Raw genomic sequence first — 72,089 nt, forward strand, 5'->3', positions numbered from 1 at the left:
ACTAGATGCACTTACACCTGCTCTCCGTCAAGGTCTTCGGAGATCTTGAAACTCGCGTGAAGTGCTGCGTGGAGAGCTCCTCCGACAATGAAGATTCCTCCTCGAGCGGGAGTGACGAGGAGGACAGAGACAGCGACGACGAGGGAGTAGGGTGGCAGGATGCCGACCCCGACTTTGACTGATCGCGTCGCCCCTCCCTCGGCCTCGCGCCCTACTGAGGGCCTTCCTCGTCAAGCTCTCCATCGGCGAGTTCCCCATCGCCTCCTTGGGCGGCTGGCGTAGGAGGACCGGAGAAGGCGAAGAAGGCGGGCGGCGGCCGTCAACTCGGAGTACGTGGGCACCGACGCCTTCGTCACGTATTGTCAGGCCGTTGCCTCATCTTCCAGCCCCTCCGCCGGCACCGGGATGCTCTCTTGGTGCCTTCTGCTTCTCGCACCTCGCCTAGGTGCTCCTTTCGCCCTCCTGCTGTCTTGTTTCACCTCCTGAGGAGAGGGACAAGAAAGGGATTACGGGCACCTTATCTCTTTTTAGTTTGTAAGCCTGCGGGCACTTGTTAATTTTTAGACTTGTAATCCCCTTGCTCATGTTTTTGTATTCCGTACGAACTGTACCTGTATGGGACGTTTTTAATGAAAAAGGGTGTTTGCCGGGTTCTCTATGCGTGAGCGAGGCCCATGCCTAGGACGAATCCTTGTTATTTCTAAGATCAACATTGTCGCCCGGCAACAGGCCTTGCCGTTCCCCCACTTTGGTCGACCATTCTCACGCTCTTGGCGGAGGCAGGGCGAAGTAGGGTTAGGCCCCTCGTTCATTTCTCTTGCCACCGCGACTACAACCAAGTTCTGACCTAGGGGATAGCTCTTGGGTACGGGAAAAGGGGAGCACGGTGGTTTTAAGAATATAAACGAGGTTTCATATGTCCCAGTTCTATACAGAAGTGCATAACAGGGGATGAAAGACTTATCTGAATCCGCAGCCCCCGGCAACCTTGGTTTGCCGTGGTTGGATCCTTGTGTCTTCAGGCCCCGGCAATCCTGGCTTGCCGGGGCCGGAGCGCCGGTCCGTCCTCTTTCTCCCAAGCAGCTCAGGAGATGTGTCTACATGTCCTGCGAACCAAAGAGGACAGAAAGACGCACACTCGACCTCTAGGCTAGGGGTTAGTCGCCGCTAAGCACTATCAACCCTAACCGAGGGAGAGACTTAACCTAGCATGCATGCTATAACTTAGGGCGCCAGCGCTTCATTTATTTATGCTCAGGGTCTGCGCCTGGCTTTGTACAAAGGGTTACATGCCTTCCCGGCAAAGCTTGTACAAAAGGTGGCTTGCCGGGCGGCCCGGCAAGCCGCGCCTTATGGGTAAAACTTGCAAAGATGCTCGATGTTCCAGGAGTTGCTCACTGGGACAGCATCTTCGGTCACCAGGCGGATTGCGCCGGGCCTGGTGACTCGTATTACCCGATAAGGGCCTTCCCACTTCGGCGTCAACTTGTTGGTATTCTTGGCTGACTGAACATGCCGAAGAACAAGGTCGCCTTCCTCAAAGCTTCAGGCATGAACCTTGCGGCTATGGTAGCGGTGCAAGGCTTGCTGGTAGCGTGCTGCTCTCACAGCCGCCCGAAGACGATCTTCCTCAAGGAGCGTTGCATCATCTTGCCGCAATTGCTCTTGCTCAAGCTCGTCGTAAGCGAGCACTCGAGGTGACCCGTATGTGAGTTCCGTGGGGAGAACTGCCTCTGCCCCGTATACCAGGGCAAAGGGTGTCTGGCCGGTGGCTCAATTTGGTGTCGTCCTGATCGACCAAAGAACCGCCGGCAACTCATCGATCCAGCGCCTTCCGCTCTTGTGCAGCTTGTCAAAAGTCTTTGTCCTCAGGCCTCGCAACACTTCAGCATTTTCCCTCTCCGCTTGGCCGTTGCTCCATAGGTGTGCCACAGAGGCAAAACAGACCTTGCTGCCGAGGTCTTGGATGTATTGCATGAAGGTGTGGCTCGTGAACTGCGTGCCGTTGTCGGTGATGACTCTGTTTGGCACACCAAAACGACAGACTAGTCCCTTGAAGAACTTGATAGCTGACTGTGCTGTCACCTTCCTGACTGCTTCCACCTCCGGCCACTTTGTGAACTTGTCGATTGCAACATACAAGTACTCAAAGCCCCCGACAGCACGGGGGAAGGGGCCAGTATGTTGAGCCCCCAGACCGAAAATGGCCAGGAGAGAGGGATTGTTTGAAGGGCTTGAGCTGGTTGATGAAGCTTCTTTGAATGGAACTGACATGCTTCACACTTGGTTACTAGTGCCGTTGCATCCTAGAGGGCAGTGGGCCAGAAGAAACCCTGCCGGAACGCCTTGCCGGCAAGGGCCCTCGACCCTATGTGGGAGCCACACATGCCTCCGTGTATCTCCGCCAACAGCTCCAGTCCTTCCTCCCGGGGAATACACTTCAATTTCACACCGTTCGGTCTCTTCCTATACAGGACGTCATCGACGAACTGATACATAGCAGACCGACGGGCTACTTTCTCCGCTTCTTCCTGCTCCTCAGGAAGCTCCCCTGTTTGGAGGAATCAGACCGTATGCTGTGCCCATGCTGGAGCCTGGGGCTCGACGGCAAGGACCAAAGGCATTTCTTCTGCCATGGGAGCGGCCGTCTCTACGGCCAGGGCTTGACGGCCTGCCGGAGTCGAGCGCTCCTCGGCAGGCTCAGGGTCCACGGCAACACCTTTGCCGGCGGCCCCTGGGGGCTCGGCGGGAAAGTACTTGTCGGGGCCTCATTTCCTCCGCTTGTTCTGCTCCGTTGATGGTTCGACGGATGGTTGAGTCAACCGAAGCAAAAATGTACCTGGTTCGACAGGTAGCTTGAATGCAACGCGCTTTGACAGGTAGTCAGCGATGTCGTACTCCGCTCGGGGAACGTGCTCCGCTTGTATACCGTCAAAGCGCCCCTCCAGCTTCCTCACCTCATCTACGTAGGCCTCCATCAACGGGCTCTGATAATCCTTGTTGACTTGTCTGACGACAAGCTGTGAATCACCCCGGACGATGAGTTTTTTAACTCCGAGGTCTGCCGCGATCCTAAGACCGGCAAGCAACCCCTCATATTCAGCAGTGTTGTTGGTGGACATCTCCCTAGGAAAGTGCATCTGGATTACATACTTGAGCTGCTCTCCGGTGGGTGCGACGAGCAGCACACCAGCACCGATGCCTTGCAGCGAGAAAGCTCCGTCAAAGTACATAATCCAGTTGCGAGCTGTTTCCTTGCCGGGAGAGTGGTCTCCTGGATCTCTTCATCAGGCGTTGAGGTCCATTCTGCAATGAACTCCGCCAGGACTCTGCTCTGCATTGTTGAAGTACTTTCAAACTTCAACCCAAAGCTTGACAATTCCAAGGCCCACTCCACAATCCTTCCGGTTGCGTCTGGGTTGTGCAGTATCCGTTGCAATGGGAGGCGGGTGACGACAGTGATCTCGTGGTCTTGGAAGTAATGACGCAGCTTCCTCGAGGCCATAAGGAGGCCGAAGAGCAATTTCTGCACAGGAGTACCTTGACCTAGCCCCCTGCAAGAGGGAGCTGACAAAGTAAACCGGGTGCTGCATCATCTTCTTCTCCTGCACCACCTCATTTGGCCGCGTGGCCCCTGCCCCGATGGCGTCAGACCCTGCCGGGAGCCTTGCCTTGCCGGTGCCAGGCCTTGCCGGGGGAGACTCTGACTTGGTGTCCGCCGGCCCCGCCGTCGCCACTGCTTCTTCGTCAACCTCCCTCTGTGCCACTAGTGTGGCACTGACCACTTGATTCGTCGCCGCCAAGTACAGCAGCAACGGCTCTTGTGGTTTAGGCGCAACTAGTATCGGCGTAGAGGAAAGGTATCTCTTCAGGTCTTGCAACGCCGCTTTGGCCTCCGGGGTCCACTCCATTGGGCCCGCCTTCTTTAGGATCTTGAAAAAGGGAAGGGCACGCTCGGCAGACTTGGAGATGAATCGGCTCATGGCGGCAACGCAGCCAGTGAGCCGACGCACATCCTTGATCCGCTTGGGCGCCTCAATCTGCTCGATAGCCTTGATCTTGTCTGGGTTTGCCTCGATCCCACGTTGCGACACAAAGAACCCGAGAAGTTTGCCGGACGGAACACCAGAGACACACTTCTCAGGGTTCAACTTGAGGTTGATCTTGCGGAGGTTGGCAAACGTCTCTTCTAAGTGTTGTACAAGAGTTGCCCTGTCCTTGGTTTTGACCACTATGCCATCCATATAGGCTTCCATATTTCTATGTAGCTGGGGTTCAAAACCAATTTGGACTGCCCTTGCAAATGTTGAGCCAACACTCTTCAACCCGAAAGGCATCCGTAAAAAGCAGTACGTACCACATGGGGTGATGAATGTTGTCTTCTCTTCGTCTTCTCTTGTCATGAAGATCTGGTGGTAGCCCGAGTAGGCGTCGAGGAATGATAACAGATCACACCCGGCCGTGGAGTCAACAATCTGGTCGATGCGCGGCAACGGGAAGGGGAACTTAGGACAAGCCTTATTGATATCTGTGTAATCAATACACAGCCTCCACTTCCCGTTTGCCTTGCGCACCACCACCGGATTGTCCAACCACGTCGGATGGAGCACCCCCCTCACCAAGCCTGCTGCTTCCAACTTCCTGATCTCCTCTGTGATGAATTCCTGCCGTTCCAAAGCTTGCTTCCTGACCTTCTTCTTGACGGGTCGCGCATGGGGACAGACAGCAAGATGGTGCTCAATCACTTCCCTGGGAACACCGGGGATGTCAGATGCTTGCCACGCAAACACATCGACATTCGCCCGCAGGAAAGTGACGAGCGCGCTTTCCTATTTGCTGTCAAGGGTGGAGCTTATGGTAAAAGCCCCTCCCGTGCCATTCTCCCTGACGGACACCTTCTTGGTCTCTGGTGGCGCAGCTCTGGATTTCTTGCTCTTGCCGGTGGAGCTCTCTGGCACGTCCTCGATGGTAGCACAACACTCCGAAGAGGTGCGCTTGCCGGAGTGGGTGCGAGAGGTCTTGCCGGTCTTCTTCTTCCCTCTCGGGGCTTCAGCGGTAGGAGCAAGTGCCTTGGCGACAGCTGCTGCAACTGCTTCTTGGTAGAATAGGTCGGTGCAGATCAGCGCGTCCTTCTTGTCGGAGGGAACGATGATGATGTTCATCGGCCCAGGCATCTTCAGCGTGTTGTAGGCGTAGTGCGCCGCCGCCATGAACTTGGCTAGTGCCGGGCGGCCGAGGATCCCATTGTAGGGCAAGGGGATCTCGGCTACGTCGAAGACAATCCTCTCCGTCCTGTAGTTCAGTTCGCCTCCAAATGACATAGGCAACGTGACCTTCCCCTTCGGCTGGCTCCTTCCCGGGTTGACCCCTTGAAACGTGCCTGTTTCCTCAAGGTCTCCATCAGGAATTTGCAGCCTTTTGATCACAACGGGTGAGATCAAGTTCAGACCGGCCCCGCCGTCAACCAGCATCTTGTTCACCTTGAGGTTGCGTATCGTTGGTGAGACCAACAACGGCAAAGACCCGACCGCAGTTGTGCGGTCAGGGTGGTCTTCGGCGTCAAAGATGAGGGGCGTGCTGGACCACTTCAGCGGCTTCTGAGCGTCGAACGAGGGCTCCGCTGCTGTAATCTCACGCTCCCACTATTTGAGCTGGCGGTGAGAAGTATGCAGCGAGGCGCCACCGTGGACGCACATGGCGTCTGTAGCCTTCTGGAACTCTTGCTCACCGGACTCGTCATCCTCGTCATGATCATCATCTTCTTGCTTCTTGTCGCGGCCCCGAGCGGGCCTCTCTTGTTGGTTATCCTTGCCGCGGCGACCTCCTTGGCCGCCACGCTTCTTGCCGGATCCCTCGGCACCATCCTAGCCCTCCTCCTTGTCCCGCCTCTCGTACTCAGCCTTTTGCTTCTCAGCAAGCAGCTCGACTTGCCGGCAGTTCTGGAGGTCGTGGCCCTTGGTGCGGTGGATCTTGCAGTACTGCTTGTCGGAGCCTCCTGGCTTGTCGGCAGCCGCCAAGGCCCGGCAGGCGGCGCACCCGGCAATCTCCTTGCCGGGGTCGTCTGCCTTGGCCTTCTTGGCGGCGTCGGTGCTGTCGGATCCCTCGACGGCAAGCACGGTCTTGCCCTTGCGTTTCCTGTTGCGACGCCGGCCCTTCTTCGTCGGGGCGGCGGTGTCTTCGTCAGTAGAGTCGGTTTCCACGCCGGCGTCCTCGCCGGGGTACTTCCTGCCCTCTTCAGCCCGGGCGCACCTATCGGCCAGAACATAAAGTTTGGCCACATCCTTAACCTTGTTCATCGCCAGCTCTTCGTGCATCTTACGGTTGCGCATGTTCTGATGGAACGCACTGATCACGGCGGCGGGATGAACATTAGGGATGTTGTACTGCACCCGGCTGAACCTCTGGATGTACTTGTGCAGGGTTTCCCCTTCCTTCTAGGGAATGATATGCAAATCACTGGCCTGAACATGAGCTTGGTGGCCCCCGGTGAAGGCACCAACGAACTCATGGCACATATCCGACCAAGAAGAAATGGAATCCGCCGGCAAGTGCATCAACCAAGACATGACATTGGGCTTCAGTGCCAACGGGAAGTAATTGGCAAGCACCTTGTCGTGGCGAGCTCCGGCAGCTTGCATCACGATGGTGTAGATGCTGAGGAACTCTGACAGATGGGTCTTGCCATTGTACTTCTCGCCGACGTCGGGCTTGAACGTGCGGTGGGACTGCCACTGGAACTGCCGCAGCTCACAGGTAAAGGCCGAGCAACCCACCTCGCAAGGTAGGCCACCGGAGCCCCCCGGTGCTGGGTGGTCCATAGCGGGTCCCGCCCGTTTGTCCGACTGGTGGCGTGATCGCGCCGGCGCTCGATAGTGGTTCGAGCATCTTCATGGGCTCGTTCTCGAAGAACTTGGCGTTGATCATGGTGGGTCCGTGGGTCGGACGACGCTATGGAAATATTATCACAAGCGTCATCGTGACGGATCGACACCTGCGGTGGCTGGTGTGGAGGAGGAGAGTGCACCGTGGCCGCAGAACCCCCGGGCCCTCCACCGCTGGCATGCGGTGGTTCGATGGAGCGCCGGCCCGAGGGCCCCGCCGGTCGTGGATCATCTTTATTGGCGATGGCGACGAGGTTCCGGATGGTGGCTCTCCACTCGTCGAGCTTCTCCGCAGTAGGAGGGAAGTCGAGGAGCAGTCGTGGCGCGGTGGTAGGGTCTTCATGAAGATCTGCATGCCACCACGCAGGTGCTTGCTGAGTTGGCGTAGAGGCCGCCCGTTGCCACGCAGGTGCCTGCCCAGCTGGTTGAGCTAGCAACTACTTGGGGACGGTGGTGGAGTCTTGGTCGATGCGGGCCTGGCTGTGGCCCCGCTGACGCCCTTGGCAAGGGTCTTGCTGTGGTGTTGCAGTCGTCCCCGGAAAGGCGCTTCCCGGGGGTCTTGTGGATCACCTCGGCACGGATCCCGCCGAGGGTCGCCGTCTTCTGGTCCTCATCTGATCTCATGTATTTATGATCTTGACGAAGATCTGCATGCCACCACAGAGGTGCCTCCCGAGCCTTGGTTCCAATATAGCCGTTGGCGACGCTTGGAACCCTTGGGCTCAAGGGTGGCTCACTCTGTTGGCATCGGGCAAGTTGCCCCGCCAAGGCTCTTGCCGGGGCCGCGGAGGCCGCCCCGGTAAGGGCCTTGCCGGGGGAGTCCACCTCGCCCTCTTGCTCTTTGGTGTTTCTGACCTTGGTGTTGTCTTGGTTGTCTTGGCTTCTCTCCGGCACCCCTCCTCTGCCCTGCCTAGTGTGGCCGTGGCGCGCGGCTCCGACTGCCCGTGCACAAGTAAAGGGGTACAAAGGTGTGCCCCTACTTTTGTACACCGACAACCCCAGAACACCGCAATGAACCAAGGATGAGAGACGAGAACCACATAAATGGCCAAGACGATGATGCCACTACTGAAAAGAGCTAGTAGATGCAGCAACAGGAGCTACAATACTGGCGGCGGTGGCAGCGGAGGCAAGTCGAAGCCAGTGAAGATCCCAAAGACCATCAGAGCATCGAGGTCCAGCACCAAGCGGAATGCCTGTGCGACGATCCTGAACAGAACAAGAATCAAAATCGAGAATGACTCTACAACTAGAGTAAACAATCTGACCACCAGATATGAGCTGCATAGTAAGTTGAGGAACATGAGCGACAGAGGGAACATGAAATGAAGAAGTGCCAAGAGTGCCTCGACTAGCTACAGGGAGGGGAGTGCCATCAGCCGTAAGAACACGAACAGGAGAGTCGATAGGTTGAACAAAGGTGAAAGCAGAAGAATCATAAGTCATATGAAATGACGCTCCGGTATCGAGAATCCATGGGGATGTACCTGAATGAGTAGAAAGTGGTTTCACAGTGCCAGAAGAGTCAGTCACAGAAACTGCAAAACCTATCGGTGAAGACTCCCAAGCGGCAAGTAGGCATCGCATGTGCGCAATCTCACGCGCAGACAAGGACACAACGGAAGAAGTCGAGGTAGAAACACCTGCCGACGATGAGCAGTCACCACCACCCTTGGAAACCGCGTGTAGAGTCGACTGAGAGTAGCGAGCTGTCGAAGAGCCGCATGTGGAGGCCACTTGAGGAGTTGATGTGGAGCGGTCACCTAAAGCTCTGATACCATATTGGAAATATGCAACTTGATATTATTAGGAGGCGAAAGCCATCATATATACATGTACAAGGGGAGGCCAAAAGCCAGAATGCGAAAGGCCAAAGGCCATAATAAATATAACTCTAACAGTGTGCAATATGTATTCTCCCATTCAAGCCACACTGTAGCTTATTTACATAAATTTCACTCTTGTCTGCATATAGTCTTTATTATGTTTGCCTTGCTACTTTGAACTGGAGTGATGTTCTTTTATTGGTATATATGCAAACGAATAGATGATAGTACATCAAGTGTCTTAATATTTGTACTGCGACTAATATTTGAAGTTTTGCTCTTGCCGAAACTCTCAAAGGTGTTGCATGCGAGCTTTAGAAAAAGCATTCAGATTTCAGAGTTGATCAATCCATTGAAGTGTAAGGTGTTGCATGCGAGCTTTAGAAAATGCATTCAGATTTCAGAGTTGATCAATCCATTGAAGTGTAACTGCAGCTGGAATGACCATACACACATGCAACATTGTAGTTTAAGACCTCGAAACAATAGCCTGGCAAGTTGACATACAAAAGAGCATTCCGATTGTTTTCTTTCGAAAGGGATTGTTCAAATTTGTTAGATAAAACTGCATCATCGTTTTTTCATGAAAATAATAATTTTAATACCACAATTTTGAAACTTCTGTACTAACATATAAAAATGATGGACAAGATTATATGTCATAATTTTATCAACTCTGGGATCCTCTGTGTGTATTTGATTGGTCTCTGGTTAGATTTTTGGGAGGCAAAATTTTGGTCTTTGGTACCTAGATAATTTACTGCGGTGAATGTGTAGATTAGGCGATACTCACACAAGAACAAGTAGAAATACTTTCAATGCTCATCTGATCTACTTTTTTTTCCTTATAATTAACATGTTTCCTTTCTTTGATATTTTTGTTCTTCAGTTTAAGCTGCTACCATGGTTAGTCATAAAGCATCAATCTCTAGCTACAACATCTGTTGATGTTTGTCGCCAAAGCAACATTAAATTATGAACAACTGATATTAATAGCGAAGGTATGGTCAAAGATTCTATTCTTGATGTGAGGAACCGATAAGGGCGGATGGCCGGAAACAGGTCTGACTTGTTTCTCCATAGAGGACATAGCTGCCTACTTGACATATTTGGCTTTTAAGGGCATCTCCAATGGAGAGGCGCTTAGAAAATAAAAAATAAAAAACCAAGGAAGTGGTGCCCATGCAGGAGTCCACTCCTCCAACACAGGAGCGATTGTTTGAGCGCTAACAAAATTAATTTTCTATGTAAAGAATATTTGTAGGGCCTTCCGCATGAGAAGAAAACGAATGAGGCGTCCAGCGCCTAGCTAGGCATCGACGCCAACCAAAAATCCTGGATCCGACGAGATTTGATGGGATATGACCAAAACGACAAGGAATTAATCCCTGGTGCCTGGGCTAAGCGCCCCCATTGTAGATGCCCTAACTATATCTTTTGTTTGTTTCCTTTCTTGTTATTGTTTTGATAAAGTTCAATTTCTTCCATAATCCCTGTGTTGTAGATACATTGAAATTCTTTTGCGAACTTATAAATTATTTAATACTATTCTCAAAATCAGAGGGCATCTTAATATAATTTCCATAAGAATTGTTGTAGGAATTACCATAATTATTAGAGGAATTACTAGGAAACGACCTAGGATTAAAATTACCTCTATACGCGTTATTACCAAAATTGTTCCTACAATATATTTCACATCCATAGATTCATTATTGTTTTCAATCAAAGTGGACAAAAGCATATCATTAGGATCAATAGGAGCACTCTTGCTAGCAAATAATTTCTTAGGCTCATCCATCTGTCCACTCAAAACATTAACCTCTTCAATTGCATGCACTTTTTTACAAGTGGAAGATCTTTCAGTATGCCATCGAGAATAATTAACGATAATATTATATAGGTGTTTAGTAGCCTCTCCTAAAGTAATTTCCATAAAAGTGCCTCCCATGTCCGAATCTAAAAGATTTCTAGAAGCAAATTTCAATCTGGCATAAAACTTTTGTATAATCATCCACAAATTCAAACCATGAGTATGGCAATTTCGTATCATCAATTTCATCCTCTCCCAAGATTGTGCAACATGTTCATGATCAAGTTGCATAAAATTCATAATATCATTCCTAAGGGAGATGATCTTAGCGGGAGGAAAATACTTGGAAATAAAGGCATCTTTGCACTTATTCCATGAATCAATACTATTTTTAGGCAAAGATGAAAACCAAGTTTTAGCACGATCTCTAAGCGAGAACAGAAATAGCTTCAATTTAACAATATCATTATCCACATCTTTTTTCTTTTGCATATCACACAAATCAACGAAATTATTAAGATGGGATGCGACATCTTCATTGGGAAGGCCAGAAAATTGATCTTTCACAACAAGATTCAGCAAAGCAGCATTAATTTCACAAGATTCCACATTAGTAGTGTGAGCAATCGGAGTACTAATAAAATCATTATTGTTGGTGTTGGAAAAATCACTGAGCCATCGTGACAAGGCAAGGAATCCAACACATGGGCACACAAAAAGTAAACGAAGAAGACGAACGGAAGAGGGGCGAAGAAAAGGCAAATCTTTTCGAATTTTTTTAGAAGTGGGGGAGAGGAAAATGAGAGGCGAATGGCGAAAAATGTAATGCGAGGGATGAGAGTTTATGATGGGTACTTGGTGTCTCGGCTTGGCGTAGATCTCCCCGGCAACGGCGCTAGACATTCTTCCTACTACCTCTTGAGCTTGCGTTGGTTTTTCCCTTGAAGAGGAAAGGGTGATGCAGCAAAGTAGAGTAAGTATTTCCCTCAGCTTTTGAGAACCAAGGTATCAATCCAGTAGGAGACAACGCGCAAGCCACCGAATACCTGCACGAACAAACACCAACTTGCACCCAATGCGATAAAGGGGTTGTCAATCCCTTCACGGTTATTTGCAAAGTGAGATCTGATAGAGATGGATAAATGGTAAAGTAATATTTTTGGTATTTTTGGTTTATGGAACGGAAAGTAAAAGATTGCAAAGAAAGTAAATAGGAAACTAAGATTGTAGTTCAGAAACTTATATGATGGAAAGTAGAAGATTATATGATGGAAAGTAGAAGATTAGATGATGGAAAGTAGACCCGAGGGCCATAGGTTTCACTAGAGGCTTCTCTCAAGATAGAAAATATTACGGTGGGTGAACAAATTACTGCCGAGCAATTGATAGAAAAGCGCAAAGTTATGACGATATCTAAGGCAATGATCATGAATATAGGCATCATGTCCGTGTCAAGTAGACCGAAACGATTCTGCATCTAGTACTATTACTCCACACATCGACAGACTCCTGCCTGCATCTAGAGTATTAAGTTCATGAAGAACAGAGTAACGCATTAAGTAAGATGACATGATTTAGTGGGATAAACTCAAGCAATATGATGAAAACCCCATCTTGTTATTCTCGATGGCAACAATACAATACAATACGTGCCTTGCTGCCCCTACTATCACTGGGAAAGGACACCGCAAGATTGAACCCAAAGCTAAGCACTTCTCCATTGCAAGGAAAACCAATCTAGTTGGCCAAACCAAATCGATAGTTCGAAGAGACTTGCAAAGATATCAAATCACGCATATAAGAATTCAGAGGAGATTCAAATAATATTCATAGATAAGCTGATCATAAATCCAAAATTCATTGGATCTCAGCAAACACACCGCAAATAAGTACTACATCGAATAGATATCCAAGAACATCGAGGAGAACTTTGTATTGAGAATCAAAGAGAGAGAAGAAGCCATCTAGCTACTAGCTATGGACCCGTCAGTCTATGGTAAACTACTCACGCTTCATCGGAGAGGCAATGGTGTTGATGTAGAAGCCCTCCGTGATCGAATCCCCCTCCGGCAGGACGCCGGAAAAGGCCCCTAGATGGGATCTCATGGGTACAAAAGGTTGCGGCGGTGGAAAAGTGTTTTCATGGCTCCCCTGGTAGGTTTTGGGGTATATGAGAATATATATATGCGAAAGAAATAGGTCGGTGGAGTCACGAGGGGCCCACAAGGGTGGGGGGCGCGCCCTACCCCCTGGGCGCGCCTCCCGACCTTGTGGCTCCCTCGTGGCTTTCCTGACGTGCACTCCAAGCCCTCTGGATGTCTTCTGGTCCAAGAAAAGTCATCGCAAAAGTTTCATTCCGTTTGGACTCCGTTTGGTATTCCTTTTCTGCGGAACTCAAAAACAAGGAAAAAACAGGAACTGGCACTAGGCTCTAGGTTAATAGGTTAGTCCCAAAAATCATATAAAATAGCATATTAATGCATATAAAACATCCAAAACAGATAATATAATAGCATGGAACAATAAAAAATTATAGATACATTGGAGACATATCAAGCATCCCTAAGCTTAATTTCTGCTCGTCCTCGAGTAGGTAAATGATAAAAACAGAATTTTTGATGTGGAATGCTACCTAACATATTTATCCATGTAATTTTATTTATTGTGGCATGAATGTTCAGATCTGTATGATTCAAAAAAAAGTTTAATATTGACATAAAAACAATAATACTTCAAGCATACTAACAAAATAATCATGTCTTCTCAAAATAACATGGCCAAAGAAAGCTTATCCCTACAAAATCATATAGTCTGGCTATGCTCCATCTTCATCACATAAAATATTCAAATCATGCACAACCCTGATGACAAGCCAAGCAATTGTTTCATACTTTTGATGTTCTCAAACCTTTTCAACTTTCACGCAATACATGAGCGTGAGCCATGGACATAGCACTTTATGGGTGGAATAGAAGGTGGTTGTGGAGAAGACAAAAAGAAGGAGATAGTCTCACACCAACTAGGCGTATCAACAGGCTATGGAGATGCCCATCAATAGATATCAATGTGAGTGAGTAGGGATTGCCATGCAACAGATGCACTAGAGCTATAAGTGTATGAAAGCTCAAAAAGAAAACTAAGTGGGTGTGCATCCAACTTGCTTGCTCATGAAGACCTAGGGCGTTTTGAGGAAGCCCATCGTTGGAATATACAACCCAAGTTCTATAATGAAAATTCCCACTAGTATATGAAAGTGATATCATAGGAGACTCTCTATCATGAAGATCATGGTGCTACTTTGAAGCACAAGTGTGGTAAAAGGATAGTAACATTGTCCCTTCTCTCTTTTTCTCTCGTTTTTTAGGCCTTCTCTTTCTTTTATTTGGCCTTTTCTCCTTTTTTTTATTTCCTCACATGGGACAATGCTCTAATAATGAAGATCATCACACTTTTATTTACTTACAACTCAATACTAGAAAAAAATATGACTCTATGTGAATTCCTCCGGTGGTGTACCGGGATGTGCAATGAATCAAGAGCGACATGTATAAAAAATGATGAACGGTGGCTTTGCCACAAAATACGATGTCAACTACATGATCATGAAAAACAATATGACAATGATGATGCGTGTCATAATAAACGGAATGGTGGAAAGTTGCATGGCAATATATCTCAGAATGGCTATGGAAATGCCATAATAGGTAGGTATGGTGGCTGTTTTGAGGAAGGTATAAGGTGGGTGTATGGAACCGGCGAAAGTTGCGCGGTACAAGAGAGGCTAGCAATGGTGGAAAGGTGAGAGTGCATATAAGACATGGACTCAACATTAGTCATAAAGAACTCACATACTTATTGCAAAAATCTATTAGTCATCGAAACAAAGTACTACACGAATGCTCCTAGGGGATAGATTGGTAGCAAAAGACCATCGCTCGTCCCCGACCGCCACTCATAAGGAAGACAATCAAAAAATATCTCATGCTCCGACTTTGTTACACAACTGTTCACCATACGTGCATGCTACGGGACTCACAAACCTTAACACAAGTATTTCTCAAATTCACAACTACTTACTAGCATGAATCTAATATCACCATCTTCATATCTCAAAACAATCATAAGGAATCAAACTTCTCATAGTATTCAATGCACTTAATATGAATTTTTTTATTATATCCCTCTTGGATGCCTATCATATTAGGACTAATTTTATAACCCAAGAAAATTACCATGCTGTTTTAAAGACACTCAAAATAACATAAGTGAAGCACGAGAGTTCATTAATTTCTATAAAATAAAACCACCGCTGTGCTCTAAAAAGATATAAGTGAAGCACTAGAGCAAAATTGCCTAGCTCAAAAGTATAAGTGAAGCGCATAGAGTATTCTAATAAATCACGATTCATGCGTCTCTCTCTAAAAAGGTGTGTACAGTAAGGATGATTGTGGCAAACTAAAAAGCAAAGACTCAAATCATACAAGATGCTCCAAGCAAAACACATATCATGTGGTGAATAAAAATATAGCCTCAAGTAAAGTTACCGATAGACGAAGAGGAAAGAGGGGATGACTTCCCGGGGCATCCCCAAGCTTAGGCTCTTGGTATCCTTGAATATTACCTTGGGGTGCTTTGGGCATCACCAAGCTTAGTCTCTTGCCACTCCTTATTCCATAGTCCATCAAATCCTTACCAAAATTTTGAAAACTTCACAACACAAAACTCAACAGAAAATCTCATAAGCTTCGTTAGTATAAGAAAATAAATCACCACTTTTGGTACTATTGCGAACTCATTCTTTATTTATATTGGTGTACTATCTACGGTATTCCAACTTTTCCATGGTTCGTACCCCCCATTATGATAGAGGCGGGGTGTCCCGATCTTTTGATGAGATGATAACTATCAATTTGATGGAGTCGACTTTGACGATCCGACTACAAACGTGCACGACGCTGCGCCTTAGCAAATCGCTAAACCAATCTCCTGAGGTTACTGACGATGCTAGAAGCACGATCAGCCGGACCGCGAAGGTCTATTCCTGCATGCAATCGAAGAACAAGAAAGAATATGATAAAGGAATCTGAATATTGCGAAAATATATGAAGTGTTGATAAAAGTGGGGATCCAGAAGCGGTCTTGGTCTTGTCGTTGGACACAAACGAAGTACACGAAGTTGCAATGGCTAACTTTTAACTAAACAAATCCCAAAGAAAAAGCTACTAGATGGATCTACTTATATAGGAGCAAGGGTGGCAGCCAGGGAGGTGGGAGGACATCCCAAGGCAGCCTAAAACTAACCCTAGGTCGTACAAGGCTCATGGGCCCAAGTGGAGGTGATGCAACACCTTTGGACTTGTAGTTTGACTTGGATTCTGCTGCAGCGTCAGGTTGTTTCGTCGATAACTCAACGCTCCATACGAATTTTAAGGTGAATCCAGTTGGGTTGGAAAGAGCACGAAATCTAATTTCCAACAAGAAAAGAATCACCCAATTCGGAGTCCGTATGAAAGAGTTCTTGGCGTTTTGAGTCAGATATGTCTGTGCAGTCTGAATCTGAATCCAAAACATGAGAGACTTGGACTCTATCTGCTCTTGGCCCAAAAGTGACGTGAGAGGACTTTTTGAACAGCACCTAAACATCTCTTTTCCCCTTATCTTCATATGTGGATTGTACAAATGTCCCATACACCTGCAATTAGACATGACACAAAAGTTTGTGAAATATTTTTGTCCTGGATGACCTAAGTAAATTATTGCATAGTTTGCATTAGAAATCACCTCACAAATATACATGTATGTCCTCATCATCCTCCCCTTCTTTAAAACAAAGCCGTCCTCGGCGTTGCTTAATCTGAAATGTGGCTAACAAAAGAGACAAGGTGTACATGTTGTATATGTATATGTCATCCATTTTTACTTCCCTTGGGTTTTGCACATATGACACATGTATGCATGAGTAACCTTCATAGTTCATAAAATCTAAACCCAAAATATTATCATAAGAAGTAGAAGGCATGAAAATATTGCAACTCAGTTTGCACATATAAGTGAAGCTCTTATTCATTTCAAAAGGTTAACAATGTTCATCATTAAACCATCTTAACATTTGTGAATAAACCTTACTTGCATCAAATTTACATGCTACAACATGCTTAACTAAACAAACATGCAATAAGTGATTGGTCATAGAATCATCACCAAGATTAGAGGTCATATCAAAAGAATTAAACATTGGTTCTTTTTCATTAACAATTAATTCAATGGGTGCACTCAAAATTGTTGGCATTTCTGTTGTTTAATCACATGACGCATTCATGACAGTAACCCAGTTCTCTAAAATAGGTGGTGTTCCCAAATCAATAGGTAGCTCAACACATGATGTATTCAAGTTAACTAGGCATGCATCATTCTCATGTGAAAGTGGAAAATCTGTACCTTTGTCATTACCTCTTATGATCAACTCAGATGATGTAGGCACTCTCGGTGGTGATGTGTCACATGGTGGAGATGATGTAGTCCTCGCAACAACGGATGTGGTTGTCATAGTACGCCTAGTAGTTGAAGAAACATCTGTATCAACACTTGGAATCTGCACCGTGCGCTTGTTCTCCTTGTGGGCAACACGTCGTTTTATTTCCTATTCAGCTTTGCAAGCAAAATGAAACAAATGATCGATAGGATAACACTCTTCCTGAAGTAGTATCTCTTGAATATCATGGTTTAATCCTCCCCAAAAGGTATCCATAATATCTTCTTCACTTTCTTCTAAAAATGAGTGCAACAATGTAGTTTGTAAATCATCATAATATTTTGTTACCGTGTTAGTGCCTTGTTTTAATTGTTGTAATTTTATAATCATGCCACGAGTATAATAAACATCGACGAATCTATCTCTCATGACAAGTTTTAAATCATCCAGAGTAGTAGGTAAAAAAATCAGGGTTTAACCGACAATATTCACTCCACCAAACTAAAGCAAGGCTACTGAAAGTACTAACCGCAGCTTGAAATTTTCCATGCTCATCAAAATTATGGGAAGCAAATATTTATTTCGTACTCCCATTCAATATATAAATCAGACCTAAAACGACCAGTAAATGGTGGCATGGAAACATTAACCTGATTATGTGCATTCTGATGTTGTTGCTCCTCTTGTGACGGTTGTTGTATTGTCTTAGGTGATGGAAAATCTCCCACGATCGATGAAGCCCGTGAACTAACAACTCCGGAACCTGCCATAGTTAGTAGAAAATAAGAAACAAAATCCGAGAATAATGTTCCTATGAACTACTAGGATGTGGTGGTAAAACGCTCAAAGTATAGCAAATATCAATATCTTACAAGTTCTTACCATGCAGCAGGTGGTGATAGGCAACCAGCGGTGTCAAATAACTCCGAAGATTGAGTAAAGCGATTGCCAGGGTCACGGTGTAAAAATATGTGGAGTTTGGAAGGCTTAAATATTTGGTAGCAAAAGATTAGAAATAATCAATTCAGAGATGCAATGTTGAATAAACGCTCAACGACGGTATTGTGCTTGTCCTAGGCTAGACCGAACTAGAGACGTGAGCCTAGAACACTAATGAGGTCACAGCGTAGCACAACTAGAATCAATAAAGGATATGAAGTAGCTCTGGACAACAAGATAAAAGTGAAGATCACAATAGCAGTAATGATGTAAAACACCTGCCAAGCAGGATATACCAACAAATTTCTCTCCAACTTTCCTCTAGAAAAGTTTATGCCTGATAATTTTTCTCAAGAATGGCACTGACTCAAGCTTTCAGACGCAAAAAGAATCACTCAATTCCGAGTTGATATGAGGATTCAAAAACTTCTAAAACTGGCGTGGAAAACTGGAACAAGCTGTGTTCGTGAACTTCGGAGGGCAAAAAGACCTATTTAGAAGCTGATTTTGAGGTGTCAAATATTGAACTAGCTTCTGCAACTATTTAGATGCGGGTCGTCGCTAAACGGACTTCGTATGAGGAGGATAAGCCTGTTTTATTGAACAGTGCACAAAACAGATTCCAATCTGAATTCAGCTACGAGATTGACTCTAGACAGATCCGAATTTTGTTTTTTTCTTCTCTTTTTTTTCTCACACTTTTTTTCCTTTTTCTTTCTCTCTTATTTTTTCTCTGACTTTTTTAAACTTTTTTCTCTCTTTTTTTCTTTGTCTTTTTTTCTCTCTCCCTCTTTCCAAAACAAACTAGATAAGATGCAGATTGGATCAAGCGAAGATGTGAATGACCTCAACTATGATTATGACAATGAACAGTGGGTAGCACGTGGTGGAAATTGATGAATGGGGTGGTGGACAGCGGAAGGGACAATGATGCAGCGGCGGCGTGACTAATGTGAACAGAACTCGAAAATCTAAAGGAACTAGATACTAAGACCAGCAACTCGACACGACGATGCAACCGATAATTCAATAATGCAAACAATGAAAAGAAAATTGCAAAGGCTCAGACTGGCTCGGACAAAGGATGAACAGATCTAACTTTTTTTGTGGCTTTTTCTTGGACAATAGGTAAGAAAATAAATCTAACCTAGGGAAAACTGGAAATTCTCACCGAGCAACCTGAAAACTGATACCACTTGATAGAGGCGGGGTGTCCCGATCTTTCGATGAGATGATAACTATCGATTTGGTGGAGTCGACTTTGACTATCCGACTATAAACATGCACGACATTGCGCCTTAGGAATCGCTAAACCAATCTCCTGAGGTTACTGACGATGCCAGAAGCATGATCAGCCTGACCACGAAGGTCTATTCCTGCATGCAATCGAAGAACAAGCAAGAATATGATGAAGCAATCTGAATATTGTGAATATATATGAAATGTTGATAAAAGTGGGGATCCGAAAGCGGTCTTGGTCTGGTCGTTGGACACAAACAAAGTACACGAAGTTGCCCCACTTGATAGAGGCGGGGGTGTCCCGATCTTTCGATGAGATGATAACTCTCGATTTGCTGGAGTCGACTTTGACGATCCGACTACAAACGTGCACAACGTTACGCCTTAGCAATTGCTAAACCAATCTCCTGAGGTTACTGATGATGCCATAAGCAAGACCAGCCTGACCACGAAGGTCTATTCCTGCATGCAATCAAAGTACAAGCAAGAATATGATAAAGCAATCTGAATATTGCGAATATATATGAAGTGTTGATAAAAGTGAGGATCCGTAAGCGGTCTTGGTCTGGTCGTTGGACACAAACGAAGTACACGAAGTTGCAATGGCTAACTTTTAACTAAACAAATCCCAAGGAAAAAGCTACTAGATGGATCTACTTATATAGGAGCAAGGGGTGGCAGCCAAGGAGGTGGGAGGACATCCCAAGGCAGCCTAAAACTAACCCTAGGTCGTACAAGGCTCATGGACCCAAGTGGAGGTGATGCAACACCTTTGGACTTGTAGTTTGACTTGGATTCTGCTGCAGCGTCAGGTTGTTTCGTCGATAACTCAACGCTCCATACGAATTTTAAGGTGAATCCAGTTGGGTTGGAAAGAGCACGAAATCTAATTTCCAACAAGAAAAGAATCACCCAATTCGGAGTCCGTATGAAAGAGTTCTTGGCGTTTTGAGTCCGGTATGTCTGTGCAGTTTGAATCTGAATCCAAAACGTGAGAGACTTGGACTCTATCTTCTCTTGGCCCAAAAGTGACGTGAGAGGACTTTTTGAACAGCACCTAAACATCTCCTTTCCCCTTATCTTCATATGTGGATTGTACAAATGTCCCATACACCTGCAATTAGACATGACACAAAAGTTTGTGAAGTATATTTGTCCTGGATGCCATAAATAAATTATTGCATAGTTTGCATTAGAAATCACCTCACAAATATACATGTATGCAATATTTTTGGTCGTATCCAAGGTAGTCATATCCTCATCAATATACTAGCCATAGATGCATCAAAATAAGCAAACAACACGCGAAAAACAGAATCTGTCAAAAACAGAACAGTCTGTAGCAATCTGTAACTCTCGAATACTTATGTAACTCCAAAAATCCTGAAACATTAAGAAAACCTGGGCAATTTGTGTACCAATCTAGTGCAAAAAGAATCATATCAAAAGCACACTTCATTGAATTATGAAAATTATTTTCCTGGGCGCAAAAGTTTCTGGTTCTCAGCAGGATCAAAACAACTATCACCGTAAGTTATCCCAAAGGTCTTACTTGGCACAAACACTAATTAAAACACAAAACCACATCTAACCAGAGGCTAGATGGATTTATTCAAAGCAAAACAGAACCTAAAAAGCAAAAATAAAAATAAAATTGGTTTGCCTCCCAACAAGCGCTATTGTTTAATGTGCTTAGCTAGGCATAAAACACGAATAGATCTAAGTATTATCATATTTGGTATGCAATCCATAAGTGGCTCTCATAATAGATTCATAAGGCAATTTAATTTTCTTTCTTGGGAAGTGTTCCATGCCTTTCATTAACGGAAATTGAAATCTAATGTTTCCTTCTTTCATATCAATAATTGCACCAATCGTTTTAAGGAAAGGTCTACCAAGAATAATAGGACATGTAGGATAGCAATCTATATCAAGAACAATGAAATCTACGGGCACATAATTCCTATTTGCAACAATAGGAACATCATTAATTCTTCCCATAGGTTTCTTAATAGTGGAATCTACAAGATGGAAATTTAAAGAACAATCATCAAATTCACGGAAACCTAACACATCACACAAAGTTTTTGGAATCGTGGAAACACTAGCACCAAAATCAAACAAAGCATGACATTCATAATCTTTAATCTTAATTTTAATAGTAGGTTCCCACTCATCATAAAGCTTTCTAGGGATAGAAACTTCCAATTCAAGTTTTTCTTGAAAAGATTGCATCATAGCATCAACGATATGTTTAGTGAAAGCTTTGTTTTGACTATAAGAATGAGGAGAATTCAACATGGATTGCAAAAAGTAAATACAATCTATTAAAGAACAATTATCATAATTAAATTCCTTGAGATCCAAAAGAGTGGGTTCATTTCTACTTAAAGTTTTGACCTCTCCAATCCCACTTTTGTCAATTTTTGCATTAAGATCTAAAAACTCCGAATCATTGGGACACCTTCTAACTAAAGTTGACTCATCTCCAGTCCCATCTTTATCAAGATTTACATTGGAAAACAAAGATTCAATAGGAGTCACATCAATCACTTTAAGATCTTCATCATTATTCTCACGGAAGCTAGAAGAACATGCTTTTATAAACCAATCTTTTTTAGCACGCATCTTAGCGGTTCTTTCCTTGCACTCATCAATGGAAATTCTCATGGCTTTGAGAGACTCATTGATACCATGCTTAGGTGGAATAGATCTAAGTTTCAAAGAATCAACATCAAGAGAAATTCTATCCATGTTTCTAGCCAAATTATCAATCTTAAGCAATTTTTCTTCAATCAAAGCATTGAAATTCTTTTGCGAACTTATAAATTCTTTAACACTATTCTCAAAATCAGAGGGCATCTTATTATAATTTCCATAAGAATTGTTGTTGGAATTACCATAACCATTAGAGGAATTACTAGGAAACGACCTAGGAATAAAATTACCTCTATACGCGTTATTACCAGAATTGTTCCTACCAAGAAAATTCACATCCATAGATTCATTATTGTTTTCAATCGAAGTGGACAAAGGCATATCATTAGGATCAATAGGAGCACTCTTGCTAGCAAAAAATTTCATAAGCTCATCCATCTTTCCACTCAAAACATTAATCTCTTCAATTGCATGCACTTTTTTACTAGTGGAAGATCTTTCAGTATGCCATTGAGAATAATTAACCATAATATTATCTAGGTGTTTAGTAGCCTCTCCTAAAGTAATTTCCATAAAAGTGCCTTCCGTGGCCGAATCTAAAAGATTTCTAGAAGCAAATTTCAATCTGGCATAATTTTTTTGTATAATCATCCACAAATTCAAACCATGAGTAGGGCAATTTCGTATAATCAATTTCATCCTCTCCCAAGATTGTGCAACATGTTCATGATCAAGTTGCGTAAAATTCATAATATCGTTCCTAAGGGAGATGATCTTAGCGGGAGGAAAATACTTGGAAATAAAGGCATCTTTGCACTTATTCCATGAATCAGTACTATTTTTAGGCAAAGATGAAAACCAAGTTTTAGCATGATCTCTAAGCGAGAACAGAAATAGCTTCAATTTACCAATATCATTATCCACATCTTTTTTCTTTGCATATCACACAAATCAACGAAATTATAAAGATGGGATGCGACATCTTCATTGGGAAGGCCGGAAAATTGATCTTTCATAACAAGATTCAGCAAAGCGGCATTAATTCCACAAGATTCCGCATTAGTAGCAGGAGCAATCGGAGTACTAATAAAATCGTTATTGTCGGTGTTGGAAAAATCACACAATTTGGTATTTTCTTGAGCCATCGTGACAAAGCAAGAAATCCAACACACGGGCACACAAAAAGCAAACAAAGAAGACGAACGGAAGAGCGGCAAAGAAAAGGAAAATCTTTTCGAAAATCATTTTAGAAGTGGGGGAGAGGAAAACGAGAGGCGAATGGTGAATAATATAATGCGAGGGATGAGAGTTTATGATGGGTACTTGGTATGTCTCGGCTTGGCGTAGATCTCCCCGGCAACGGTGCCAGACATTCTTCCTGCTACCTCTTGAGTTTGCGTTGGTTTTTCCCTTGAAGAGGAAAGGGTGATGCAGCAAAGTAGAGTAAGTATTTCCCTCAGCTTTTGAGAACCAAGGTATCAATCTAGTAGGAGACAACGCGCAAGCCACCGAATACCTACACAAACAAACACCAACTTGCACCCAACATGATAAAGGGGTTGTCAATCCCTTCACGGTTATTTGCAAAGTGAGATCTGATAGAGATGGATAAACGGTAAAATGATATTTTTGGTATTTTTGGTTTATGGAACAGAAAGTAAAAGATTGCAAAGAAAGTAAATAGGAAACTAAGATTGTAGATCAGAAACTTATACGATGGAAAATAGAAGATTATATGATGGAAAGTAGAAGATTATATGATGGAAAGTAGACCCGGGGGCCATAGGTTTTACTAGAGGCTTCTCTCAAGATAGAAAATATTACAGTGGGTGAACAAATTACTGCCGAGCAATTGATAGAAAAGCGCAAAATTATGACGATATCTAAGGCAATGATCATGAATATAGGCATCACGTCCGTGTCAAGTAGACCAAAACGATTCTGCATCCACTACTATTACTCCACACATTGACAGACTCCTGCCTGCATCTAGAGTATTAAGTTCATGAAGAACAGAGTAACACATTAAGATGACATGATGTAGCGGGATAAACTCAAGCAATATGATGAAAACCCCATCTTGTTATCCTCGATGGCAACAATACAATACGTGCCTTGCTGCCCCTACTCTCACTGGGAAAGGACACCGCAAGATTGAACCTAAAGCTAAGCACTTCTCCCATTGCAAGAAAAACCAATATGGTTGGCCAAACCAAATCGATAGTTCAAAGAGACTTGCAAAGATATCAAATCATGCATATAAGAATTCAGAGGAGATATTCAAATAATATTCATAGATAAGCTGATCATAAATCCACAATTCATCGGATCTCGGCAAACACACCGCAAAAAAGGATTACATCGAATAGATCCCCATGAACATCGAGGAGAACTTTGTATTGAGAATCAAAGAGAGAGAAGAAGCCATCTAGCTACTAGCTATGGACCCGTAGGTCTGTGGTAAATTAATCACACTTCATTGGAGAGGCAATGGTGTTGATGTAGAAGCCCTCCGTGATCGAATCCCCCTCCGGCAGGACGCCGGAAAAGGCCCCTAGATGGGATCTCACGGGTACAGAAGGTTGCGGCAGTGGAAAAGTTGTTTCGTGGATCCCCTGGTAGGTTTTGGGGTATATGAGAATATATAGGCGGAAGAAATAGGTCGGTGGAGTCACGAGGGGCCCACAAGGGTGGGGGCGCGCCCTACCCCCTGGGCGCGCCTCCCGACCTTGTGGCCGCCTCGTGGCTTTCCTGGCGTGCATTCCAAGCCCTCTAGATGTCTTCTGGTCCAAGAAAAATCATCGTGAAAGTTTCATTCCGTTTGGACTCCGTTTGGTATTCCTTTTCTGCGAAACTAAAAAACAAGGGAAAAACATGAACTGGCACTGGGCTCTAGGTTAATATGTTAGTCCCAAAAATCATATAAAGTAGCATATAAATGCATATAAAACATCCAAAACAGATAATATAATAGCATGGAACAATCAAAAATTATAGATATGTTGGAGACGTATCAATGGATCATCGGCCTCATGGCAAAATTAGAGACAGAGGAGGGAGGATGCTTCATAGAAGCATAACTTCAAGAGCTCAGGGTATGTATGCCAACATGCACTGTAGTTATTGTCTAAGTTCTTTTTGTCAAAACACATTTCATTTTGTTTTCAGAATGCTGGCTTGGTGTACATTGATCAGATGTGATATTCTTTCCCTGTGCAAGAGATCAAACCGAAGAAACACAACACTCAGCGCAACAAGCTCGTGTCGATGATGAATCTGGTGGAGCCAATAGATCCCTAGGGAGGAGTAGGCGGGCGTACATTGTCTAGTTCTTATGTAAAAAATGTCACTCTACACAATATAATTGTTCAGAACAACACACATCAATACAAAAAAAGACACATCCGTGACATTTTGGGCCGAACAATTTTTTTCTGTCATACTTATGACACTTCTATGACGATAATTGTGACAAAACCCGGTATCATCATAGATGTGGTGGGGTCCTACTTCTATGACAAAAAATCATGACAGAAAATGGGCTTTTCGTCCTGGGCGGGCCGGAGACGCAGCTGCATGACATTCTTTGGGCCGTCCATGACGGAAAAAACCATGGTAGAAGCGAGGGCGAAAAAAATATCGGGGTGTTCTCGGTTACGGTGGGTGGTCGGGGCTGAGCGATGCGCGTTTCTCTCGTACATGCACGCGCGTGGGTGCGAGGCGTTGGGCTCTAACTGAACCCGAGCGAGGCGTTGGGCTATAACTGAACCCGAGCGATTGCACTGCAGGCTACGCGTTACTGAACCCGAGTGATCGATCGATGGCTGTTAACTGAACTCGATCGAGCGATTCCTTCGCTACTGCTGCTAACTAAAGCCGATCGATGCTGCCTCTGGATGAACAATGAGTGTTGCTGGGGGGGTTTGGATGAACAGTTCCCGGTGGGGGTGGATGAACAGGACCCCATGGTGTTGCCTCTAGATGAACAGGACCCCGATCAATCGAGCCGGTTGGGGCTGGATGAACAGGACCACCCTGTGGAGGGCTGGATGAACAGTAGACGGTGGAGGGCAGGATGAATAGTAGCCCGTGGAGGGGTGGTTGAACAGGAGCCCGTGGAGAGGGCTGGTTGAACAGTAGCCAGTGGAGTAGCGCGCGGTGGAGGCTGGATGAACAGGAGCCCGTGGATGAACAGTCGCAGGTGGAGGCTAGAGGAGGTCGACGGTGGATGAACAGTAGCCCGTGAAGGCTGGAGGGGGTCGACGGTGGAGATGAACAGTATCCCGTGGAGTCCCGTTTTGCGGTACGCCACACCCCTCCCGATGAACAGGACCCCCGTTTCGACCGTAGCGCTCCAAGACAAGTCCGTTTCCTCCGTTTTGCGGTACACCACACCCCTCCCGATCAACAGGACCCCCGTTTCGACCGTAGGAGGTCCGTTTCCTCCATTTAGCGGTACGCCAGACCCCTCCCGATGAACAGGATCCCGTTTCGAACGTGGTCGGTCGAACACAAGGCCGTTTCCTCCGTTCTGCGGTATGCCAGGCCTCGTTTCCATCGGCTGTTCCGTCCAAGCCAGTTGGCTCCCACGCATTCCCTTGCCTCCCGATGAACACGGCGCATTCCGTTGCCTCCCCATGAACACGACGACGACGCAGTTTCTCCGTTCCGACCCAGCCATGTACACGAGCCCTGGCCGTACGTACGGGCGAGTAGGCGTTCGAGACCCCGCCCGTATGTACGTACGTGGCCGTATTTACTTTCTTGCACCCTGGCCGCTGTACGTACGTGTACATGCTACGTGTGCGCCTCTACTACGACACGTGCGCGCCTCTACATCGACCAGTATGTACGTACACGTTCGCGACCAGAATGACAACGCTACGTACGCTTCGACCAGGTGGGTCCCGACTGTGAGGCACTTCCTTGCGTGCGAAGATGTAGCTGGTGGGTCCCAGCAGTCACGGGGGCGAATCATTTATTTGCCCGGACGCACTTCCTTGCGTGCGAACATGTAGTTGGTAGGTCCCAGCAGTCATGGGGGAAACGTTTTTTTTGCGAAATACGGTGGCCCGTCCGGTGGGTCCCCGCTATCAGGTGCAGGAATAATTATTTTCCATGTAATAAGGAGGCACTTCCTTGCGGCTGCCGTGGACCCAGCTATCAGCCTCTCCACGTACAGTACTCTTCCGATGGAAGTCGGTCGTTGACCACATTGACCACGCCGCACCGAGAGCACCAAGGCGGTGGACGACGGCGAGGCCTAGGAAGGGGACGACGCGGAGCCAGGGAAGACGCGATAGTGGATGCGCACGCGGAGAGGAGTACGAGGGTTCACTGGTTCGGCTGCGGTGTGAGGCTGCCGTCGCCGTCGCCAGCGGTGGGAGTAGTAGGGGGCGGTGAGGCCTCCGCGGCATCACAGCCGGCCACGGGAGGCAGGAGCATGCGGCACGACGGGCGCTGCTTTGGGCGGCTGGAGCAAGAAGACCAGAGGTTGAAGAAGCACTACGGCCGTTGGATAGACATCGTACGGTCACTAGAGCTAGAATCGTTCATATTGACTAAGTTGACAAACCACTCCGTCCCCGTCAACTTAGTAGGCCCACAAGTCAGCCTCCCACCAAGGTGGGTCCCAACTAGCAGGGGGAGTATTCATTTTTTGTGCGTAATAAGGAGGCACTTCCGGTGGGTCCGAGCTGACAGCAGGGGGAACGTTTTTTTCACGAAATACGGTGACCCGTCCGGTGGGTCCCAGCAGTCAGGGGGGAAACGTTTTTTTGCCAAATACAGTGGCCCGTCCAGTGGGTCCTTGCTGTCAGGTGGAGGAATAATTATTTTCCGCGTAATAAGGAGGCACTTCCTTACGGCTGCCGTGGACCCAGCTGTCAGCCTCTCCACGACAGTACTCTTCCGATGGAAGTCGTTCCTTGACCACGTTGACCACGCCGCGCCGAGAGCACCAGGGCGGTGGACGACGGCGAGGCCTAGGAAGGGGACGACGCGGAGCCGGGGAAGACGCGGCAGTGGATGCCCACGCGGAGAGGAGTACAAGGGTTCACTGGTTCGGCTGCGGTGTGAGGCTGCCGTCACCGCAGAATAACATGGGGTGTGGGTGAGTAGAGGGATGCCCTGGCCAGTGGTGGGAGTAGTAGGGGGCGGTGAGGCCTGCACGGGAGGCGGGAGCAGGTGGTCCCGCCGGCGCTGGATTTGGCGGCTGGAGCAAGAAGATGAGAGATTGAAGAAACACGACGGCCGTTGGATTGACATCCAACAGTTACGTCTCCTAGAATCGTTTGTTGACGTATATAATAACTAAAAAAAATCTTGCATACGCGTCAACTTAATAGGCCCATAAGTCAGACCATTCCCTCTTTTTTAATAATTTATATATAGCTCATTGCGACTTCTTATGCAATTTATTGCAGTCCATTTTTTTGGTTGGCCAGGGTCAATTTCGCATATTTCTGTGGGTTCCAAACTATTTTTAATACCGAAATGTCGAGCCAGATTTAAAGTACTTTGAAGATATATTTAAATTAGGTTAATGCCCAGTGAAATAGGAATCTGAAAATATGAAAAAATTCAGAAGTTATAAAGTAATTGCCAATTTGTCATCTATTTTCATATTTACAACCCATTTCATATTACTTCCAAGATTTGCAGGCGTCTTGAAAGAGTTGCAGCGCATGAGGGCGTAGAAAAATAAGTAGGCCTGGATTGGGTATTCTTCAGAAAAAATAAACTGGGCTCATTTTCACAAAGAAAAAATAGCTGGGCTGGTCACATGGTGAACATAAAATATAAGCCTGGGCTAGACGGGCCACATCCCAGTTCAAACCCTGCTCCGTCTCAATAATAACAAAAAAAATACTGCCCAAGCAGCTACGTCCCAGGTGTCAGCCGATCTTGTGCTGTTCTCTTATCTATTGACTATATACGCTCACAATGTCGTGGGTCCCAGATGTCAGGAAAACACTAGGAGGAAGCATTTTATTTTTCAATAGGCTGACATGGTGGGCCCATACTGTCATCCTCTCCACGTACTTCTGCTGATTCCTGTTGTTTGTTGACCATGTTGACAACGCGAGAGGGCGGCGCCGCGGCGAGCGCACCAAAGCGCGCGGAGGACGACGGCGAGGCCTCGGACGTCGGCGTTAACGATTTAGGAGATGGTGGGCCGGCGATGCGTGCGCTGAGGCGCAGCCAGCCGTGGGAGGCGGAAGCAGGCGGCCCCGTCGGCGCTGGTTTGGTTTTGGCGGCTGGAGGAAGACAGGACTGAAGAAACACGGCAGACTATAAAAGCAGCAGGAGTACTTAACAACCTTAACTGAAACCAGCAGGGGCACTTAACAACCATACCTGAAAGCAGTATCTATACCTACTAATAAAGTAAGGTGCGTTTCACCAAATTTTTAAGGATAGTGTTTAGAAACGGTGCGCTGGCCGAACCGTTCCGCCGGTCCCACGCGGGCCACTCGATCGAAGCGAGGCGAAGCGCATCGTACGCTCGCGCTCCTCCCGATCCCCTTCTTCCTCCTTCAGATCCTGCCGCCGGCTAGCCCCAACTCCGCGCAGATCTCGCCGTCGCCGTCGCCGCTCGCCCTCGCCGTTCGCCGGTTGGAGCACAGGTGGCGCTGCGGATCTCGCGGATCTCATCTCGCGACTCATGGGTGGGCTGCGCTGCTTCCTCTCTCTCTCTCATCTCGCCGGTCCCTACCTCAGTTGGCCGTCCTCGTCGCCGTTCGCCGTCCCCGCCGGCCGTCCTCATCGCCGGTGGTCACCCGCGCCGGCCGTCCCCGTCGCCGTTCGCCGTCCTCGCTCACCGGCCCCGGCGGAAGCTGGGACCGCGTCGTGGCCTGCTGCAACCGGTGCCCAGGAGAGCTGCCATCATGGATGGCGAGCATGGTGATGGCGAGCTGCGAGGACGGCGGCGCTCGCGCTGCAGACATGGCAGAAGGCATTGCAGAACCTGCCGCAGGCCCTCATGCTACAACCGTTAACCAAAATGCTTCAAACCAAGATGAAAAAAGCTTCAACCAGATACATCAAAAGCTGCAAGTAGTCATTGCCATGGCGGAGTGCTACAACCGTCGACAGATGAAAAAAGCTTCAACCAGATACATCAAAAGCTGCAAGCAGTCATTGCCATGGCGGAGTGCGACAACCGTCGACATAAAATGCTACAACCCTTGATGAAAAAGCTTCAACCCGAAACGATAGAGAAAGCATTAACCAAGGCTGCTACAAAGAAAAAAGCTGCAACCGTTGATAGGAAAGCTTCGCCCATAGATGAAAAAAGCTACAACCATTTTAAAAAGAAAGCTACAACCATACACTGCATAACCAGAAAAAGTTGCATCCGTTGTAGAGAAAGCTTCAATCGTATGTGTGAAATGCTTCAACCTACAGTCGAAGCTTTTCTAAAAATGATGGAAACTTTTTTCTTTTTGTTTTTTTGTGTTTGCTACACCCACGTCATTTTTTTGCTGCAATCGGTGAAGTTTTTTGCTACATCCATCAAGCGGAGCTGTGACCTCGCGAATGATGACAAACGTCGATTTTTGCTGCAACCGTAATAGATTTTTGCTACTACCGCTAAAGTTTTTGCTACATCCATGTAAGGCGGAGTTGCGACCTCGCGAAGACGGCGACTGTATTTGATTTTTGCTGCACCCGTAGTTTTTGTTGCTACTATCGGTGAAGTTTTTTGCTACATCCATTCAAAATACCGTCGCCGTCCAGCCATGTCTAGCTTCCACCCAGGAAGAATATGCTTCAACCGTTTGTGGAAAAGCGTCATCTAGCTAGAGGAAAAGTTTCAAGAGTGGCATGAGGAAAAATCTTCCACCGCGGGAAAAAGTTTCAATGGTGGAAAAAGCTTCAAACGGCAATGAAATAGATTCAACCGCCAGGAGAAAAAGCTTCAAGCGGTAATGACAAAAAAGCTTCAACCGGGGGAGCCAGGCGAACGACCGGTGGCGACGAGGACGGCGACCGGCGACCGGGGGCGATGAGGACGGCGACCGGGGACCACGACGGCGACGGGCGGCAACAAGGACGGAGATCGGCAAGCGGGGGCAAGGACGGCGACCTGGCGGCAACAAGGACGACGACCGGCGACCGGGGGCGAGGGCCGCGAGCCGGCGACGAGGACGGAGACCGGCGGCGAGGACGGTGACCGGCGGCCTCGAAGCGTCATCGTGCACAATGTGATTTTATTGTCGAGGAAGGAAGCAATAGAAGGGCGTGATCTAACGGCCCTGGGCAAAGCGATCCGACGGTGGGCAGCTGACCGGCCGAATCGTTCGGCCGGTGCACCGGCGCAGATCACTGCCCAATTTTTAATCCGTTCACCCATATTATTATTGTTGATGTTATAACCGAGGTGGTACTAAATTTTTCCTTGGAAATATTATTCGGCTGCGCCATGTTCGTTATTGGGCTCCTGGAATATCTATTGGGCCAGGCCATGTTTAGTACGTTTTTGTGCCTCCCGTGAACTAACCATTGTTGGGCCTTAAAAAAAGAAAGCACAGCCGGCTCGATCTCTTTCTTCTTCTCTGGCTCGGTCTGCTCTTTCTTCTTCTCTGCGTGTGTCGCCGCCGCCGCAGCCTTCCTAGCCCGCCATAGCCACCTCCGTCGCAGGGATGCAGACCAACGTCGTCTCTCCCCAACCTCGCCCCTCCCAACGTCATCGAGCTCCCCACACATCTCGAACTCAGACTCGGAGAAGAGTCCATGTTGTCATGCCCGAACCTAGATCAAGCTAGGAGAATTGGGGATCGGAGCGCTAGGGTTAGTCACCGAGAACGCGTGAGAGTATCGAAGGCGAATATGCTTATCTGTATTAGTTGTAAAGTGGTAGTTGTTCATTACAGAAAATGGCATACCTTACAAAGAGAGAGGAGTGGCTTTATATAGCCAGCGACAACAGGTGATAGAACAGTACGGCAACGGAAACTAAACAGTAACAGGAAACGGTTCATTCGGAGGGCGAGCGCAGCGAGCCGTCCGATCCTTCTTCCATCTTCAATCCTGGCCGTGCGTTAACTGAAGATGCCCGCGCTGAACTGCAGCTTGCTGTGGCCTGACAATACTCCCCGCTGAGAGCGAACTTGTCCTCAAGGAGCTTGGCGATTGAACCAACGATCCACCGTTTGTTTGAAGAAAGCTGGGAACACCTTCTTCATGAAATCTGCATCTTCCCAGGACGCATCTTCAGGAGGCAGGTTCTCCCACTGTACCAACCACTGAACCACAGCCACATTGTTGCGGGGTATCTGCCGCGTCTCCAGCACCCATGACGGTTCCGTGCACACACGCCCATTCGGACCGATCAAAGGCAGGCCAGCACAAGGAACTGCCTGAGGTCCCAGATGTTTCTTGAGTTGGCTGACGTGAAAAACCGGATGTATGGCAGCGTTATCCGGCAACAGCAATTTGTAGGCCACATTTCCCACCTTTGCTATTACGCGGAACGGGCCATAAAACTTGCTCTGAAGCTTGATATGAGAACGAGCGCCAAAAGCATTCAAACGATACGGCTGCATTTTGAGATACACCATGTCTCCCTCTGGAAACTGTCGCTCAGAACGTTTAAGGTCTGCATACTTCTTCATTCGAGCTTGAGCATTGGCCAGATTGGTTTTTAACTGCTGCCACATTGCATTTCTGTCCCCCAGAAACTCTGTTGCTTCTTGGTTAGTAGTAGCAAGTGCTGCTGGGAGTTGGAGGTCCGGAGGAGGATAACCATACAACGCCTGAAAGGGGGTTTTCTGCAGGGATGAATGAAAAGACGTGTTGTACCAATACTCTGCCATGGATAAATGCAGTGCCCATTTCTTTGGATCTAGAGATGTCATACAACGCAAATAATTCTCAATGCACTGATTAACATGTTCCGTCTGCCCATCAGACTGTGGGTGGTATGCTGAACTGTAACGCAGTTCAATCCCCATGGCAGCAAAAATGTCTTGCCACAGTCTACTTGTGAAGATGCAGTCTCTGTCAGAAACAATAGCAAGAGGGGGACCATGTAACTTCATAACATTATCAATGAATGCTCGAGCTACTGTTTGAACAGTGTAAGGGTGTGACAAGGGAATGAAATGAGCAAATTTAGACAATCTATCCACTACCACAAATATCACTTCTTTCCCATTGGATTTGGGCAGACCCTCAATGAAATCCATGCTGATGTGTGTCCAAACCATGTCAGGAATGTGGAGTGGGTCTAAAAACCTTGGATATGGGCAGGTTTCCCCCTTGTTTTTCTGACAGACAGGGCACAACAGAACAAAGTTATCCATGTCCTCTTCATCCCAGGCCAATAAAACACTTGTTTCAATCTCTTGTAGGATGCTTTCATGCCAGAGTGGCCCCCAATAGCAGAAGAATGTAGTGCCTGCATAATCCTGTGTCTCAGTTCAGTGTCTCTGCCCACATAAATTTTCCCTTTGTGTCTGATTATGCCATGCTGAAGATAATTATTGTTGACAGTGTGAGTTGCAGTGACCAACAGCTTCTCCAATAGTTTCTGACAGTGGGGGTCATTGATATAAGAATTTTCAACTTGAGAAATCCACTGAGGAGTAGCTACAGAAATTGCCATGCAAGAATATTTTCTGGATAGTGCATCAGCCACTATATTCTCTTTCCCCTTTTTGTATTCCAGCTGAAAGTTAAACTCCAATAATTTGAGCATTAACTTATGTTGAATACTAGTGGAAATCTTCTGATCTGTCATAAACTGCAAGCTCTGGTGATCAGTTCTGATAATTAAATCATTGCCCAGGAAATAATGTCTCCATCGTTTCAAAGCTTCCATGATTGCTAGTGCCTCCTTCTCATAAGTAGACAATGCAGCATTTTTAGGACACAACACTGAGCTGTAATAAGCAATTGGTTGACCTTGTTGCATCATAACAGCTCCCAACCCAGTGCCTGAAGCATCAGTCTCAAGCACAAATGGAACAGAAAAATCAGGAAGAGCTAGAAGTGGAGCAGATATCAGTGCTTGTTTCAATTCCTGAAAGCTTGTGTCTGTGCAGAGGACCACACAAAGCTATCTTTCTTGAGAATATTGTGTAAGGGTCGAGCTATGCTACCAAAGTTCTTGACAAACCTCCTGTAATAGCCACATAATCCCAGAAAACCTCTCAACTGAGTTGGTGTTGTTGGAGTTGGCTAGTCAGCAACCGCAGAAATTTTTGCTGGGTCAATTGATACTCCCTCACCCGAGATAATGTGACCCAAGTAGGACACCTGAGGAACTGCAAACACACATTTGGACCTGTTCACAAATAGTTGGTGTTCCTTGAGGAGTTGCAGGACTATTCTGATGTGTTCCTGGTGCTCTTCAAGAGTTTGACTGAAGATTAGTATATCATCAAAGAATACTAGCACAAACTTCCTGAGATAAGGACCAAAGATCTTGTTCATCAAGGCCTGAAAATTTCCTGGTGCATTGGTAAGCCCAAAGGGCATCACTAAAAACTCATAATGCCCAAAGTAAGTTCTAAATGCAGTTTTGGGAATATCCTTGTCATGTTCTGATCTGATGATATCCGGATCTCAAGTCCAGTTTGGTGAAGAATTTTGCTCCATGGAGCTCATCCAACAAATCCTCAATAACCGGAATGGGAAATTTGTTTTTTTACAGTTGCTGCATTTAATTTTCTGTAGTCAATGCACATTCTCCAAGACCCATCTTTCTTCATAATCAAAAATGGCTGGAGATGAGTAAGGACTTTGACTTTCTCTGATCATCTTAGATTGCAACAAGTGGTGAATTTGTTTCTCCATCTCATTTTTCTGCATGTGTGGAACTTTATAGGGCCTAGAATTAGGTGGTACAGCATAAGGTTTGAGAGGAATCTCATGATCTAATTCCCTCACTGGGGGCAGTCCTTGTGGCTCCTTGAAAACCTCTTGAAATTCTTGCAAGACTTCCATAACTGCAGGGGGGGCACTGTCCTTAGTAGCAGGTACAAGAGTGGTATCTTCTGCTAATTGGAGCACAAAAGCAGGGGCACCACTGAGGAGCATCCTGTTAAGTTCCAAAGCATCAATCTGGTTGGTTGCAGTCAGGGTTTCACAAGCTGGAATAGTGATAGAATTACTCTGATTATGACAGATAATAAGCTGTCTGGGATCATAAGAAAATGCTACAGGGCTGTGCTGTGCCATCCAATCTGAACCCAATACAACATCATGTCCTGGTAGGTCTAACACTCTGAAGTGATGCTGAAACTGAGTGTTACCAGCAGTAAAAGTAGTGGTAGGAATGTAAGAACCTGACCACAACTTTCCCCCTCCAGCAACAGTTACTGCTCTGGATTGATCTTTGATGATTGTACAGGAAGTTTGGAGTGCAAATTTTAAGCTCATGAAGGTGGAATTGCTGCCAGAATCCACTAAGGCAATTCCTTGTTTCCCTCCCACAGAAACAGCAATGGAAATGGTATTAACACTGTCTGCCTGCATAGCTTATAAAGAAATCCTCATGCATTGTTCTTCTGCCATAGGCTGCTCTTCCTGTTCCTGTTCTTCCATTTCTTCTTGTTCTCCTGAATTGTCAGTAGGTGTTTCACCAGTAAGAACATTAATCACAGGTGCTTGCTTGCACTTATGCCCATGGAACCACTGATCCCCACACCTCCAACATTTGCCTGGTTCTCTGGCCCTCTGAGTTGTGACAGGAGGTTTAAATTCATTGGGTTTGTCAGACTGAGAAGTGTGCTGTTTAGGAAACAGAGAAGATGTTTTTGCATTAGAAGAATACTGTGGAAATTGCTTCTTAAGAGGTGCTCCTTGCTCAATATCTACTGCCAACCAGTAAGCATCAGTCAAGGTAACAGGTCTGAGAGGCCTCAGCTGGAACTTCAACTGTGATCTGAGCCCATTAACATAGCATCTCACAAACCAACTTTCTGAAATATCAGGGTTTTCCTGCTGAACTTCGGCCATGAGCTCCTCAAACTGTTCAGTGTATTCTGCTACAGTTAGAGTGTTCTGTTTCAAAGAGTGGAACTTTTCTGTTAGATCATAGGAACTAGAGGACGAAAACTTGTGTAGAATTTCAGTGCAGAATTGAGACCATGTAGGTTTCTTTGCCAAGATACCCGAGCGTCTGAGCCAAACATCTGCTTTGCCCACCACATGCATTTGTGCAAGGTTGACTTTGTACTCAGTAGGTGTACCTGACATTTGGAAAAACTTCTCACACTGTCTGATCCATCCTCCTGGATTATCCCCATCAAATGAAGGGAAATCCAATCGTGGTCCTTTAGTGATAGATTTCAGAAACTGGGTACGCATTTCCTGTTCATACTGTCGGTAGAAATCCTGCCAGTGTGTTCGAACTGCTGGTGGCTGAAAGTTATTGAATACAGCAGTATGGGCAGTGCGATAAGTTGCTGTAGGAGTTGCATTGCCCGAATGTGTGTCACGCCGAGGTGCGTCTGCAAAGCCCGGAGGAGCTGATCTAGTGGATACTCGGACAGGAGGTAAACTGGCCGGTAGTTGGAGTGCACACTGTTTGGTTTTCTCTTGTTCCAACGCCAAACGCTTGCGCAGTTCTTTAGTCAACGGTCTCGTGGGATCAGGTTCTGCAGCCTCCCGAGAAGTTTGGGGTATGTCCATGTCCGACACTGTTTGGGTTGTGATTGGTTGCCCCGGGCTTGGAGCACGATTGTTGCTGAAATTTTTGAGAATATCCGCCATAGTCGACAGCTGCGTATTCAGAGCTGAGACCACCTCCTGCACCCCCGACATCGCCTTGGCCATGGTATCCTGCTTGAGGTTCATGGCGTGGACGTCTTTGCGCAGGTCATCAAGTTCTCCCCGCATCTCTGCCGTATCTTCACGAGTCTGAACCACCTCGCCCTTAAGAGCCAACAGTTCCGCGATATCATTCTCATCCAAGCTCGGCTTCGAACGCCCCATCTCAATCTCAGCCTGAGAGGAATTTTACAGCCCGCAGCGCTGGGAACCCGAACAAATCTGAGACTTGAGCTGCCCAACGAGATCTGCTTCCCTGCAACACCACCCAGAAAAGGACTCGGAATTTTACCACGGAAACAGAGAGTTCCCGCAAACCAGTTCTTGATCCTGAGCTGTCGCCGAATAAGTCTACCGCCGCCAGCGCCACCACACCGCCTCCATCGCCGCCCAACACCGCCGCCCAAAATCGCCGCCAGAAAGTGGGAGGGAAGGGAGGGAGAAAATTTTCAGCGCCGCTACACTACTCGCCGAAGATCAGCCTGGCTCATGATACCAATTGTCATGCCCGAACCTAGATCAAGCTAGGAGAATTGGGGATCGGAGCGCTAGGGTTCGTCACCGAGAACGCGTGAGAGTATCGGAGGCGAATATGCTTATCTGTATTAGCTGTAAAGTGGTAGTTGTTCATTACAGAAAATGGCATACCTTACAAAGAGAGAGGAGTGGCTTTATATAGCCAGCGACAACAGGTGACGGAACAGTACGGCAACGGAAACTAAACAGTAACAGAAAACGGTTCATTCGGAGGGCGAGCGCAGCGAGCCGTCCGATCCTTCTTCCATCTTCAATCCTGGCCGTGCGTTAACTGAAGATGCCCGCGCTGAACTGCAGCTTGCTGTGGCCTGACACATGTTGCGTGCGTCTTGGAGTTGTGTCCGAGGAGGAGATGTTCAGGAGCACGGAGCCGTCCGGTACACCGAAATTGATGATATAAGAAGGAACCCCTCGACCAGGATTAGATCGCATCGAAAGTTTCTTGCCCGACATCGCCGTGTTACAAGTTTTTGACATCGCCGTTCCTGTACGCCGTCGATTTCGCCGGAGATCCGTCTGCACGTGCTCCACCGCCCGCCGGAATTTCTCCCGGTCTAAGGTACATACTATAGTATCTCATCAGTTTATACATCTACCATGAACGGTGATGATTACATGCCTCAAGAAGTCAATTCTGCCTGATGTACACATGTGACTATGTGAGGTCACTGACGCCTATGAATACAGGGTAGCCTGTAGTTCCTGCCGAGTCACAGAGTAACATTGAGGTGAGGAGGCGGCGGCCAGCACAAGCCCCAGGAGCCGCAGTGGGGCTACGAGAACGGCGACAACAATGACTAGCGGCCGCCAGGTCTTGGTGGCATGACATCCTCCTTGTCCATCATAACGTACTTCTCCACCGCCCAGTGTGGGTGACGACGCGGCAGCGGTCGACCAGCACTCGTGGCGGCGCTTGCCCATCTGACGCGATGGCGGATTGGCGGCTCGGGCCCTCGGCAGTCGGCAGAGCGAAGTTCACGATGTCTCTCTCTGGACAGGGTGGAGCTCGTGCATCCGGCGTGGCTGATGCATCTGCGCAGCACTACGGATCGCTGTGGGCACGACGACCTGATGGCGCGTGCGATGCGACGGCAGCCAGCGGTGCGGCACTGTAGTTGTCTCTGGAAAGCTGACGGGCGAGACATGGGAGGCGGTGGGCGAGACATGCACCGGGGTTGACTGGATGATGAGGTAACTACTAACTACTGGATGACCAGGTGCTCATGGAGGACTCGGTGAATCATGAAGCAGATCGAGGAGTTCACTGACGCGCATGTATGACGGTTTTTCAAATTTCAGAGGTATAACGCACGGGCTGCAGTGCTTTACTAAACTGAATCCTCTATGCTTCTAACGTTTGCTTCTCTAGACTTTATGGGGAAGGTGAAATCGATTATTCTTTTACGACACTCAAAACAAATCTTCTGAATCTTTTGTCCGATCAATGTTAAGACCAGATTAGTTCATATAACTTTTCTCATACAGCCTTCACCAGTTTCAGAGGTTGCAGTACGAGCATGTGGAAAGGATGCACTCTATGGTGTTCTTCCTGATAGATGTACTAATGGACATGATTTGTCTCTATCTAAATACTAAGATCGAGTTCACACGTGCAGGTGATGCAAAGGCTAATCTTCTTTCACATGTTTTTGTCGTCTTTACCACTGAAATTTTGTTTCCAATTTGTTCAGTTCCAGCTATACCACTTTGTTTATGCAATTAACTGTAAATTTTGTCGGGTATTGAGGGTCCCCTAACTGTTTATGTCCTAGCCAGTCCACAGGATTACAATCGTGGTCGTGTGATATTTGTGATGTTCTTTACACTGATTCAATGCAAGTGATGTGTGTTCTTGTCCTTTTGAATTTCTTTTATCTCAGGTTCAATCTTCTTATTGAACAAATGAAATTCACACTTGGATGGAAGGATTTGTGATTCAGCAATAAACGTTTTATTTTGTAGAAATACATATTTAGATTTGGTTAGTTTATCCACAAACCCACGTGCGTAGAACTAAAGCATGTTCTTTTCTTCATGTAATTGTGTTTAAGAACGGGGAGGGCAGAGATTTTGTCTACTGATGGTTGCAGAACATAATATGATTACTTTGTTGCTTCAGTATTATTGACATTCCTCCTCTCTGATGTTGTCCTGTCTAAGTTGAGTTAGGTCAGTGGGTTAGAAACTTAGAATCTTATTTGCACATCCGTACAAAAAATATATGTATTTAAACATCCATTCTCAAAAAGCATGTCAATATGCCAGCATGCATATGGCCAACATCGCAAGTAGGGGAGTTCAAAAGAATCGTAGATCTTACACTGGGGAGCTCAGGCTACACCCCAGAACAACCAGACCCAGTCAAGCACCAAAAGACAACAATTCACCATGCAACGACAATCTAAGTTCCTAAATATTGTAATCATATAGAACTGGAAGCATATCAAAGTAATTTGTAGGTAGTTTTGTTCCTAGATTCAGAACTGTCTTTGTAGGAATATATTACTAACGAATTAAATCAACTACAAAAATTGCCGGACAATACTTACTGAGATGAATATAACGGCAAGGTGGATTAGAGAGGCAATATATTGGAGCAATAGCACACCCACGACGTAGCTGAGGGACCGATCGGAATTTATATGATGTCTTGACTGTAGGGCGGCAGATATAGAATGGAGGCAGTGTACTATGTGCCAGCGGCATGAGGATTCTCAAGGAATATGCTTAACTCAATCAGTGTTGAACCACCGGAATATTTATGCACTCGATGGTTACGCGCACAGGTAGAACAAACAATCTGTAGGCAAGTATGTTTGCTATAATGAGCCCCTACAAGTATCTTATTTGCTGTTTCGTGTAGCACAAAGAAGCTTATAGATAATAGAAGGCTTGTTATTTAACAGTATAACATAGACTATATACCAATGTCACTTTTGATGTTTGGGTTCTCATCCGTTCTTATCTTGCATACATTCATTATCATTTTTCTCTTGTTGTGCAATTTTTGTACAATGTCGCACTTTAACGAGTAACTATGATTATTCTTTTCATACAGACTTGTGTCGAGCTAAATTGTGCTACTTGGCCATTGAATTGGATTATTATGGTGGTTACAGTTTCTGACTCAAACATGTAGAAGGAATTCAAGAATGATTTTTTTGATAAGTAGATATATTTTGGAAAATCATTAGGTGTTGTCCTATCTATAACCAAATATAAGACATTTTTATAGTTCAATTTAAACTTTATATTTGGTTACAGACGTATCTATATCTATATCTATATCTATATCTACATCTATATCTATATCTATACTCTATACCTACTAATAAAGGAAATAGGTATTCTTAGTCCGTCATGATTTTTTTAAAGACCCCTTCTTTTTCTAGAAATAAACCTGCAATACATTAATAAAAATGTTTCATGCCATGGCCCCATTGTACAATCCCCAGCGTTGGTCCAGCTGAGCTAGCTCATGCTTCTATATTAAAACTAATTCGCTCAAGTATGTAACTTGTGACTTTCCCCACAAAAAAATGTAAATTGTGACTTGATGTGAGCCAAGCGACACATTGATAGGCAGCAACCAACTAGAAATTGACTATTATTTTAAATAGTACCACATCGTTTCTTTAAACCAATTTGTACCATGTTATATACATTAGCTGGCCTCATATAGCAAGTCGCCCAAGAAAAGAACTTGTGAGGGCAGACAAGAGGCGAGCTTTCTTTGATATTTAAATCAATGGAAGGATGGACGTGCATGTGGGTGATGACCGAAGATGACATGGTGATTGTATCGAGGAGGTGCGGCGATGGTGCCAAGGCCGTACGGGGCTATGATCCGGCAGAGCAACGGTCCAGGCGAGAAAGAGCTCGCAGGGCAAATACATCGGTGGGTCGGCTGATGTGTGATGCGGCCGGTCCAATGAGGTCTAGCTGGCGGCTAGGTGCCTCAGGGAGTTGAAATCATGTGGTGGTGTTGTGAGCAGATGTGGAGTGGAGTGCACGCCGGTGTGTCCTTTGGGTGGGCATTAGTTTGATCGATCGGCTAGCAGCCTGCATGCATGAGCTTTGTCTAGATTTAAAAAAAAGTTTCGTACCTCACCACATTTGAACATTGCTGTAATGGGCTGTAGATGAAAATAAAAAAATAAAGATACCCAAATTTCAGTGGATCTAATTAAACGGGATTCTACATGCAACATTGGATGAATCAGTTGGCAATATTTATAGTGGTGCATACATATTGTTTTTATTTCACGGTGTATTTGTTAGGATTCATTTTTTCTCTCTAAAATATCGATCTAGCATCTTCGATCCAGGGTCCCCGATGCGGCAAGTGCAACATTGCAATCCTGACTGATATGCATTTCTTTCATGCCTTGGCGTGCGCGTCCTTGCCGTTGCCACCAGGCGGCATCGCCTGGGTCTATCGAGCCACACCGGTGGATGTTTTGGTATACACAACGTTTTTTCCTCCCGTTGCAACGCACGGGCATTTTTGCTAGTGAGTATTTATACAGGTTCAACCGTACAAAGCACGCCTCGAACAGTGCTACTTTGCCTACAGTTAACCAAGGGTGAGGCCGCCGAGCCCCAGGACAAGGCCCAGGCGCCACCCCGCACATCCACAACCTTCTGAAAGCGGCTTCATCTCACAATATGGTCAATAAACAGGGTATTCGCTTTAGAGCCATGGAAAAGCAGGAACATAATCTTCTGTCTTATTCTCCAAGATTGACGGGCCTTCATTATTTGAGACCACCCATGAATAAGTATCTTTTCACCTCCAAGGGGAATGGAGTAGGTCGACATAAACACCATGTTGTGACCAAGCGCAAGTCTGACCCGACCATGGTCAGGCATCTGTATAGGAACAATAGAACTGGGCAGTTTCTGTTTCAAGAAGATCACATCTGTAAAACTGTGTATAAGCAATAGTTTATGAACAACATATATAACAGAAAACAGCTCGTACCATAAGTTTCTCGACACAGTTGGATCTGTTCAACAAGTGCAGCAGTGGCACACATATCCCACGTGGCCTTCCACCATTGAAACGCCCCACAAGGACCTCAAGACGATCAATAAAGTGTAGGAACTTGTGGATGTCGTCCCAGTCAACTTCAGTGCCATCAGTAACAGCCGAGTTGTTACAGAATAACAAACGAGCAGCCTGCTTAACTCTGAAAAAACCTACACGTGCCACCAATTATAAGAAAATATTAGTTAGAAGTAGCATCTTCGTGAGAGATTTGTTGCTACTTCTAAAGTTAAATTGTGATTAGTTAGACAGAATAGGTGGATTAAGAAGTAATCGAGGCAACAAGCAAGAACCAGATACAAAACTAACATGGATGAACAATTGGAACGACGTCGGGGTGGAAGATCGCAGTGAAGATGAGACCAGGTTCTGCTATTTCCATCAACATTCGTGCGCCAAATTTCAGTCCGTAACACTTGAGAAAGTTTATCCAAGTTCGGCCATAAAAAAACAGCGATCTTCTTGGTTCATGAACCCAACTCGAAACTTATATCCATGGCTTGTCTTCACTGTGACCATTAAACTGGTGTATTCAGTTATGGCAAGGCCGAGCATCTTGAGTACATGTGTTCTGGCAGAGCAAATAATGCACTGCAGGAAAAATAATATGAGAGCAAAATGTATTCCCTATCCAAATCTAGAAATAACTTCCTCCTTCACGTCAGTGTTGACCATCGTACTGGTAGTACCTTTTATCCAAATATAGCAATCCAAATTTCCAAATTAGTCGACAACATGTTCAAAAATACCCCACCCTCCTGGATAGAAAAGAGGATTCTAGGAACATACTGTGCGTGTTTTAAAATCCTGTGTTAGGATGAGAAGGAACAAGTGTGGCGTCTCGCCGAGGGCGCAGAAACCTATAGGGTCCTGGCATTGCAAATGAAACACACTAAATTCAGTAGGAAGAAAAATGCATCAACCGCGGCGGCTGCCATCCTAGGATTACCCGCGACCAAGGGACTTGGATTTATCGGGGATGGATGAAGAATTCGTACCTGGTTCTCCATGAGAAAACCCTATGCAATCGCCGAGAGGGGGTTTTCTCTGAACAAGCAGACAAGGGAGAAGGGGATTCAGGCCCAGTGAAATATTGCCGCTTCGTCCGTCCAGCTTACTGCTAAAGCTGGAAAGGGGGGGGGTTGTGATTTGACGGCTCATTGGGCATTACTGCGGCGCTACGACCGGGGTGTGTCTACCGTGCAGTTGTGCACTTTAATTTGTGCATATGGCACGTGGACCCCGTTGCCGGATGCCCCACATATTAGTGAAAGGAAGTAGAAAGACAGGAGTAACTAGTTACACAAAAATATATTTTTGACAGAGAGATAGTCCCTCTGTAAAGAAATATACAAATGTTTTATATCACAACTTTATACATAAGGAAAATCAAGGGGAATATATATAACATATATTATTATAAAAACAGAGTTGTTTTTAACAAAGTATAGACGAGTTGGTGATGATGGTGTGCCTTCCATCCTGCAATATAGGTCGTCCGATTTATATCTGACGGATAGGAAGGAAACTATGGCAATTTTGCAAAAAGGTACCCACACACCTCTCCACATTTGCAAATAAGGCCTTCCCTCGTTCATCCTTTTCTCTCACAAGATAAAATACTCATACAAATGCATCTTGATGTTACGTGCAACGCACGTGCATTATGGGGGTTCAGCTGAGAATATAATACTCAGACAGGCTCACGGTTTTGGACTTTGGGCCGCAGGCCCACCCTGCATGTTTGGGGGCCCATGTGTTCTACCTCAGCGCTTTTCATATTGCAAGCGATCGGTACGGTGCTGGTTTTTGATGTTGTCGCAAGGCGAATACACAGAATTGAATAAAGCATGACAGCTGTTGGAATGAAATCGAACGACAGTTCCTAACCAGCAATGAGAGTTGCAATTCTATCAATGATATACCATGTGATAAATAATACTGTCGTATTACTTATACACATAGGACTCTTGTTTCACCATGCCAGATTATTACATCAAAATCTCTCGGAGGATAGATCAGTTTGGCAGTTGCGTGCTGCTATTGAAAAATTTCAAAGTTGATTTGGACCAGCTCTCCTTGCCGAGAAAGTTCGATTTTGAGATCATCCCCTACCGCAAGATATGATTTAGATTTGAACCTTGACCATCCTTTAGCATCAATCATCATGCGACCATCCTTTGTACTTACGGTATATTGAGCAGGTTCATTCACACCAAGGCTGCGCATGGTAAGAGAAACTTGGCCGCTGTCGCCCGGATTGTTAAATGACTCCCTCGTTGCTCTAGGAATTCTCTGTTTGCAAACAAGAAGACATACCCAAACAGTTAGATCAACACAGTGAATCATGCGAAACAACATGGAAAGAAAAAAGAACGAAACACTTGGGCGGCCAATGCTTACCAAGAAGGTGGACATGTCGGTTTTTGTAAGGACTTTGGTATATGAAGTGCGAACTGCAGCCCAGTCTGTTGCCGGTGCAACTGCTTGTTTGGTTGCTGCTGCACGGGCCGGAGCAGATGCAAGTGCAAGTGTTGGTGCAGGTGCCGAAGCCGCCGCTGCTGTCGGAGATGGTGCTCCTTGTAGAGCTGGTGCCAGTGTCGGAGCAGGTGCCGGTGTTGATGCCCGATCCTCCGGTAGATCAGCCTGATCCGCTGACGCGGTCGGTGCCCAATCCTCAGCTGGATCAGACTGAGCTGCTGCCGCTGTCAGTGCTAGAGCAACTGCCAGTGCTCGATCCATTGCTGAAGGTGGTACCGATGTGCGAGACAGTGGCGATCGTGTCTGGTCTGCTATGGTCAGCTTTCTAACTTGACTAGGCTTCGTGACCGTGAACCAGTTTTTTTCTTCATTTCTTTTAAACACGAGAAGGACTAATTGTGGCGTTTTTGTTAAACCAAACTGCAGTTCATCATAGGGATTCAGCTTGTACTCAGGCAACAGACTGATCCAATTTTTTTCAGTAATATAAGTGATGGACAGTGCCTTCGTTACTGACACGACATAAGAAGTGAAACCTGCAAAAATAGGCATCGTAGAGCAAACCAAACGGTTTATTCTATGATGAATGTCACATGGCAAAACCTGCATCGTAAAATTGCAGGAAAAGAAAGAAAACATGACATTAAATCAATAAGATTTAGACAGTAAATCAATAAGATTTACTTGATGTGACACGAGTGAATTCTTACCAGGAAATCACTATGTTGAAGTACTAAACAGAATCTTGATCGTCCAACTACGGGTGGCATGCAGGGGCCCCGCCTACTCCCACAAGCAGAACAGTCCAAAGGTCGTGACAAATCGTATGGACCGAACATCCATGGGACTGGAAATCCTGGTGGGTGCGATAAACCCTGCTATCCATACAGATATTGGAGTGTAACCATAATCGATAAACCGTCCTCACAAAAAAGATGACCTGGATACTTCAAAATATATAGACTGAATTGAGTGGACAGACATTAACATAGACCGTTCTCAGGACTGACCACACACCAAAAGCGGCAGTACTAATAAACAATACAGGGTTCACAAACACAAATCAAGTACTGAACAATAGTACTTACTACAGACAAGCAAAGTTGCACTAATTAAACTCTGCAGACTATTTCTTGCCACCGACCTACGGGATGAACCCCGCATAACTGACTAGGTCATGGACTTCGTGAGAGATGTCTACATGCACCATCACCATCTCGTCAACCTTGGAGAACCTAACAGAGTGGTCTTTCCACTCATAAACATGATCATGAAGATAGGCCGCATCAGATTTGTTGGGAAGCTTTACAAGAACCACACCCTTCGTAATCGAAGGCACAACCAGGCAATTGCTGTGGTCAAGTACAACCTCGAGAACACGCCTGACAACAATGCTACAGGAAAACACTAGTTCAGGACACGTGGCGACAAGGACACAACAGCTGGATAGTTTAGTAGTAGAACTCATCCTCAGGTCTTCCAGTTCACACGGCATGACTTTGAGAACTTCATCTCCACCGCGGACCTGGTTCTCATTCAAACAGAAACCATATTTTATTACTACCCCCGTTCAGAAATATAAGATGATTTTCGATATTATACTCCATATACGACTACATATACGCACAGAAATGAGTGAACAAAGACACTAGAACATGTCTTCAAAGGCATGAGAGCAGAGGGATTACTTGCAATATCCATAACACAAGTTACTGAGGCAAATATACCCTCTTCAAAGGTAGCATTGATGTTCATAAAGTACTCCCTCCGTCCCAAAATTCTTGTCTTAGATTTGTCTAGATACGGATGTATCTAATACTTACATCCGTATCTAGACAAATCTAAGACAAGAAATTTGGGACAGAGGGAGTAGTTGAAAGTAATCTATAAGAAATCAGTGTCAACCTCTCGCATGTTTTGGTCAAAAGAGGAATTTAGAACCGTCATTTGGCACACAAAAATCACATGCAAGATCACCCAGAAAGTTGTACTACTAGTACTAGTACTGCGTGTTAGATGAAAAAACACGATCAAGATCGAGAAAAAGATCGTCAAGAAGAGATATTACCTGGACTTGCTTAATGAGGGATCCCGGAGAGGGGGGCTTGGACAGGGCGATGGCTTTGAGCTTGTCAGCGGTAGTCTCAGCGGGGTGCTTGTGAGCCTTGACGGTTTTGGCCAGAGCCATAGACATGACTTCGGGCGGTGCTCCAGCATCCATCAAGAACTGTCAAATAGAAATAAAAGAAAAGAAACCATAATCACAAACCCAAAAGAAGAAAAGAGAGGGAGTTATAGGATCAGTCTCGGAGTTGCAAGACCGGGCCTTGGCCAGAATCAACACCATCGATGCGCTCACCTTTCCTTCTTTGGGAGAGAAGAACAATGGCAGAAACAGGTCAGGGTTTTCTTGAAGAAATGAGGAACCAGATGAGGGAGAAGCGAGTTGGGTAGAGAGGAAGCTGAGAGAGAAGAGTGAAATGATGGTTGCTTCGTCTGTCCAACTTACGGCTGGAAAGGAGGGGGTTTTGTGATTTGACGGCTCATTGGGCATTATTGCGGCGCTTCGATCGGGGTAGTCTACCGTCACTGTACTACGGAGTAATTTAGTGCATGGCTGGTGGACCCCGATGCTGGCTGTCCCACACGTCGGTGAAAGTGAGTAATTTAGTGCATGGCTGGAGGAGGATCCACACGGTAGAGCGTGTCCACTGTTTTTCTGAAGAAAATAATGATTACAGCAAGCGTTTCCACTCTTACGATGGAGGAGTGCGAAACACGGCAGCCACATGAACATACACAGTGCTCCTACTACTAGGCATGTGCAGTGGTTCATACGTCAGTACTATATAATCTTGTTGCTAGTGTAGTAAGATATGACGACAACGAATGATGTTGTGCGCATGTCAACTATATGAACAGTAATGTAGTAACATAGTACCGCTTTCTCGACTGTCCGGTCGAGAATGAACGGTGAGATCAATGTTAACAGAACTAGGTCTACAGCGCACGGAGAGTACGGTGGTACAGTACTCCACGAAACATGAACCATATGAAGCACGAATAGTGTTAGGCAGGGTGTATGAAGGGTGCACGGGATGGGAGCAAAAGTTCCCTTCTTAACCCACTTTTGGGTGTTTGGCAGAGTGCATGAAGGGTGCATGAGTCCACACTAGTAGGTTAACACAAATACACGAAGAGGAAACAACTATATTGAGATGAGAATGCAACCAAACAGACCCACACGCTTTGTGCTACAGTGACTGATCTGCATCGTCTGAGTTTGATCCAACGGTCATGTTGCGCCGAGAAATGGACATGCCCATGCAGAGGGCGCCTAAACACCACCGAAGTCCCTCTGCTTCTCGAGGCGCACGACGTTGGTGATGCAGGGGGCGAAATGGCTGAAAGGCAATGCAATCTACGGGAAGGCGGAGGGAGCCAGCCGAGGAGCGGGGAATCTTTTGGTTTTCACCATGGTAAAACACCAGTCGACGACTTCTCACATCAGGGAGCAGTGGGTTTTATAGGCGGAGTCATCGTGATTAATTTCTGCCGCGCCTGCTCCCATCAATCAAAAAATTAAAAATCCTGCCGCGCCTACTCCCGTCAATCAAAAAATTAAAAATCCTGCCGCACTCAAACACCAGAGCAACGCCGTGGTGGATATTTAAATTTACCTGCTGGCAAGTAGATAAAAAAGGGGTGAAAAAACAAATGTGGCGGCGGCCTAGCTAATCGGTCGAACTAGCCCAACTAGCTAGCCACCGTGCTTCACTGATGTACTCGGCGCGAAAAGTGGTCTTTCGTGATTTGACGACTCATTTACTTGCTTCAGCAAAAATGCGCGGTAGGGCGTCCCACGTCAGGAAGAATATATGCGTGCACCACCCGGGAGGACCCCGAAACCGCGCGGTAGGGTGTGCCATGTCTCGGCACGGAGGGAAATTGTGCGTGTAAAAATTTACTGTATCAGACGTAGTACCTATGGTTCGACCTCGGGACCCAGCCAGTCGGTCGAAAACACCCCACTAGCCACACAGCTTCATCATGCTAACATGGCATAGAGGATAGGTGTGGTTAGCTCCGTCTCGACCAGCCACAACGTCTCTTGTTCTAGGCAATTCTTCTATTTTCCAAGCTTTTTTTTAGTTGTAATAACACCACGGCAAGCTAGCGCTGCTCTTCGTGTGTGCCCGTTGTCTATGTCAAAACCGGCGGATCTCGGGTAGGGGGTCCCGAACTGTGCGTCTAAGGCGGATGGTAACAGGAGGCGGGGGACACAATGTTTACCCAGGTTCGGGCCCTCTCGATGGAGGTAATACCCTACTTCCTGCTTGATTGATCTTGATGATATGAGTATTACAAGAGTTGATCTACCACGAGATCGTAGAGGCTAAACACTAGAAGCTAGCCTATGGTATGATTGTTGTTGTCCTATGGACTAAACCCTCCGGTTTATATAGACACCGGAGGGGGCTAGGGTTACACAGAGTCGGTTACAAGGGAGGAGATCTACATATCCGTATCGCCAAGCTTGCCTTCCACGCCAAGGAGAGTCCCATCCGGACACGGGACGAAGTCTTCAATCTTGTATCTTCATAGTCCAACAGTCGGGCCAAAGGATATAGTCCGGCTGTCCGAGGACCCCCTAATCTAGGACTCCCTCAGTAGCCCCTAAACCAGGCTTCAATGACGATGAGTCCGGCGCGCAGATTGTCTTCGACATTGCAAGGCGGGTTCCTCCTCCGAATACTCCATAGAAGATTTTGAACACAAGGATAGTGTCCGACTCTTCAAAACAAATTCCACATACCACCGTAGAGAGAATAATATTTCCACAAATCCAATCTGCCGACCGCTTTTCATAATGTGACGTATTGCCGTGGTCTGGTCATGATGAACCATTTTTCCGAGCCTGCCACTACACGTGTTGCGAGGCAGTTTTTATTGGCACGTCCTGTCGAAGCAGAGATCGTGTCCCTTTTTTCACGGGATTCTCATCTATACGGGTATAGGTAACCCAATCGTGCCCGTTGGTATGACTCCTCGATTTAGGCAAGTCCCAAACGGCCACGCGGAGGACGCTTGATATTTATCCCCTTTATAAAGAGGCCTAGGCCTGTCTCCTTCCTCTCGCGCTCAATTGAATCCTCCCCGCACCTCGAGTTCCAACACCCAAGGCTCAGGCTAGGCGCTTCAGACCTACAATCATGCCCGGATCCAACCTTCAAGGTCGGTGGGTGCCCTCCTCCGTCACAGAGGAGGACATCAAGAAGCTAAGAGAGGCTAGGTATTTGACCGGCGAAATCTCGCATAGGCTACCTGCTCGAGGGCAGGTCATTCTCACTCCCGAACCTGGCGAAAGTGTCATATTCGTCTCCCACTTCCTCTGAGGGCTAGGTTTCAGTCTAGATCCCTTTGTCAGAGGGCTCATGTTCTACTACAGGCTCGATTTCCACGATCTGGCTCCGGATTCCATCCTTCACATCTCGTCGTTCATCGTCGTGTGCGAAGCCTTCCTCCGCATTACCCCACACTTCGGCTTATGGCTCAAGACCTTTAATGTGAAGCCGAAGATGATTGAGGGGCGACATGCAGAGTGCGGAGGTGCCGTAATAAGCAAAGGTGCCAATGTTCCATGGCCAAAGGGTTCCTTCGTGGAGGTGTCCAGTTTATGGCAACGGGAGTGGTTTTATATCACAGCTCCCCGGGGTACCAAGTGGGTAGCTGCCCCTGCCTTCCGCTCGGCCCCCCTGCCACAACTGGCGTCATGGGTCAACAAGGGGCTGGACTGGGGGGCAGCAAATGATGTGCCGACATTGCAGAGTCGCATCCAAGATCTCCACGAGAGAGATGTCAGCCTTGTTAAGTAATGCAAGTTATGCTAGTTCGTCGAGCCTGCCTTGCAAATGTCGACCTCTCCGTATGTGGGAGTTCAACCCGGAAGGACCGCGAACTATTCAGCACTTCTTCGGCGTGACGCTCGAAGAGATGTACAGATCGTTCTTTGGATCACAAATAGAGTGTCCGGACACCTCCGAGGATGCGGGTCTGAACTGCAATCGTCCAGACACTCAAGTAAGTAATTCAGTGGCCGAACACGTTGTCTTTTAATTTATCACAACATCATTCTGAAAAGTCCCCTTTTGACCAAGACTCGATAAAAAAGGCGAAGATGATCATGTGTCCGGCCCCCCTTCCCGAGGGCTCACCGGATCCTGTACTACCCAGGATGATTGAGCTTGCGCCTTATCAAGCGCCATCAGGGGAAGGTAACAGGAGGAACAAAGAGGCCGAGAGTGAGCCTCACTCACTATTCATCCAAACCGGGGGAATTAGTGCCTCCTCGAGGAAGGATAACCGGGGGGGAGAATCTAAAATTCCCTCTCCCCAGGGGAGGAAGAGGACCGCCTCTGAAGACTTGGAAGTAATGGTCTCCAAGCGAAGGAAGAATCCTTTGTCGGAGGGTCCTACCCCGGAGGGCATCCTTACCGCACAGTACCCGCAAGGGGACCAGCCCTCTACCGAGCTGTAAGTGAACGAAAGTACTTTATAGTAAATATATCATGCTTCGTTTCCGAGAACGATAACCGAAGCGTGCATCTTGTAGTTCGGATCGTAGCCCTTCTCGACAGAGTTCGTCTTCGGGGGATCTTCTTCCGGAGATGATGGAGAGCGAAACACCTTCCCGTGCCTCCTCGCCTCGTGAAGTGGGCGACCCTGAGGTGTCGTCACGGAGGATTTCTCCTGATCTGCCAAGGCCAGGGGGTAACCCTTCAGCCCCCCGAAGTCCGGAGTATTCGTCTCCTGAGGAGAGCCACAGAAAGAGTCCGGAACCGTCCGGTATGCGATCGGACGCACTGATGAATCTTCTGGAGCAAGCGGCTGTCTCGAAAACGCATCGTGCTCTAATGGGCACGGTGATTGAGAGGATTTCATCCGCCGAAAGCGGGTTGCATGAAGCTTTTATGAGTCTGCTGAAAGGCTTTGAGGTACGTGAAGTAATATATATATTTTTGGACGATACCGCACATGCTAGGTGTGGCCTATGCAGATAGTAGCCCTTGAGACTCTGGTTGCTGTCGAAAAAGATGGCAAATAGAGGATCATAGTCCTAGGTAATAACCGTGCTGCTTTCATGTGCAGGTGGCTGCGGGTCCGGTGGCTGGCCGGATTGGTGAGTTTGCCGAATTGAAGCGGCAACTTGATGCGGCAGATGCCGACATCATGCTTGTAAACAAGCGGCTTGACGAGGCACAGGGTATGTATTCTCCAGGATCAATACATATTAAGAGGAGCATGATGCTGGTATCTGTAATATGTTGTGACTGCAGATGGAGCTGTCGCCGTGGAGACCCTTCGGGCAGAACTTGCCCGAGCCAAGAACAAGCCAGGAAGAGTGATGCGGCCGCCCTGAAGGCGGTCGAAGAGCTAAGAGCCGAACAGGCTGCCCATTGCCAGAGCAAAGAGAAATAGCCAAGATGGCTATTGAGCTGAAAGATGCCGCCGGCCGGTATGAGCTTCTTGAAAAAGAAAGCCAAGCGAAGGCAGTGGAACTGATGGAGGCCATGGAAGCGGCCAAGGAAACCCGCTCGCAAATCAGAGCGATGAAGGAGGAACTCTGTCAAGCCGGAGATATTGCGGCTGGGAAGCCCTTTTTGTTGCGGACGAGGTTTGGAGACCGAAGTATGCCCCCTCTGGATAAATTATGGAGTTCTGCAGACGCGTACTTGGATTTAGCAGCGAGTGCCGCTGATGCGACCAAGTTTTCAAAGATCAGAAGGATCATGTAATGGAAGGGTTGTTCTGGTCACAGTTTCCGTGTTCCAGTGCGTCCGCTGTTGTTGAATGAGCGAATGGCTGAGTGGGCCGAGCTCCATAGGTTGTCCGGGCTTGCCATGAGGTCTGTTGTGGATCATCTTTGGCCAGAAGGGCCAAGGACGAATAGTTATTTTAGTTTAGTGCAACAGTTCCTTGGTGTTGTGCCGCGCATCGACGCTATGAAGAGGTTGGCGTGCATAGAGGGTGCGCGGATGGCACTTGCCCGTGTCAAGACATACTGGGCAGAGATGGAGGCCACTGCTATTGCAACCCAGAGTTCGGCCGTGGGCCGAGTATCGGCCGAGCACTACTTTGAAGAAGTCCTTGAAGGCGCTCGTTTAATAGAGGCTCAGTGCTCGAAGAATATTATGTTCTAGTGACATGTATTCCCATTGTAAGAACAATGTTTATTAAATTATAAAGGTTGTGTTTATACTTTTGCCTGAAAGTATTATGATGCCTCCTGTGCGGCCGTTTATGTATATATGTATATAACCTGAAAGTTTGCAGTCGTCGGCTTCATCCCCCACGCATATAATGCGGGGGTGTTCGCAAAAAATGCGTGTTCACACTTGATGCAACGTCTTGGTCCATTAAGGAGGTGATAGCGCAGCGAACGAGGCAATCGGACTATAGTGCTTTAACACTTTCACTTAGCCATAGGAGTTTGATGGTGGGACTACTATATAGCCCCTGGTACCTCCGCGCTCATCCGAATACGGGGCGCATACGTACATGACCGGGAAATGGCCCTTCGTTAATGCGGAGGAATCCCGAAGATTCCGCTAAGTCATCGAGTGGTTGACCAGTCTCGCGCTTTATCATGACAGTCAATTTTCGGCTTTCTCTACTAAGGTGCTCACCCGGATGAACCAGGGCACAATCGCAGTAGTTCTCCCGGTGCCACCTTAGCCGATAGAGCGGAACGTAAGGTAGCAAAACACGGGAGCCGGGCAAACCCAACATTTGACCAAAGACATGATTCGGAGCTGATGCATATAAGGCCAAACTCGCGACGCCGAACACTCCCTAAGGTATTCGGTCTTTACAACATATACCGGGCTGAATAACGCCCTTGATAATGATCCCTGAGTGTCCAGGTACGTGCATCGTTCTGACGTGGCGAAATGCCAATAACGTCAGCATCGCTCTCGGTTATACTGAGTATCCGGAGGATGTGAACAACAAGAGACAGTAAAACAGGTTTACACAGGGTCTTAATCTGAAAAGAAACCTTTGAGCGGGTCCCTACTGCACGTCTGCGCCTGTGTCTCCGTTGTGCCGTATCCTGGAAGGGTGTAGCACAATTGTTGTCTGTAAAAGAGAAGAACTTAGGTGAAAGTTGTCGTGCGAAAAATTGGTTATTCTCGATAAACCATGAAAATTCAAGATAAGTAAAGTTGAGCCGAACTAGCCCTGTTTACACGCGGGAAGCCCCTGGTACCGCCTATGAGGGTAAATCCATCAAACCAATCTTAGGTATATCTAAGCTATTACAGCTAGTGATGTGCCGGACTCGTCTACCAGTGTCCGCGGTCTTGACGACCGATCATTTATTCTGGTTGGAGAGGCCGTTTAGTTTTCGGCTACTAAAGCCGCCACACGTTCTTCCGCGCAGAAGGAACGCTCTTTATTTCCGCTAATTGTGATGATGCCACGTGGACCGGGCATCTTAAGCTTAAGGGAAGCGTAATGCGGTACTGCATTAAAACGAGCAAAAGCTGCTCTTCCGAGTAGTGCTTGATAGCCACTTCGGAATGGAGCGATGTCGAACATTAACTTTTCGCTTTGGAAGTTGTCGGGAGAACCGAATACAACCTCTAGTACTAGAGAGCCCGTGCAGCGGGCTACTGGGCCTGGTATTCCTCCCTTAAAGGTAGTATTACTGTGGCTGATTCTTGTCGGGTCTATCCCCATTTTGCGGACTGTGTCCTGATATATCAGATTAAGACTACTGCCGCCGTCCATAAGGAATCGTGTGAGATGGTATCCGTTTATTATTGGGTGTAACATCAAGGCAGCCAATCCTCCGTGCCGGATACTTGTCAGGTGATCCCTGCGATCAAAAGTGATCGGGTAGGCCGACCAGGGGTTGAAATTAGGGGTGACGGGCTCTACGGCACGTGTGTCTCGGAGTGCATGTTTGCTTCTCCTCTTCTCACGTGAATCATGTTCACTGTTTTGACCTCTGGTGGGAATTTTTTCTGTCCCCCAGTGCTTTGATGTCGAGGCTCTTCCTCGTCTTCACTTGGTGTCTCCCTCCCCTTGTGTTCGGCGTTTAGCTTACCGACCTGCTTGAAGACCCAGCATTCTCTATGGGTGTGATTTGCGGGTTTATCGGGGGTGCCATGAATCTGACATAATTTGTCTAGAATCTTGTTTAGGCTTGACGGTCCATCTCTGCTGCCTTTGAAATGCTTTTTCCGCTGACCTGGTCGAGAGCCCCTGAATCCGGCGTTTACCGCCGTGTTGTCTGGGCTGTCTTCGTTATTTTGACGCTTGTTTTTACTACGTCGTGGTTTTCCATTGCAGTCCCTGACTTCGGATGTGCCTGGGTCGCTGGTGCTACTATGGGCTAGCCAGCTATCTTCGTCCGCGCAAAAGCGGGTCATTAGGCTTGTCAGAGCTGCCATTGTTCTCGGTTTTTCTTGGCTGAGATGTCTGGCGAGCCATTCGTCTCGGACGCTGTGTTTGAAAGCTGCTAAGGCTTCGGCATCCGGGCAGTCAACGATTTGGTTCTTCTTAGTGAGAAATCAGTTCCAAAGCTTTCGGGCTGACTCTCCGGGCTGTTGTATTATGTGACTTAAATCGTCTGCATCCGGAGTTCGGACATAGGCCCCTTGAAAATTAGCCCTAAAGGCATCCTCAAGCTCCTCCCAGCTTCCAATTGAGTTTTCGGGGAGGCTCTTCAGCCAGTGTCGAGCTGGTCCTTTCAGCTTGAGGGGCAAGTACTTGATGGCGTGGAGATCGTCTCCGCGAGCCATATGAATATGGAGGATAAAGTCCTCAATCCAGACCCCAGGGTCTGTGGTTCCGTCGTATGCCTCTATCTTCAAGGGTTTGAATCCTTCTGGAAATTCGTGGTCCAGCACCTCATCGGTGAAACATAGGGGGTGTGCGGCACCCCTGTATTTGGATGTGTCATGGCGTTCTGACGGTTGTAGTGTTCGATTTTTGTTGTGCGCTGGAGCACGTTTCCTTGATTCGTAGATGGATCTGGTCACGCCGGTCTTCTGATGCAAGTCCTCACGTGAATCGTGTGCTGACTTATGTGCGGCCTTGTTAGCCGCTCTATCGCGGCCACAAGGTGGTTCATCCGACCGGTCGGCCATTTTATTTTTCGGCTGTGTGGGCTCTAAGGCCTCATCATCAAATTCAGGCAACAGCTTGCGCTTTGGATAGCTCTTTGTGTGGTAACTACCACCATACTTTTCTTCATTGTTGAGCACTTTGTTCCATCTACTGTTGAGAGTAATCTGCGCGGCCTTAAGCCTTTGCTTCTGCTTCTCAGACTCCTCGCGGTGGCAATAAGCCTTCTGTGGAGGTTCTCTTGTTCCAAGTGCCTTTCCGGGATGATGTGTGCATCCTCGTCCGGACTGTTTTCCTCTCCGGAGGGAGGTTGATGAGCTTTATCCTCGGCGTCGCCGTGTTCGGACAGCGGATCCGTACTATGTTCGCCGTTTGCTGGTTCATCCTGCTCTGCCGCTGGGTCAATGTGGTCGTCGTTTCCTCTGGAGTCGACTGGGGTGTTATTTTCTCTTGCGCTGTTATCGTTGTTTTTGCCGAGGCGGGATTTGGAGCGGCGCCTACGCCGATGCTTTGGTTGCTTCTCGAGCGAGCTATCCTTCGCTGCATCCTTCCGTTCCTCGTCATTGTTTTCTTTGGGTGTATCCACCATGTATATGTCATGTGATGAAGCGGCTGTCCAGCGCCCTGTGGGCGATGGTTCCTGTTCCTCTCCTGCATCGTCGTCCATGCTGTCGATGTCTTTGGAGTCGAAATCGAGCATGTCGGTTAAATCGTCGACAGTGGCTACTAAGTGGGTGGTGGGTGGGTCGCAAATTTCTTTGTCGTCCGCATCCCATTCTAGCCGGACATAGTTCGGCCAAGGGTCTCCTGACAGGAAGAGAGACCTTAATGAATTTAGCACATCGCCAAAAGGCGAGTGCTGAAAGATATCCGCGGAGGTAAACTCCATGATCGGCGCCCAATCAGATTCGATGGTCACGGACACAAGAGGCTCGGAGTCTGTGGCCGGGGACAAATCCAACAGTTCAGCAACACGGGTCTCGTAGGAGGTGAAGTCAGTATTCGGCGCTATCGCCACTGAGTGTGCGACCTCCGTGGCGGGGTCCATCCACCCGTCTACAGATGGCGTGATTTGTTCCGGATTGAGGGCGGGAGTAGCTGCAGGTGTGATCTCCCGAACACAGTCCGACGGCAGAGCTAAATCATGCTCGTCGTGATTGTGCGGCGCACCTGACATGGGCGCGTATCCGTCGAAGATCCAGTCTCCGCGGATGTCGGCAGTATAGTTCGAGTTTCCAAACCTGACCTGATGGCCAGGGGCGTAGCTATCGATCTGCTCCAGATGGCCAAGCGAGTTAGCCCGCAGTACGAAGCCGCCGAACACGAAGATCTGTCCGGGGAGGAAAACCTCACCCTGGATCGCATCGTTGCCGATGATTGAAGGAGCCATCAAGCCTTATGGTGACGGCACAGTGGAACTCTCAATGAAAGCACCAATGTCGGTGTCAAAACCGGCGGATCTCGGGTAGGGGGTCCCGAACTGTGTGTCTAAGGCGGATGGTAACAGGAGGCGGGGGACACAATGTTTACCCAGGTTCGGGCCCTCTCGATGGAGGTAATACCCTACTTCCTGCTTGATTGATCTTGATGATATGAGTATTACAAGAGTTGATCTACCACGAGATCGTAGAGGCTAAACCCTAGAAGCTAGCCTATGGTATGATTGTTGTTGTCCTATGGACTAAACCCTCCGGTTTATATAGACACCGGAGGGGGCTAGGGTTACACAGAGTCGGTTACAAGGGAGGAGATCTACATATCCGTATCGCCAAGCTTGCCTTCCACGCCAAGGAGAGTACCATCCGGACACGGGACGAAGTCTTCAATCTTGTATCTTCATAGTCCAACAGTCTGGCCAAAGGATATAGTCCGGCTGTCCGAGGACCCCCTAATCCAGGACTCCCTCACCCGTGCAAAGGTTAGACAATGGAGAGAAGAGAGAGATCGCAGACCTGGGACCCACCAGTAAGTGAGTCAACGGTCATACACGTGTTGACGAGGCACTCCCTCTACTCTACTCAACGTAATACTGTATAAAATCGAGTTATGGGACAAAGCCAACAACCGTTGTTGTTTCAGGCTATCGACTTACGCTTTGTAGTCCAGGTTGCCAGTTCGAATCTCGTCTTTCAGATTTGTTAGTTTTAGGTCCAAATTTGATTAATGACAAGTGGGACCCCCGTGTGTTGTTCCGATATTTCAATGTAGGATGGTGTTTTTGAACAAACACTTTGCGCGGTTAGACAAGTAACGGCACAAGTTACATGTATTTTGCAAGTTTACGAACAAAAATGACAGCGGCATAGAATATCACATCCACCCCGCAGCTTAGATGCTATGGTGATACGAGTTTTTACACCGTTGGAAGTGAGATCCAATGGCTTGGGAGTAGTCTTTGTAATTATGCGCAATTTCCAAACTCTCCAAAGTTTTTTTGCAAACAAAACATTCAGGCCCTGTGTGTGCCGCTCCATCTTGGATCCAACGGCTCCCTGTTGCTCATATTAGGTGCTTCCCGTAGCTTAATTACCCGCTACGGTGATATGAGCATCTAGGTCGTATGATCAGTGATAAGATGGCACATGCGTAGTACTTGTACTTTCTGCGTAATTCCCAAACTCTCTCAGTCGTATATTGCAAAAACATTCAAACCTCCTACTGTGGGCCGTTAGATCTCCGTGAACTCGTATCACCATAGAATCTACGGTGCGGGAGCACCTCATATTCTCCCGTGCGAGAAAACATAAGGTGCTCTCGCAGCTTGGATGCTACGGTGATACGAGCTTCGAGGTCGTTTGATATGAGATCCAATGGCATCTGAGCAGTCTTTGTGCTTGTAAGCAGTGGCCGAACTCTTTGGGGGCTTTTCTGCAAAAAACCATTCGAACCACCGAGGAGGTGTTGGGTCACAAATCCAACGGCTCCGAAGAGCTTGTATCACCAAAGCATCTAAGGTGTGGTAGCACATGATATTCTTACATACAGGAGAATATGATGTCCTCCTTCATCTTAGATGTTACGGTGATACGAGCTTCGAGGTCGTTGGATATGGGATCCAAGGGCATCTGAGTAGTTTTTGTACAAATTGTGTGCAATTCTCAAACTCATCAAGGTTTCCTGTAAAAAATATTAAGACATTATGTGAGCTGCTATATCTCAGATCTACAAGCTCCAAGCAACTCGTATCGGCATATAGCATCTAAGGTATGGGGGCACATGTTATTCTCCCGAGGAGGAGGGGTGGGGGGTGCACAACCAATCGGTGGTTGGGTGGGTGGGGAAAAATATAATCTAAACAACCCTAAACAGAGCTTCACAATTTTACCTAAGGTCGAGGGGGTGACCCCCGACAATCATAGCTCCGCCTAATTAAACACAACATTTGCATGTACTGTAGTACTAGACTTAATATTCATGTTTCAGTTTCATGTTCGTTTTAAATTTTGAATTGAGGACCATGCATGTCTTACATTTTACTCCCTTCGTTCCTAAATATTAGTCTTTTTAGAGATTTCAAGTGGACTGGCACATACGGATGTATATAGACATAATTTAGAGTGTAGATTCACTCATTTTGCTCCGTATGTAGTCGCTTGTTGAAATCTCTAAAAGACTAATATTTAGGAACAGAAGGAGTATTTTTGAATTCGTGTCATACATGCATGGTTTGGAAAAATAGATGCACTATACTTATTGGATTGTTGTTGTGTTCGTGTGTGGGTGTCTCTCTCTCTCTCTCTGTGTGTGTGTGTGGTCATATGCTTGATACATACAAAGTTTTCTCACCTCCATATTGTTCATCTTTTAAATTTGAATTTGCATTGAAAAACTTACCAGGGATACCATGAAATGTGAAATCCACGTTGAGATCACTATATCACAAACTCACTCTAATTCAACAACTCGTCATAAATCAATTACCACGTTGAGATTAGTAATTGCAAGGAAAATACGGACATTGTAATACACATAGATTCGTTCAACAGTTTAGAAGGTTCCTTTCGTATTCTCGAATGGTAGGACCCAACGGCGTACCAGCCAGACCTTGGCTCGTGTTGATCCTAAAAAAAACTGGGCTCGTGTCCTTCTGGTGGCGTGCGTGGTACGCACATTAGGCAACCCCAACCAGTCGAGCCTCCGCGTTTCGAGTCGAAATATCTGGCGACCAGAATTCCAGCCCTAGGAAATTCTCCTCATGTCCCCGGTCCATAATGACTACCGATGAACAACAGAGGGATGCTTTAGTAACTAGACAATGTTACCTACCGTGTCGAGCACGGTTAAATTCCCTCGGTCGCCGCTCGCCAAGGTCACCCGTCAATTGCATTGCCTAGTACTACTACTACACTAGGATGAGCACAGAATTGAGCCCGTTTGTTCGTGCCTAGTACTTAAGTTAATATATTAGGCAATGCATTGGTACAGAGGGATTATCCTTTTGCTCTGCATATATAACTTGTCTAAAGTCTTACTAAGCAAAATGTTTGACCAAATCCTCTTTTAAGAAATACAACAGGACAAATGTATGGCTTGAAAATTTATTGCATGATGCAGGTTATGATATTGTTTCGAATCCTGGATCTTAAATTTCAGGAAATCCAAAAGTGACCATAAATTCTTGAAACTGAGCATGGTCACGTGATATGGCACAAATATTACTTCGTAATTTTTTTCTTCAATTTGAGACAAGCTGCTTATGACAAGTTGCACAAATGAAGAGCCAAGGTATTTTGGAACAAAGACCTGTCACGTTAAGGCGAACGCTTTCACTATTGAAACCGTGGGCGTTTACGTGCCGCCACGAGTCCCGCTTCTCATCGGCAGGTGCCGTCCGAGCAAGCATGTGAGTCGACGGGAGGCGTGCGAGCAGACCGCTGCGCCGGCTGACAGGGAGGCGTGCGAGCAGACCGCTGTGCAGGCTCACCGGGAGGCGAGCCCTTTGACCAGGTTCCGCCGCCCACCTTCGTCCCAACTGCTCCACTTTTAATGTCGCCGGCGCCGCAGTTTAAAATCAACCCCGCACTACCCGGTATCGCTACAATCTTCTCTCTTCCTCTCCGATTCTCCTGTCGTCTACCTCCAACCAGCCTGACCTAAACGTACGCCATGCCGCATCACGATGGTCTGCCCTTAGTCTTCCAGTTTCCTGAGGAAGACACCCGGCTAGAGTCTCAAGAACATAAGGCGCTTTGGGACGAGCTTGAACTGGCCTTGCGGGAAGACGCCACGCCTGTCCCCGCTCCCGTTCCGGCCCCCGTCGCCCTGATTGCGCCAGCGCCCATCCCCGTGGCATTGATGGGCTGGGAGCCGCACATTGTCGCCGAGCTTGATGCCACGGGGTTCCACGAGGTCCCCGCCGACTTTCACGCGCCCGTGCACCTGCCAGCACATGCGCCTTTGTGTGCACTAACACGCATGCCCGTGCCGGTGCCCGTGCACCTGCCAGCGCATGCACCTGTGCGTGCACTAACGTGTGCGCCCGTGCCGGTGCCCGTGCACATGAATGTCTCCGCCGCACCGTTGACAGCGCCTGTCCCTGCACGGGTGCTAGTGCCCCCCTCAGCGGCATGGATGGCTGCCGTCGACCGCTTCCTTGCACCAACGCCAGTCGCCTCCTCCCGCCAGTTGACTCGCTCCAAAGTCCAGAACATTTTGGCCTTCCTTGAAGCTAGGCCAACGTCCAGGAGTATGCCAACAACGGCGCAAGGCGCCGCCGTCGCCATCGGTCAGTGGCCCGACGACACACAGAGCACGGCAGAGGGGTCGCTTCCCACCACAAGACGCCGCCGCCGCCGCCGCGTAATCTAAATTTGCCATGAAAAACGTTTGGATTGCCATGCTTAAAATCCGAATGTTTATCATTTCCGTTTATTTTAGATCGATCATCGTATAATTTATAGTCGGAGTCAGACTGAACGAAATCTATGGTTTGATCGATTGAATGTTCTTCTAGAGCCGTATCAAATTAAATATAAAACGTCATCAAGCCACATGTATTCCTTGTCATCCAACGACCTAGACTGCTTCAATGTCGAGCGCTCAACATGTTTAGCGTGCAGTTAATTTCATGCCAAAAGTAGTGCTAATCACATAATAACACGCCAATAATATCCTATTTAATATCCGCATGCACTTAATATACTTCCAAATTAACGTGCATTGCCGGTACACCCTGACTAGTGCTGCTAGCACGTGAAACTGGTGCCGTAACTTGTGAACGCGTCCAGATATGGTCAACGGCAACATCGCCCGCGAGTTCTTCGTGTTTGCCCGTGCATCTAAATGCAGAAGGGGAGGAGAGAGAGAGCACACATGGAACCCACCAGTAAGTGAAGGCGAATAGTACTAAAAATAATATTACATGTTATCAATTAAATAGGCTATGGTAATATAAAAACATTATGTGAACAAAGGGACGTACAACAAACATTACTATTCTACGTATGTTGCCTATTGACGTGCGGCTTGAAGGCCCTGGTCGCATGTTCGATCCTTGTCCTTTATTTTTTAATTTGTATATGGGTCCAAATTTGTTTCATGACATGTGGGCCCCTCGGTGTGTAGTTTGTAGCACTTTAATTTGTGGGTCGAAATTTGTTCCATTCCAAGTGGACTATCGGTGTGTAGTTTTGTAGCTTATTTATAATAATTAAAGAGAACAACAGAGTTTTTTTGCAATAATACCATGGTGCGACGTTGAAGGTGAGAAAGGACGTGCGAGAGAGCGATGACCGAGGCAGAGGGAAATCAATTAGGGGAGTTGCGGGGGTTGCAACGGTGTTTCGAGTAGTTGTGGGCCGAATGCTACGAGAATATAATCTAAACCGACCGGAATAAATGCCTACACAAATTAATCCAAGCTTGGAGTGCCCCTCGCTATGTAAATAGCTCCGGCTTTGCGAGGGATGGAGAGGTAGCTTCAATGTGTGGAAGATACGGCGTGAGAAAGCGAGGTCAATCGAGAGACATATAGATAGAGAGACAAAGTGAGTGTGGTCCGACATTCATTGAACAAATATATATGCTCTGGAGAGATATTGTCCGATTGAGCTTTTGGCAAGGGTGAGGGCTGTAAGATAGAGCTCGAGAGATGATCCAGTCACAGACGTGTAGATATATTTTGTGCGTGGGAGGAAGCAAGGTCAATCGATCACATAGGGTCGTCGTGTGATCGAAAGAGTGAGACGGGTTGGAGAGAGTGACCTAGATAGACAATGTGCATGAGAGAGTATACAATGTGAATAAGTCGAAGTGGGCTCAAACATGGTGATATATCGTTTTTGTCCGAGAAAGAGCGAGGTCAATTGAGACATACAAAGAGAGAGAGAGAGAGAGAGAGAGAGAGAGAGAGAGAGAGAGAGAGAGAGGGAGAGAGAGAGAACGAGCGTGGCCCGCCATGAGGTCGAAAGAGTGGGGGCGGCTTCAATGGACTGACCTAGATAGACATTCTGTGTGAGAGAGTATAGAGTGTGTCGATCGAGGCCCGGACAGGGAGATATATCATTTGTGTGTGAAAGAAAATGAGGTTAAACGAGACTCAGATAAAGAGAGCGATATTGAGCGAGTGTGGCCCGCCATGCGGAAGAAAGAGTGAGACAGTCTCGAGGGAGTGAACTAGATAGACAACGTGCGTGCGTGCGCATGAGAGGTTGGGGGCTAGATAGGCAATGCATGTATTTAGCGCGAGAGGGTGAGAGGGAGAGGGAGAGAGAGAGAGCTCAGCATGGGGTGCAATGGCGGGTGTGTGAGGTAAATACATTTCGTAACAGAGTGGAAAAAGGGGGTTGTGTAGTTGAGAGAGTTAGAGATCGAAACATGGAGAGAAAGAATGGATGTGTGTTGGAAACCGATAGCTTCCTAAGGTGGTTAGGAGAGGAAGATTGACCGATACAGGAAGTATGTAGCGTGTGTGCGGGGGGGGGGGGGGGGGGGGGGGGGCTAAAAGCAACATTTGAATGTAGATAGTACGAGACTTAATATCGATGTTTCAAGTCGGTGTACATTGTAAGATTTGAAATGAGGACCATGCATATGGGTAATTATTTCGAATTCTTGCCATACTAAGTTTGTAGGTCATATGTTTGAATCCATCCAAAAGTTTTCTCACTACCATGGTGTTCATCATATACATATGAATTTGTATTAAAAAAGTAGCGTGGATACAGTGAAATGCGAAATCCACGTTAGAATTGGAGATCGCTATGTGACACACACTCTAATTCAAATAACTAATTATGTGACACACACTCTAATCCACGTTAGCGTGGATACCGTTTTGATTTTTTTCAAATAACTCCTCATTAATTATTTTATAGTATCTCATTTCGAATGACTAATTATTGCAAGGAAAACACGGGCATGGTAATACATCCAGATTCGTTTGCAACTGAAAGAAGATTCGTTTGCGTTCTCAAATGTAGGCGCACCAGGCAGAACAGGGTCGTGTCGTGGTGGTCGCGTGTGTCGGACGGACGCTTAGCACCCAGCCACCCATCCCCTCCCTCGCTCCCCCCTCCCCCCCCCAAAATGACGACGACAAAATAAGTTCGCGCTTCCACGTTTCGGATTGAAATATCTGGCGGCCCCAATTCCAGCCCTGCAAAATCTCCCTTTTCCACCGTCCCCTTCCGCGCCCAGATTGCTCAAATCCCTAATTCGCCGCCAACCCAAGCAAAGTTCGAATCGCCCCTCGTCTCGTCTCTTTCCCCACCTCTGTGCCAGACGACGGTCGCGCTTCACCACCGCACCGGAGCTACCTCATCTACGCCCTCGTCCACCGCACCGGGTGGTCCACCGACAACGTCGGCCGCCGCAACCGACGTGCCTCATAGACACCGACTTCCACCGCATCAGGTGCGCTTCACCGACGCCGTCTCCCAGCTCACCGGGGCTACTTCACCGAGCACATCGTCGCGCCTCCGCCCCCCGAGGCCGCTGGGGCTTCACCAACGGTCTCGTCCACCGCATCGTAGCGCTCCGCTGCCACTCAAGATCTGCATCCGTGCGCGGCCAGCCAACGCCAGCGCATCACCCTCAACGGCTCTGAAGTGACCCGCACTCTAGCTAGGCGAGCATGCCCAAACGCTGGCCCAAACTAGGTATCCACACATCACTCCCTCGTGCACTATTCCGACGATGTTTGGATATCCTTTCACTGCTCTCTTATCTTACACGCCTATCCTACTCTGACTTTAACTCTTATTTCTTCTGGAGATATCATCTGAAACAAGCAAATCCATTTTTTAGCGAAGCATGACGGCGCTACGGGATCTGGTACACATCCTGCACACCCGTATAACCTTGTAAGTATCTGTCCTCCGGTACAACAGCAAGGTCGATTCCTCTTATTTGATCAGCCATTCGCCGTGTCAAAAATGCAGAGGGGGATGCAAGGAGCACAATGCCTGCACATCCAAGCAAGTGGTAACATGGACTTGTACATGGAACATCCCAAGCGCAAGCAGAGCTGCAGTGAGCCTGTACAACGAGCTACCATAAGTCCCTGCATTTCATTTAATTCGTACTGGCATTCGTGTATGATTTGTGTGCAGTGGCGGATCCACGAATTCAAGTTACCAGGGGCTAACATTTAACTTAAAAAATACGAAGGCACTTGCACTCCGGAAATCAACATAACTTGAGAAATGTGAAGCTACATGCACTTTGAAAACCAGCTAATGATCCAAAGTAGTTCAGATTATAAACACTAAATGATGCAAGCACCAAAAAACACAAAATGCAACATGGTGTACAAGGACTACAAACATGGTCTGTACCTGCTTGAATTATTCGTTCTCTGGCTGAAAATATCAAAGTGTAATTGCACCCATAACCAGTGCGCAAACTGCATATCAATATATCTATCCTGCACAAGTATGCCAATAGTTTCAAACAACAGATTAGAAAAGTATGATATGGGGACTTTCTGGTAGATGGCCTCGACGTTTCCTCAAGCCATGAAAATGCACTATAATTTGCTTGTCATCAATGCCTGGAAATCTCTATGTCTCTCTCAACATAGCAGATCATCATTATACACTAAATCCTTTAATGGGAGCTTGCAAAATGCTTGCATTAGATGCCTCATTAGACACTATATGTTCATCACCAGGAGCATGTAAAATGTTTGCATGAAATCCTTCATTAGCAGTCTGTTCATTAGACACTTCAGGCTCAAGAACAACATGAGCTTGGATGTTTGCACCGGAAACTTGATTAGATACATCAGATTCAGTCAGTTCAGTATTGATTCGGGGAGTTATAAAATAAGTAGAAATTGGTTTCATTTTCTCATAGATTCCCTACATACAAGCAGTTTTACAACACCGTCAGGTTTAACTATTGGCCAGAAATTGAAGAGTTGAATTATATATAATCAGGGATGTGATGTACCTGCTCGTTGCGCATGCTACTCTTGCAAATTGCGACTGTCTGTTTGCGCAAGCTCGATGCCATGCCCGTGTTGCCGCCGCTGCCTCCCACGCAGGCTACACCCAGGGTTGGATCTTCATCTTCTTGTCCTTCCATTCGCTTGAAGCCCGGCGACCGCCCTCCAACGAGGGCGCGAGGAAGTGCTGTGTAGGTCTGTCCAGTGGCGGCTAGGTTAGGAGCGAACTAGACTGGAGGCTGGAGCGGATGAATTGGGATTTTTCCTGCTGTCGATCGATATGGGAGGCGCTCGTTTGGGCCGCGAGCCTGCTATAGGGCCTGCCTTGCACTTATGTTATTGGCCTATCCAAATTGAAACATTTTTCTTCATTTCTTACATTGCCTGCTCGTGCGTTGGGATGAACAAAACTAGCCTGGGCCGACCTGGACGATTCAAACTAGGTGCACACTTTCGAGCCACCCGAGGCGGCTGCCCATACCATCCCCTATGGTGCATCGCCCCTTTTTGTGTGTATGATAGGGGTAGTGAAAAATATTCCAGTGGCACTTTCGATTTACCCATAGAATGGTTGAATTGCTTATTTCTATGAACTGAGTTCGCCAATAATGTGAAGGATGCCAGTCTTGTCATCCTATTGTAGATTGCTTAGATCTCGATATGCCAAAAGTAATTGCATGAAATATACAGTAAAAGCCAGTGTGATGTGTGTGGCTACAACTAGTTTGACTACACGTCCTCATATAACATATCAAGGACGCACCATCTTACCAGATTAACCATTCGACTTACCAATGCAGTGTGGGAAGAAAGAAGTATTGGGACTACGTATCCAAGCAATTGATGCCATGGACTCCTTCGTACAACCTTGTAAGTGAAAAAGAAGTTGCAGTGTGCCTGTACAAAGAACTAGCGTAAGTTCAGTTACCTGCTTCTCGGAATTTTAGTTAGCCACTTATCACAAAATTGCTCAATTACGTTGCTTGGCTTAATTTAGTTTGCTACTGATTGCATAATGCCACAGCCTGTTAATCCTATTATAGACTGCGCCTATCTATGTGTTTGATACTTACTGTTAAGAATTACCTGTTTGCCTGAACTTAAATACCTACTTGTTTGTTTAACTGCTTTGCTGCTGCAACAACGGGTTACAATGATGTTAATAACTACTTTTCAGCATCAAATTGAAACTCTTTAATTCCTTGTTTGTTTAACTGGTTTGCTGTTATAACTCCCAGTTGAGATGTTTTGCTAACTTCAACTTTTCTGAATCCAATCGAAACTTTAATGGCAAAACAGGTTAGCCCAAGATCAAAGAGCGAGGTCCCCATGGACGTTGTATCATCCCACAGCAGTGGCACCGGCCCAATCGTGCATTATGAATTGCCAACTGCTGATGCTCTAGAGGCTAAACTAGTGGTAGAAAGAGATTCTACTTCTGCACTTAGAGATGAAGTTGACATGTTGAGGAAGCAAACAGCACAATCAGTAGCAGTACTCAAGACAACCATTAAATATTTGGTGGATTTCAAAACGAAGCAAGCTGAGACTGACCACATTGTTAAGGTCCTGAAGGAAAAAAGGAAATTAAATTCCCACTTGGTAAATCATAGGTGAAATGTTCTTTCCATCGTTGAATAACCTTTGTGTTGTTTGTTCATGTAATAAAAAAACCATTTGTTTTAGAGATCATGTAATAATGTTTTTTGTTTTTTGGTTTTTGGTTTGTAATTTTATTTGAGCACAAGTCTGTATTAATTGATAAGACTCGGAGACATTTCATTTTGATTGCTGTGCCAGACCTACAAATATGCCAATCGGGCTGAATGTGCATTCAGCAATAATAGTAGTATAGATGGACCATAAGTGGCACGCATCGGAAAGGGCCAAGATGCTGTAGTAGCTTGGCTAAAAAAAGGATGCCGTTGTAGCAAAGAAAAGTAAAGCGGCCTGGCTTATGTATGTTAATTGATATTATTGATCCATATACTCTATAAGTGTTTATATGTCTGTTAGTTCTGTACATTCTTGGTTGATTGACTCGGTATTTGAATCTTGATACATCGCTTGTGTACATATCTAAATGGGAGTACACATTATGCTGCGTGTGACATTTGAGTTGGACATGACACTACTAGAGAAAAGGCCTGTTAGTGGCACACCTATTTTTGCCATTAATGGCGTACTATAGGTGCGCCACTATTATCACGCCATTAGTAAGAAATAGTAATGGCGCACCTCTGGTGCGCCATTAGTATCCCAGATAGTAATGGCGCACCTATAGTGCGCCATTACTATGCCTATCTGGTGCGCCATTACTATCTGACTTAGTAATGGCGCACCACATAGAAGTGCGCCATTACTAACATTTTTTTCAGGAATTTTTTTTTCAATTTTTTTTCATTTTTTTCTTAATCTCGGGTCACTATGGCTTAATCTCGGGTCAATATGCTTAATCTCAAGTCAAAACGCACTCCATGGTCAAACTTCCAGAAGGTCACCCATCCTCACACTACTCCAGCCCGAGCACGCTTAACTTCGCAGTTCTATCCAACCCCACCACCAGCTCACTTCACAAGCACTTGTTGATATATCTATCATATCAATCCTATTAAACCTTGTTGATGTCTATGACTTTGTTCATGTTCATGAGTGTGACGAAATTTTGAAAAATATTTCAAACTTCCCGTCATATTACGTATCATATTTTGAACATTTTTTCAAAAAAAAATTTGAAACCAATTTTTTTTCTGTTACTAGTAGCGCACCTAGCAAATGGTGCGCCATGTTTGAATATTTTTCCATTCCCCCCTCTAGATCTTAAACGCCCCGTATCTTTTATTCTATTAGGTTTTTGGGGATTCTGAAAAATGTTCAACGGGGTTCCCCTGGTTGAATTCGGATGTAACTTTTCGAGTAGATGATTTTTCACATAAAAAACTTTTTAATCCGAGTTTGTATGCAAAAGTTATGCCCATTTTACTAAATTACAGAGAGATTTTGCAAATAAAGTCGAAATTCATATTTGTAAATTTTCCCAACAACAAGACCACATATCAGATGAGAAACTTATTTTCTTTTATTTTTTGACATTTCCATCATTTTCTTTTATTTTTTTAAAACTGAAAAGGCGGCGCCACTGCTAACAATTTTTTTTAATTTTTTTTCAAAACTAGTAATGGCGCACCACACATTAGGTGCGCCATTAGTAATATGTCAATAATGGTGCACCTGTATCTGGTGCGCCACTGCTATATAGCAGTGGCGCACCACATACATGGTGCGCCATTAATGTCCATATTAGCTATAGCCATTTTCCTAGTAGTGTGAAGTGTTCCAAATATTCGAATTCACCTTAAACTGGATTCTAGCTTCTGAATTTGAGTATCGACATTTGTAAACCATATTCATATATGATAGTGGAATACATCTTTGTCGTCCTTTTGAAGATATATAAAAACACATAGAATGATTTATAAAGATTTGTATAGGATTACAAAATGGATTCGAATTTAGTTGCCAGGGTAAACGTGGATGCTTATTGTCCCAAAATTCAAAAGAAGCGACAAAATGTCCACTCCCACGTCGGCTGCCCGAAGCCAAGTGTTTGGAGATGGAAATTACTGTCTACCCATTACACGGACAATCCATTGGCCCGATTTCCACTGCTCTAAATAGGGGTAGGATAGTAACTTCAATTAGACGTGACACGGCCGCCTCTGAGCCCATTCCGACACGGTGGGCGCCAAACATGGGCAGCAAAACACATTTGATTCAAGCTCGTCCGAAAGACCTCTGTTTCTCCCTCCATTTCCCTATTCATACACGGTGGGCGGCAAAACAAACTCGACTCGGCCGAAATCGATGTAGCCAAATATTTTCAATAGCGGAAGGTTTGTAACTTCACTCAGACATGACACAACCTCCCTACCTGTCAGCCCTGTTCATACACCGTGGGTGCCAACCATGGGCGCCAACCACCCTCTCCTCGCCCGAAATCGCTCTCGGCAAATATTGGCGAGATGTGAGATTACCGTCGTTTCCCCAACCGATGAGACATCCAAATTTTAAACGGGGGCTAAGTTCGTAACTTTCCCATATTTCAGACAGGCGCGTCCCAAAAACATGGTTCCCCGTACCTCTCCCTCCATTTTCCCATTCATACACCATCCGCGCTAGAACACCATCCCTACACTAGCCTCCGTCCGCCACCCCATCCATCGCCGCCGTCCTCCACCACATCCATCGCCGCCGTCCTCCACCACATCCATCGCCACCGTCCTCCACCATGCCGGAGCGCCTACCAAGACCGCGCCGTCCACTGCTAGAGATGGACGTTTCTCATCCACAGCGACGGACCAAGAGCCTTGCATCACGTCCCCTCGCTTCATCGGCGCCGTCGTCCTCTTTGCTGGGGCCGCTCGCACGACCTTCTCTTCCACCGCAACGGGACTTATCCCCCGATGCACCCGTCTACCGTCGCAGATCTGCTTCAACGCCACCGACAGCCATCGCACCCCCGATGCCTATACGGCGCCGCAAGAGAGGTGGTACTTCATATCTCCTCAACTTTTTGATCTCAACCAGAAAATAGATCTGAACTTGGTTACTCTACTTTCTTTTCAGCTCTTAGAATTTAGTTCTTAGTTCAAAGCAAACAATGGCTGCTAAATATCATTTCTCCGGTTTCCCCCTTTTATGATCACTATACGATCAGAATACGTGCTTCATGTCATAATAGCACTACCCATCAAGCTAAACAAGCTTAGTTGATATTATTAAAACAGATTCGTTTAATTGGTCAGCTAAATGTTCCTAAATTAGTTTCGAAAATGCATGTTCGCCGCTCGGGTGTGTATCTCTACAGGGTGCCCACGGTGGGTGATACGTCTCCAACGCATCTATAATTTTTGATTGCTCCATGCTATATTATCTTCTGTTTTGGACATTATTGGGCTTTATTATACACTTTTATATTATTTTTGGGACTAACCTATTAACCGGAGGCCCAGCCCAGAATTGTTGTTTTTTGCCTATTTCAGAGTTTCGCAGAAAAAGAATATCAAACGGAGTCCAAACGGAATGAAACCTTCGGGAACGTGAATTTCGGAAGGAACATGATCCAGAGGACTTGGACCCTACGTCAAGAATGCTACCAGGAAGCCACGAGGTAGGGGGCGCGCCTACCCCCCTGGGCGCGCCCTCCACCGTCGTGGGCCCCATGTTGCTCCACCGACGTACTCCTTCCTCCTATATATACCTATGTACCCCAAACTACCAGATACGGAGCCAAAAACCTAATTCCACCGCCGCAACCTTTTGTACCCGTGAGATCCCATCTTGGGGCCTGTTCCGGAGCTCCGCCGGAGGGGGCATCGATCACGGAGGGCTTCTACATCAACACCATAGCCTCTCCGATGAAGTGTGAGTAGTTTACCTCAGACCTTCGGGTCCAAAGTTATTAGCTAGATGGCTTCCTCTCTCTTTTTGGATCTCAATACAATGTTCTCCCCCTCTCTCGTGGAGATCTATTCGATGTAATCTTCTTTTGCGGTGTGTTTGTTGAGACCGATGAATTGTGGGTTTATGATCAAGTTTATCGATGAACAATATTTGAATCTTCTGAATTCTTTTATGTATGATTGGTTATCTTTACAAGTCTCTTCGAATTATCAGTTTGGTTTGGCCTACTAGATTGATCTTTCTTGCAATGGGAGAAGTGCTTAGCTTTGGGTTCAATCTTGCGGTGTCCTTTCCCAGTGACAGTAGGGGCAGCAAGGCACGTGTTGTATTGTTGCCATCGAGGATAACAAGATGGGGTTTATACCATATTGCATGAGTTTATCCCTCTACATCATGTCATCTTGCTTAAAGCGTTACTCTGTTCTTATG

At 46.6% G+C, this 72,089-nt stretch overlaps 1 long non-coding RNA gene across 1 annotated transcript; it reads left to right on the forward strand.

The window, feature by feature from the left end:
- The first annotated feature begins 37,537 nt into the window (after positions 1-37,537).
- On the forward strand, positions 37,538-40,357 carry LOC123166208 (uncharacterized). The gene is made up of 3 exons (XR_006483397.1): positions 37,538-37,705; positions 37,834-38,447; positions 38,642-40,357. It is a non-coding gene; the product is annotated as an uncharacterized lncRNA (long non-coding RNA).
- Positions 40,358-72,089: the final 31,732 nt, after the last annotated feature.

This window comes from Triticum aestivum, chromosome 1D (assembly GCF_018294505.1).
Source record: "Triticum aestivum cultivar Chinese Spring chromosome 1D, IWGSC CS RefSeq v2.1, whole genome shotgun sequence".
In the NCBI taxonomy this organism is placed as follows: Eukaryota; Viridiplantae; Streptophyta; class Magnoliopsida; order Poales; family Poaceae; genus Triticum; species Triticum aestivum.